We start from the raw sequence: 65,295 nt of genomic DNA, 5'->3' as shown, positions 1-65,295 counted from the left end.
TTTGACTATCCCTGGAATTTATTAGAAATTATTCTTTGAAAATGCAACTTTTATGTGGACCTGCATTCATTTATTTTTTCATAAGTCAACACTATCTCTAGGGGATTTAGTTTAAAAGATTAAGTCGCTAACCCTTTAAATGAACAGGGCTTCAGCTAATTATTATTTTCTTTACTGAGAGATGTTCACACTAGCTTTTGAAATTTGAGCTTGGTAATGCTAGCAGAATTCTTCTGTGTTGCTAAACTGTTACTGAGTCAGATGAGACTGAGTTTGAATCCTTGCTCTCCACTTAATAAATGTGCGATCTTTTGTCAAAGCAGGTTCTTTTGTAGAATAAGACATGGTGAAGATTAAGGTAATATGTGTGAAGCGCTTGCTGCAGTAGCTAGCATAGAGTACGCTTTGCATAAATGCTAGGTGATGGGTGCATGCGTGCGTCCGTGTGTGTGTGTGTGTGTGTGTGTGTGTGTGTTGACACTCACCAGCAATTATGAACTCTAAAGCAAAATAATTCTTTAAATATTCTGTTCAATATGGCCTGGAACAGGCAGCTTGGCATTGTAAGAACATCTCTGTCCTTGCAGAGCCCGGGAACCCAGAGGCTATCTTAGATCCCAGGGTTAATTGGGATTATAATCAAATCCCATCAAGAGAAAGTCAGTTGTCTGGTTGATCGTCTGCAGCCTCTGGCCTCACTGGGCAGGTGCTGGCTGTTAAAAAATGTATTGTCTTCCCGCTGCATCATCAGGGTGCAGGTTCACATTGAGAGAGGAACTTTCCTAGCCAGGATCACCCCAGCCATGGTCACCCAGGGCCAACAGACAGCTGGACCTCAAATATCACTCAGCTTTTAGGTCTATATACACACATTCAAACATACGTGTGTTTCACACAGCTTTTTTTTTTTTTTTTTTTTCTCTCCTGTGGTAAACCCACTGTACCAGGGTGGCTGGTTCAGGCAAGCTTTCCGCAGAAGTAATCCATGTCTGAGACAACCCAGACCTAGTCTGGAGTCTGGCTCTCTATTCCAGAATCTGTTTCTCATGGTGAGATTTCTCTGAGCAGCTCCTAAGCTCCTAAACCACCAGCTAACCTCAGCCATGTCAGTTCAAGGTGTTTGAAGAATCTGCAACCTTAAAGGGAACAGGGGTGCAATTTTCCATCCCTTTCTTTCCAGAAACACTTCAGAAATGTGCCCATTCCCATTTCAGCATCCCTAGAGCTCCCTATGGTAAGGGATTTGGGGAGAGCATCTTCAGTTGTGGGGGAAAAATAAAAAGGAAACCTGTAATACCTTTGCCCCATAACAACGGCTGCCTCTTTGTCTTATACCACTTAATTAAAAATGGTTCTTTCCACAGCTAATTGATGTCTCCACTTGTAGAAGCTGAAGGGATTGGCAGGTTTTGAAATGCATATTCTCTCATTAGAAGACTTGAAGTTCTGCCTCACCAGTCATCCCTCTCCACTATTATTTTTCTTCTTATTATTATCATTTCAGAATTGAGGAGCTAAAAAAGTCCCTTGAGAAGACAACCTGAGAGAAAGAGGCAAGTCTGATTCTTTTAAAAATCCTGTACTCAAGTCAGTTACCATTCTAGCTTTGGTCTGAATATACAAGAAGGTACCCTAGCTTTCTAATGAGGTTTTCCCATATGATATATTGAACTTTAGGTCCATTTCAGATGACCACGATTGTCATTTTTTTCAATTAAAAATTTCTTAGCAATTTGTGCCTTTAAAAAAGCCTCAGGAAATTCTTATTGCTCATAGTTCACATGAAAACCAGATAACCACCTCTTCTACCTGTGGCTTTAATAAAAAGGGAGAAAAAGTCTCATTGTTACAGTGTGATCACTGTTAGTTTGACATCCCCATCAAAGAAAACAGCTCTCCAAGCAAGGCTGTCCTTAAACCCGGAGACAGACTTGTCAGTAACTTAGAGCCAGAAAAACTAGATTTCCAGAACTGTGATCAAACTGTCAGGGCAATGCTGCTTCCATGGGGACCAAGACAAGCCCACCTGTCTGAATTTTTCCCAGACATAACTAAGAACTCTGAAGATGAGCCCCAAGTAAAAGACATCAAACAATTGCATCACTGTTTCCCTTGAGGGATTTGGTCCTGAAGACTAAGAAAACCCTCTTAAATTAGCTCTAATTAAATGCTGTGAATCTGCTGTCCCACCATTCGGAAAATGGATTGCCTCGTTGTGTTTTTTTCGTGTTACTCATAGAGTAGGAGAATTGAGGTTCTTTAAAAGAAGATGAAAAACATGGAGGGGACCCAAAAAACATTTTAAAAAATAAAAGAAAAATTGACAAGGCTATTCTGGATGCCCTGCGGATAAATGGTGGCCCTAGATAATCATTCAGTATGTGTTGACAGAATTTGTTGATGGGATCACTCAGGTGGTATGCTCGCCATATTGATTACAGAGTGATACGTATAGATTATTAAGATGACTACCAGTGCCTTTCACACCACATTGGCTCACTGTGTATACAGATAAGAGCAAATTATTTTATACAGACTGTTCCTTGGGGGGGGGGGTGTGTGGCAGGGTAGTGAGAGGTGGTGTGGGGGGGTTCACTGGACACTCTGCTTTAAGTTATCCTGACAACACAGGGTTATTTGAAGATTTACTGTAAAGTGTTTCTGCACAAAGGAAATGTTTTGTGGAAGGAATTCATGACACCGTACAAGTATGTTTCTTTAATTGGAAACTGGATACACTCTAGTAAACATTTTATTGGAGAATTTATTTCACACTTTATGAAGGATCCTCAGAGAAATGCTTTGTGATTAACTGTGATTGTCCACATATGAAAAATGAGTGAAGGGACAAGAATAAATATGCAATTAGTAGGGCAGGCGTCCAATCCTTTATTTATTTTCTGCCATTTCCAGCAGTGCCCTTTCTCTCAAAGATAATAGTGTTAGGCTGGACATCTAACACCAAACCTGGTCAGTTTGGTACCCTGTAATCTTTTGTTGTTATTTTCATTTTTAACACTAGTCGGGTGTAAATCAAAAGCTAAAGATACCACTATAATCCTGCAAGCAGTTTCCTTTGAACAGAGGGAAACATGAGACCCAAGACCTGCGCTGTTTTTAAGCTCTTAGATAACACTCCTGACTCACTTACAGACTAGTGGCTTTTTGTTTCGTTTTTGTTTTTGTAACGGATGGATCCCTAGTTTATGTAAGCAGCATCAACATCACCCTGACACTTGTGAGAAATGCAGATTCTCAGGTCAATCCCAGACCCGCCAAATCAGAAATTCTGCAGTGGGAGTCCAGTAATCTCTGTTTAACAAGCCCCCCCATGGTATTTCTGAAGCCCACTAAAGTTTGAGAACCACTGAACCACACTATTAACTCCTTCCTCTCCTTGCTTTGCATCCCCAAGCATGCTCTGCGGAGAGCACAGTCATGACTTAGCACAAAGTATAGTTCAGTGCCTTTAACTAAACCTGCTGGCTCTGTGGTTTCATAAACACAATGCTCCCAACAATTGAGCTGAGCAGACACACATAAAGGAAATATGTGAGTTTCCCCTCAATCTTTCTTTTTTGGGGAGGAAGCGTGGTATTTAAAGGTCGCATTTTTCTAAAGTGTCTTAGTAGTTGTGGGGCTTGAAGCAAGTAATTTAATTCCTCTCACCTTTGTGGTCTTCACCTATATGCATACACTCTTTCTGGAGTTGTGCCGAGTGTGAAAGGAGCCCTGGCTAACACTAGCACATTGCCTTTCTGGGAATTAGAAACAGGTGTTCCTCTTGGGGGGACCAATTAGTAGAAAGCATCATCGGTTAGGGATAACACTGTGTTGTCCTAGATTTGGCCAGGAGAGATTGGGCTGGATTTCAGCCCTGCCTTCTGCCTCCTCCTCTGGACACCTTTGTGCAAGTGTATGCAGACGTGTTGATTGAGACAATGTATGTTGCTTTTCATGTGGTATGTTACATACATGACACATATTACACATAAACATACTTTTCTGAGATGTGTCTATCACAGTTCACGGAGAGGAGCATGTGTGGTCATCATTTGGTTATCAGTAAAGATGTTAAACTGCTCAGTAAAAGTTTAAAACGAATCATGAATCATCATATTTCTCAACGCTGTGATGCATGGACCAAATTAAGAGGTTAATTGAAAGCATTTCATTTTACCCTTAGTGCAATGTAGATATATCTTCTCTGGATCATTGAAAAACGAGATCTGGAAAGAAACCTGGTTTCACATTCGCTGCTCAGATGCCATCCATGACTTATCTACTGACTGATGGAATAATTGAAATAGGGGACTGACATTCCAAAATAATAAATAGCACTTAGATATACGTGAAACATAGAGAAGATATTTCTGATATGATACCACCCAGGTGCTGAGGATTGGTTTCAAATCCTTTTATTAAAAATATTTTTTAATGTTTATTTATTTTTGAGAGAGAGAGAGAGAGAGAGAGAGAGAGACAGAGTGTGTGCAGGGGAGGGGCAGAGACAGAGAGGGAGACTCAGAATCCGAAGCAGGCTCCAGGCTCTGAGCTGTCAGCATAGAGCCTGATGCGGGCTCCGACTCATGGACCTCGAGATCATGACCTGAGCTGAAGTCGGATGCTCAACAGACTGAGCCACCTAGGTGTCCCTCAAATCCTTTTTTAAGGGCGACGTCAACAAGGAGGAAAGCCTGGGCTCCTGCAAAAAGAGGCTGCAGAAGGAGACACAAGAAGGGGAAGAGTGAAGTGTTTGGCTTCTTCACAAGTTCACTTAAGGTTGATCCTTCCTGGAGTTTTCTATCTAAGAACTTGAGTGTCATCACCTTAGGAAAGACCTACAACCCACTGTCATCTTTGGCTATCTTAGATTTTGGTATTTACGTTTAGCACAGCTCATTATTACTTACTATCAGTTCCCTGGTGCAAGGGGCAAGGATCCTGCCTAACAGTCATCATTACATATGAAATTGGCACAGTGAAAATGATGGAACAAAGCACTGGCTTAAAAGCCATAAATTCTTTAAAGACTACACTAAATCCTTGTGCATCTATACAATGCTAGGTTACAGCTCTGCTACCGTAATTAAATGCTATATGAGGAAATGTAACAAGATATGTGGCCAAAGTAAAATGCTAACCTAAATAGGATCGTTAAAATGTAACCCAGGAAATAAAATTGGAAATCACTATTAGAACACTGCTCGTGTTACAAGATGTCAGAATCATGCATAATGCAAGAGTGGAACTGCTTACAGAGACTTTACACAAGAGAATTTAAACTTGCTTCCGTGGACATGAGGAACTGCTCTTTGAAGCATGGGCTCTGATGAGATTCTGCCCGGCTGTAACGACATTCCAAGGGAATGTTCTGTTTCCATCAGATGCATATTTATTTATAGGGTGCTGAATGAAGGCACATTCATACTACGTGGCAGATTGTACCTCCACCATATTTTTCATTAATCACCTTTTCTTTGGCATCTTCACCATTGCTTCATTATTGATCTGTTTTTTGAACCCTCTATGTGAATAAACCTACAATCGCAAAATTACCCATTGATCAATGTCAGCAAACACATTCCTGCAAACACAACCTTTAACTCTTTTTTTCTCCGAACCCTCATTCCATTTCATCTCTTGGGCAAAGGCCTGAAAAAACAGATGATCCTTGTATTATTCCCTGAAGGTCAACAAATCCAGACTTTGCTTGGTTTACAAGGCTGAACATAAAGCCCATCTCAAAGAGAATACTTTTCCTCTGTTGCTCAGATTTTAAGTCAAAAGTCCTTTCTTGCACGCTCTAACATTCTCCCTGTACTCTGTGTTGAAGACTGTCGATCACATGTTGGTCTCTGTTGCCCCATACTGAGAAATCACCTTCTTTGAATACTTGTGCCAAATACAAACATATTTATCCATACACTAACCTCTCTAATTTGGTCATAATTAGAGAAAGGGCTATTTAATTAGTGAAAAGTCTTAAATTATAGATGGCTGATTGCTTTCGAGTATATAAAGTAATAGCAGGAAATGACTAACAAAGTGTTGCCAAGTACAGGACCTGCCAGGCCTGTTTTAATGAATAGCTAAAGATCACTGAAATTAGCACATTAATTGTATGCATGTAAATTGCTTCTGCTAAGTGTATTAAAATGTTGTTCTCTTTGTAATCATGTTGAAATTACTTATTTGGTTAGTACGCTCTTTTCACAATTGCTCATGAAAGACGAGAAAGCGAACTTCAACACAGTCCCTGCCTAAATCGGAACATCACCAATTACATGCCTCCACATTTTATCGTGCATACCAACGACTCATGACCTATTTTTTTTTTTAATTTTTTAATGTTTTATTTTATTTTTTGAGAAACAGAGAAAGAGCACGAGCAGAGGAAGGGCAGAGAGAGAAACACAGAATCCAAAGCAGGCTCCAGGCTCTGAGCTGTCAGCACAGAGCCCGACACAGGGCTGGAACCCAAAATGTGAGATCATGACCTGAGCCGAAGTTGGTCGCTCAACCGACTGAACCACCCAGGTGCCCCATGACCTATTTTTTAAAAACCCCAAATGCACATCTAATAAAACCCATCTTCATTTCCTTGTCTTGTATCTCTCTTTCAGAATCTCATGGAGGGTAGGTAAGATACCACCAGGCTCCAGACTACCCTCCCTGAGTGTGAATCCCTGCACAGCTGTGTAACTTTGGGCGCATTGCTCAATAACTCTGAGCGTTAGTTTCTCATCTGCCCTCCAAGATTGTTGTGAGAATTGAATGGATAAAATGATGTTTTGAAAACTTTTCTCAAACTTCCACAAGGACAGCAATCACCCCGGGGCACGTGTAAAACCGGCAGTTCCCAGGCTCTTTCTCTGAGGTCTCCGTGGCTTCTGATTCATGGGGAGCCGCCAGCCACCCCCGGAGATTCTAATCAGCTGAGAAACATAGCTGGGAAGCACCTGGTTCATCGTAGCTTCTCTTCGCTCATGTGCTGTGCACTGTGTATTTCATTAGTGAGCCAAGAAAAACAAAGGAAAAGTAGACTGAAGGTGCAGGAACCAAAAAAGTCATCAGAATATCCCTGACAGCTTTTTCTTCAGTGCCTCCTGGTGCAGAGGAGTTCACCGTCTTAGAGGGAGAGCAGTTTTCTCCACAGTTGAACAGTTCCATTGGTCCAAAAGACAAATCTCTCATTGTGCAGAAATCTGTTTCTTTTGAAATTCTGTCCATTGTTCTTGTCCAATATTTGGAGCAACATGGAACACCTGCCCATTAGGACAGCCTTTGTAACACTGAAAGAGCCATCTTATCTCCTTCTGATTTCCTTTTTCCAAGCTAAATATACCAAGTTCCTTCATCCATTATTGGTCATGGAACATGGCTTCTATAGTTTTCACAATCTTGGTCACCTTCCTCTGGAGCCAACTTGAGACTGCCAGTTTTCCTCATAAAATGTGTTGTGTGATAGCATTGGGTGGAGTGCTATACATTTCTGAACATGGCAGAATAGAGATAAACCGTATTTCTATAAAAGATGCTCAAAATAGATTATATGAAAAGACGGGTGCACTGAGTTAAAAGAAAATTTCTAACTCCAGTTCTTTGACTTCCTGTGTGACCTTAGATGAGTCATTTAACATTTCCAGATTCTGAATGACCTGATCTGTGAAGCCAGCATAGCAATATTCCTCTGCCTACTCGCTCACCTCATAGGGTCATTCAGAGGATAAAATACAAAAGAAAGAGGTTGGAATGATTATGGGCTACTTTTATGATCAAATCAACAAAGCTATGTTCAAAATAATAGTTACTTAAAAATTAAGGTATATTTTAAAATTAAGCAAGAGAAAATGATATATCACTTGCAAGCTCCATATAAAATAAAATGTATTAGATTTTTAACATTTTTTTCTCTTTTATAGAAAGTATATCACACATTGGTTCATATCAAGTTCATGTCAATTTAATAAAAATCCTTGATTTTTTTTTTTTTTTGAGAATAGCCAAGCCAGGTTATCTCAAGCTTGAAAACTAGAATTCTGAACTTTACTTAAAAAAAAAATGCCTTTCATGCTTCTAGGATGAGGGTCAATAGCCAGGAGACTGGACTCTAATGTGAAATCTTAAAAACCTACCTATTAGGTCTGAAGAGAGAATTGGACACCACCTTCACGTCTCTCAAGTTTGCTGAAATTCTTTAGAGAGGAAGGTGTGGTTTGCAGAGTTCCCTCAATTCATTTAAGAGATTTTATTACCAATACTTTTCTACTCCTTTTTTTCTTTTTTCTTTGGTGTGATCTCAAGGTCAAGTTTAGAGTAAATGAGAAGTAGGTCTCTCACACAGTAGATTGGGACTTCGATTAATGGGAGAAATAAACTCATTATAAGAATGAAGATTTAGCCTTGCTGATGTTTTCAAATAATAATTACACAAGGACATTTTTTTTTGTCTAATGGCGAGAATAAAAAGTAGAATACAAAATTACATACATATGGCATGATCAGAAGTATGCAAAATGTGTGTGAACACTTACGTGAATAGAAAAATAAAGAACACTGGGAGGAAATAAACCAAAACATCAAAAGTGATTATTGCTTGTCAGTGAGATTGCAGGTGCTGTCTTCTCTTTATACTTGTTTATATTTTCCAAATTTCCTGTAATAAGCATGTATTGCTTTTATAATCAGAAACAAGTTAGCAAGAAAGTGCAAAAAAGAACTTTGCTGCTAGGTAAAAAGTTGATGTTTGTATTAGAAACAAAATTTCACGAATACATTTTTTTTACTGATGCCAACTCCGGAAGGTGGGAAAAGAACCTTCTTTTATTCTTCTCTCCATTTAATCTGACATGTAGGATCCTCTTTTAATGATAGATTTCAATGAGGGAAAGGCACCTGGGGCAACAATCAAGGGAGATTGCGTTACACTGTGACAAAATCTTTAGAAACGCTTTTCTGTCTGGGTCATCAAACAGACTGCAACAGGTGTAAGTCCTTTTTCTTTTTTAAAGTAATTTTCAAGCAGACTTCTCACACGCTGAGATACACGTTGATTATATTAATAAAAAAAACCCTCTGACCTATTTCCAAATAGGATTCTCACTTCACATTAATTTTCTGGTCTTTTGTCCAAATTTAGGAAGTCAGGTCAGTGGCACCTGACCATTAGAATTAAAGCTCCATAAAAGTAGGAACTATGCTTATTGTTTATTTTTAAAATTTATTTATTTATTTTGAGAGACAGAGAAAGAGAGAGAGAGAATAAGTGGGGGAGGAGCAGAGAGATGGAGAGACAGAATTCCAAGAAGGCTCTGTGCAGAAGCACAGAGCCTTACTTGGGGCTTGATCTCACTAACCGTGAGATCATGCATGACCTGAGCTGAGATCAAGAGCTGCTTAACCGACTGAGCCACCCAGGCACTTCTGTTTATTTTTAAATCATCTCCATGTCCTCAGCATCTAGCCCATGGCCTGACACTTAGTAAATGCCAGCCAAACAAAGAAGCAAGCCCTTAAACCTGCTGACCCGGATACAGACTAGAACTCTCTTCCTTCCTTCTTGGGGCATCAGTTCTTGGGTAAAGGTCAGAGAAACCTTAACCTGGGTAGAGAGGAGTAAGACTTTGCTGTTACCTGAGCAAACTGGGGAGGAGCAGGTAGAGGAGGGCTAGGGAATCTGCCTGGAATCACTTCCACATGGAACTGTGGAGCTCTGGAACTGTGGAAGATTTGGACTTTGGACAATAAATAGCAAAGACCGCTGTTTCAGGGGTTTGGGCTTGTTGCTTGTTTTTGGAAAGAGGTGGGTGAATTATGGATAGTTGTAAATTCACTCAGGAATGTTTAAGAAAGGGTTGGGATAGGACCTGGACTGACAAAGTGACAAGGACAAGTCGGTGGGCCCCATGTCCACAAGAAATAGAGACAGAGACTTTGGCCTAAGTAGTGATTTAGCAGACTGGTTGAGCAGAGCAAGGAGGGCCAGGTCTTGGGGAAAAGAAGCTCAGTGTGACTTCACATAGACTCCCCTTTTATTGAGCTTAAACTCTGTAACCATCTGACAGAGGTTAGGAATGGCCTGTGGCTTTGAGGTGTGGGAAAGGGCAGATGGGAGTCAAGTAGCTACCACTGTTGGGCCATTTGGCCTGGGGAGGCTGAAAAAAAAGAGGTGGATGGTGTGGGGTGGGTGCTAAGCGGCCTTGGCTGGCTAATCTGAGACAGTAAAGCAAACACACTTTGAAGGGAAGTGAGAAAGGCAGCTTGGTAACCACCGCATACCTGCAATTTGCTGACAGGCATATAACTCCTGTTCCAAAATTCCTCTCCATGTAGCTTCTTATGTCTTAAATTACTGGCTGGAATGTGTGAGGATCCAAATGACTCACTGTGAAAGAGAGCTGAGTTCCCAAAGTTGGGGTTTCAAGAGAAAAACCACTTTGGTCCCCTGGGAGTGACAGAGGCGCAAGAGTTTCTAATTGAGGTGCGGGATGATACACAATAATTTTAAGAGGCTTTAGGGTGTCAGCACCTTAATCTAAAGTAGTGACTCGAATGGTGGGATTTCAAGTACTGTGAGAAACTTGAGAGAAATAGGAATAGAGGCTTCTGAAATTCTCATGCCTGGGCAATCTGGGCAGCTCCAGAGTAAGGCTAGATGTGGTTTCCAAGGGATTCTTTACCATGCCTGCAGTGATGAGGACACAGCATTGCTAAATTATCCCCATTCAGTGTTCCATTCTGTGCATCAGGAATCCTTTTGAACTAAAGTCACCAAATAGCCAATATGCTAGTCAAGTCAATTTTGTGCTGGTCAAGCTGATTCTTCTTTGAAATCCAAGTCCTCTGGCCTTGGCTGTTGCCCTCCCTGGGGCCTGTTGTAAATCTATTGACCTCCTTTTAGTGGTCCTACCTGTTATCTCTAGATTAACCATCTCCAAACACTGCTTCCATCATGGTTTTCTCCTGTGCGTCGACTTTGATGGCTTCCCATGGAGCACTGGGTCTCGAGGTGTGGTTCTTGTACCAGCAACATTAGCATTACTTGAAAAGTTGTGTGAAATGCAAATTTGGGGCCCAACTCCAGACCTACTGAATTAGAAACTCTGGTGGTAGGGCCCACTGATCTCTGATGCATGCTGGAGTTTGAGAACCACTGCCACAGAGTTCCTCAACCTGGCATTCAAAGCACTGTCTCCTCTATGGTCTTATAACACCTGTCTCTTATATTTGGCATTTATTGATCCTGCCTTGTATTGGGATTTTTTCTTTGTGTAATCTGATCTCACCTTCAGAGATGTAAACTCTTTGAAGGCGTGGTCTGTGTTTTCTAGATTTGCTAACTTGTAAAATCATAAAGCTGGAAGAATCTGGAAAAATACTATCTAATCTCTTCATTTTGCAAACCTTTCAATGGTACCATGTGCATGGTGGACATTCAATTAACAATTGCTGAATGAAATAACATGCCCACGGGGAACATGGAGTTCGTGAATTAAGACTGCCGAGACTTCAGTGCCATCGCCTTAATTTAGATTGTCCCTTCTGGTACTCTCTAAGGGCTGGTGAATGCCTGGGGAAAGTCTTGGATGCCATTGCCAGTTTCCCCCCATGATCCCCCTGAATGGGCTTTGGAATTTGCTCACTGAATACAAGGCAACAGTGTTTTGAGATACAAATGGCAGCACAGTTGAATTAAGAAAATAAAAACAAAAACAAATTTGATGTTGTTTTTCTTATTGCTGCTTTGAGAGTCAGCATGAAATTTGAATCTGCCATACACAAGAAACAATATCTTGCCTGAATATTTAAGGCATAAATACAAATTAATTGCAGTGCACAGCTGTTAATTATCAGGCTTTGGAGCATTCCAGGAGCAGTTGCTCATGAATACCTATTCAGCTAAAGATCCCTCACTTACTAGGACCTGATGATATTGACCATGAAGTTGTTGATTCGTTGCATCTGCATAGTCTAGAGGTCCAGGCTGCCAGGGGTCTTTGCACTTGTAAGGGATAGGCTGCCACAGCAGAAACGGGGCATGTTTGGCTTAGGAAAGTACTCTTTCTCCATCTCAGGAATGTTCACGCCCCAAAGGGGAGACTCTTGACTTCCACAAATGGTTTTGTGGTGACTCTTCTAAATGAATTGGGCTATGGCTATGGCAGACATCTGTGTGTATGTCACCATACCAAATTAATATGGCTGACTACATTCCCCATGCTGTACATTGCATCCCCATGGCTTACTGATTTTATAACTGGAAGTTTGTGCTTCTTGATCCCCGTTATCTATTTTGTTCCACCACCCTAACCCCATCCCTCTAGCAAGCACCTATCTGTTCTCTGTATCGATAAGTCTGGGTTTTGCTTTTTGTTTGTTTTGCTTTTTAGATTCCACGTTAAGTGAAGTCATGCTCTATTTGCCTTTTTCTGACTTATTTTACTTAGCATAATACTTTTAAGGTCCTTCCATGTTGTCACAGTGGTAAGATTTCATTCTTTTTTATGGCTGAGTGATATTCCACATACCACATATCATATATACTGCATCTTCTTCAGTTCTTCCATTGATGGATACTGAGGTTGTTTCCATTTCTTGGCTATCATAAATAATGCTGAGTAGACAGACAAAGGGGTGCACATATCTTTTTAAATTCATAATTTTCATTTTCTCCAGGTACATATCCAGTAGTGAAATTGCTGGGTCATATGGCGTTTCTATGTTTAAGGTTTTGAGGAACCTTCATACTTTTTCCAAAGCGGCTGCACAAATTTACATTACCACAGTACACGAGGGTTCCCTTTTCTCCACATGCCAACACTTGTTATTCCTTGTCTTCTTGATACTAGCCATTCTGACAGGTGTGAGGAGATAGCTCACTGTGGTTCTGATTTGCATTTCCCTGATGATGAGTGGCTTATCTTTTTACTATAGGTCAAGTTCATTAAAACAAACTCACGTGGACTTTCCTAATTACGTTTGTGGTGGTTGTGCCGGGATTTGGTTTAAATAAGAGTGCTGCTATTTGTTTGTGAAGTTTCAGGGTAATTATAGTGATTGCAGTTTTGGGACTGCTGGCCTGGTTTTGCCAGTCTTATGATTGTCTGGTCCTTCCTGCTCTCCAGTTTCCGCTGCACCCGCACCCACCATCATGAGCACAGATTGTTCCCCGAGCCTTCTAGGCTCTCTGTGGCCAGAATTTGAGACCTGGGATGGGGGGCATTTAAGGAACTCTAACTCAACACATTTCTTCCTCAGCATCAAGTTAGTTAGGCGTCTAGTCTGCCTTTGCCTTCCGCCATATTTCCAGAATCATCTATGTCTCTTTTTCTTTTGGGTTCAGTGCACTTCTTGTACTGGGTCTTGTCTCAGGAATTTGCCAAGCTTTCCCAGGTCCTCCCAGAACCAGGGAACCTCCCAGAACTCCCTCCTCCCTCTCGGCCACCAGGGCGCAACCCTGGCACCATTGGCTGACTGAAGCTCCACCGTCACAGATTAGGCTGTCTGATGCTGCCTGCCTGAGTCTTGGGACATGTTTTGCTTCTGAACTCCTTGGCACCATGCTGTGCTTTGATATTGAGTGAACTTCCGCGATTTCATGTTTGCCTCCTGATGCCAATTTCCTAGCTGCATTATCGGCTCTTATGTACTGCCATATTTTTTAGCTACTTTGTTCTGCCTGCCAGACTGGACATTCTCCCAGCACCTGCAGCTGGGCCATACTCCCTGGTGGCTGGTCTAGTGTCAGGTCCCAGCATCTTCCATCATGACCTGCCCAGACCCAGTTTAACAAATCAACAACTATGAAGTATGTCCTTCAAAATGTTTATGTTTCAAATACATTAATCATTTTTACTCCAATTAGGTTGTGCTACCTTTAAAGAATTATTCCCACACTTTTTTAGTACTCTATGTGAATTGTGAAAATGGTTGCCTTTCCCCATTTGCGGGTCTTTTAAGTAAAATGCAAATCAACTTTGCTTTTAACGGAAATTCTGAGCAAAATTCTTTTGTGAAGAATTAAAAAAAATTTTTATACATTTTCATTTTTGAGAGACAGAGAGAGACAGAGTATGAGTGGGGGAGAGGCAGAGAGAGAGAGGAGACACAGGATCTGACGCAGGCTCCAGGCTCAGAGCTCTCAGCCCAGAGCCCGACATGGGGCCAAAACCATGAACCACGAGATCATGATCCGAGCCGAAGTCGGACACTCAATCAACTGAGCCACACAGGCACTCTGCAAGAAATTTTATATTTAACGGGACTGTAATCTGATAAAATTGTTCCCATTTCTGCCCTGATGTCCAAGACAGGAACTCTGGGCCTAATTATTGTGTTTATCATCCTCGGTGTTAAGCTATGTATGAGGAGCTGAAGAATGGGCAAAAGCAAAGAAAATATATGTGTGCGTGAATGTGCACGTGTGCATGTGTTGTATTGGGAGAGTGAATGGGAGTGAGGTAAGGACAGGGGAAAGCAGATATGTCTGTTTGACAAGTGTTATGGGCTTCCTGTTAATGTAATAGTTATTGATGATGTGAACACTTGTTATGGTGTTCTAATGTGTTCTAGTGTGCTAGTAAGTACTTGGATTAGCTCACTGAAACCCTCTTAAGTAGGTACTAATTTTGTTTCCACTTAGCATGAGAGAAGATTGAGGTTTAGAGAGGTAAATTAACTTACCTGAGTCCACACAGGAAATAATTGCTAGATTAGAGAGTTGAACTCCAGCAGTGGAACTCCAAATTTGTATCATCCTGATTCTATTGTTTTCCTGTTCTTCACTATGGTGCTTCCAGATTATTCTTATAGGACCAGAGAATAGAGAATATAGGAGGAAAATAATTAACATTTATTAGTTATAATTTTCAAAGGGTTTTTACATTAATCTTCAGAAACAGATAATTCTTGTCTCCATTTAAGAGGGCAAAAGAGAGACTCAGAAACAATGATTCTATATTATCAAATGTAGCTGTAGTTTACTATTGCATCGTGGGAGTCTACCACATTATCCTGACCGTGGACGTTGGATTTTTTCCAGGCTTTTTGTATTGTATATAGTGTCTCTGTAAATATACACATATTTCTTTCTCTCTCTCTCTCTCTCTCTCTCTTTTAAATGTTTGTTTATTTTTGAGAGACAGAGACAGAGTGTGAGAGGGGAAGGGGCAGAGAGAGAGGGAGACACAGAATCCGAAGCAGGCTCCAGGCTCTGAGCTGTCAGCACAGAGCCTGATGCAGGGCTTGAACTCATGAATGGTGAGATCATGACCTGAGCTGAAGTCAGACACCCAACCGACTGAGCCCCCCCCAGGTGCCCCTACATACACATATTTCTAATGCACATTTTGCATGACCTTTTCTCAGGTATGCACCTAAGAGTATATATGTTAAAAATGAACATTGAAGACAACGAATAAAAAAGAAGGCCACGAATGGAGCAATGATGACAGTTATGGACAACGATGAGTGTCATGGGCCAGTAATTTTTATTAAACGAATTCTGTGAACCTGGGCTAAAAAATTTTTCGGTAAACCTGAGGTCTCACCTTTCCCCCCAGAACAATTAACTGACTTGGCGACTTGTCTAGGACGACGGAGTGGTGGAACTGGGACTAAATCGAAGTTCTATAGTTATAGACAGTTCTTAGTTCCATCCGATTTCTACACATGAACATTATCCTCATCATTCCACCTGGGTGGGCTGACAACTACAGACTTCACAGGTTCAGAGGGGAGATAATACACCACTGATTTGCAACCCTGTTTTTGCAGAAGAGATTTGGTTTTGAGAAATTACTCGAGTGTTGATATTGCTTCACCCATGGGCCTGTGTGCTGTTAAGCTTGAAATGAAAAGAATGGCTTCGTGGTTTAGTTTTATGAGGGAACCACAGCCATAGAGTTATGATCCAGTGCATATAACATTGAAGGATAACAATTTAAACTCCAATAACTTTTGCCATATATCTTCACCAGAAGGTCTCAGAGTTTTATGAGAAATTATAGACTAAGAATTTGGAAGAGTTATGTGCAATTCATGGTTAAAAAAGGAAGTGCTAAAGTTTTCTGGAATGTTCCAAGGCTTTCATTAGAGAAGGCATGAAGAGAGCCCAGGACCATTGACTCTTTGGCTAGGAACCCTGGCAGGAATAGATGTGACCAAACGATTTAGTGATTCTGAATGGCTTCAGCTTGCTTTGAGTGGCAATATTACTTTTCCAGGGGCCTTGCTGATTGAAGAAGGACATAGAGGAGCCAGCATGAGTTGATTCCCCAGAAACTTTAATAAACAGTGATACTGTTGCGGTCATATTAATACAGCTTCTGTAATATACTCTCTGATTAGTGTTTCTCCCACTTTAATTGGGATTCTAAGCACCATAATGATGTGAGCCAGCTGAAGTTTTTAAACAGTACAGATATAAATGGTTATCTTAAATTATATTTAGGAGAAACTCTACTTGAACTATTTAGCTTAATAAATAAAGACACCAAATTAATATAGGCTATTTTAAGACCAAGCATGTAATACTATAAAACTTTGGTAATCTGTATGCTTTCTGTTGGCTGGCCATGGGATTTTTAATTGAATTACTACAGAAAATTCAGCTCAAAATATTGTCAGATTTAACCACCCACTGAGTGTGTTGTTATTGTTTTATTAGACTAAATCAAAGGTTACCACAGCTCTTTTCTGCACTGACTTTCAGCCCAGAGGGGTAAAGTCTTAAAACGAGATGATGAAATTTTAGAAAAGAGCAAGAACTTAATGTGGGGATAATAGTCACATATTTTCTTGAGAAAAATGAAACTGCTTCATGGCTACTTTATATAATAACATTACTAGCTTTTTAATAGTTAGTGTCTATGACATTCATGTTCTGAAGTTTGTAACTGGTCTGAGGTTGAGACTGAAGGAAATTGTCAGGGGACAGAGGTGCCCCTGGAGAAGAAACCCATTGGCAAACCCAGTGTCAACAGTATCCACATTGCAAGCACACTGCTTTCTGGCCATATCATCCCCAAAGCTCAAAGTCTAGGTGGGATGGCAGCATGGCTGGAGGAATCAACTCAGCAGATAATCATTTCAGAGCCTATACATCTTTATCGGCTTGCATGTGGTTAAGAATGCACCTCCCCCACTTTTTAATCTGTTCCAAGACTGTGTGTGTGTCTCATCTTTCAGTGGATCTCAAAGTGCAGTTCTCCAAACCAGCAGCACTACCCAGGACCTTGTCAGAAACGTATATATATGTGGTATGTGGTACACACACACACACACACACACACACACACACACACAAACACTCAATGGAATAGTACTTGGCGATGAAAAAGAATGAAATTTCATTTGCAACAACGTGGATGGAACTAGAGTGTATTATCTTAAGCAAAGTAAGTCAGTTAGAGAAAGACAAATACCATATGATTTCACTCCTATGTGGAATTTAAGAAACACAACAGATGAACATAGGGGAAGGGAAGGAAAAATAAGATAAAAACAGAGAAGGGGGAAAACCATAAGAGACTCTTAAATACAGAGAACAAACGGAGGGTTGATGGAGGGGAGGTGGGTGGGCGGATGGGCTAAATGGGTGATGGGCATTAAGGAGGGCACTTGTTGGGATGAGCACTGGATATTATATATAAGTAATGAATCACTGGGTTCTACTCCTGAAACCAATACTACACTGTATGTTAACTAACTTGAATTAAAATTAAGAAAAAAAGAAATGTATACTCTAATGTGCTCATCCAGACATACTAAAGCAAAAACATCGGGAGTGGACCCCAACAATCTGTGTTTTAAAGGCCCTTCATGCTTCATGTAATTCTCATGTCTGCTAATGTGAGAAAACACCTGATTTATATTCTGTTGATCAGGTTTTTTTTGTTTTGTTTTGTTTTTAATCAAAGAGCAGGTTTCCCATTGTTGGATTCATAGTAGGCTCTCAATAAATGTTACCATGAAAATGAAAATACACTTAATTGGTCATGCAACATTCTGCAATGTTTACCATCATATTTTAGTCTCTTTGTTATTGTATACTCAGGAATGAGCACTTGCCCTCACAGATTATTCATTTTCTTTCCCTTTGAGACTAGCTCTTCAGCTATTCATTTAATATGAAAGGTCATCTTCAAAGAAAATTGTTGTCTGAGGCTTCCGTTTTTAATTCTCCAGAGAGTCACTGAGAAGCAAAGTTAGTTCGTGCCAATCATTTCTTTCCCATTTTTAAAGAGGGCCAGTCAGTTCACTGTCAATGATGATTAGTGAGATTTTTCTCTAGTCTCTTCTGCAGGACTATCCAGCAGTTCAGTGGCCAAGAGTTTGTTGTTTTAGGACTTCTAAGTTGGCTTCATCTCTGCTTAGGCAGCAAATTCATCCAAGGGCTTTAATACTCTCAGCTTTGCTTCAAGTAGTATGTGAAAATGGGGGAAAAATCAATCACAAAGAAAGCTGAAATGCAACAGGTTTATGAAGACAGAGGGACTCAGAGTGAAACATGTGAATTCACTTGTATTATATACCCAATAATTTCTGATGTGGGAAATCCAGGGGATCATGGGCCCCAGATGCAGTGAGATTGATGTGGTATAAATCTCTTACCTCTTGTCAGGCAATTGACTTCTGTGGGTTGAACAATATCCCTGCCTATGAGCACATCTAGCCCTCGGGGCAGGTTCCCAGGTAGGGACACTAAAAGAAAGAGTCAAGGCCTGGAGCTGGGTGTATGTTCTATGGGAACGAGAATGCTGACTGTGGGTAAAAACTTAGGATGCAGGCATCACTTAGAGTTTGGGGAGGCTCCTCATGGAGCAGGGGTGGGGGAGGGGTAGTGATGGGCAAGGAGTGCTGAGAGTCTACCAGCAAGACAGAGAAGTATGGTATAGTCTGGAGGAAAGTGTGTTTGCAGGAAGCCAGGGATCTGAGTAGGACCCCCTCCTCTAGCTTTCCTTGTAATTCTCATGGGGATGTGGGTGGCGAATGCTTCTAGAATTATGCTGGGTGGTGCTAATCATGGCCTGAGGAGCTCTTTCTTTCCTGAGTGAAACTTGCTACTCTGGTCACAGGCTTTGAATTGGTAACTGGATTTATTAATTCTGAGCCCTGGCTGTAGCTTCTTAATTTTTGTCTCCCAAACTCCAATTGCTTGTTCATTCAGAGACGGAAGGGGGTGAATTGGCCTCTAGAACCCCTGCTCTGGGGGGCAGACCAAACAACTGCATTGTGAAATCCACAACCACTGACCACCTTCCAGGCGCCAAGCACCACAGAGACACTAGAAATCATGTGAGAAGTGAGAGTTTCTGCATTCAGGGAGCACGGAGTCTAGTGAAGGACATAGATATCTAGACAGCCTACAGTTTGATGGGATAATTTTTGTAAGTATAGAATGTTACCTAAATGGAATTAAATGTGTTTTCTTTCTGCTTGAGGAAGTCAGCTAAGTCTTCTAAGAAGAGGTAATACTTATAGCTAGGCCAGGTAGTGAAGAGGGGAAGGGGCATTGTAGGCAAAAGGAGGAGTGTTTGAGAAAGTCTGATGCCTCCAAGAAATGGCAAGTGGTCGGTGAGTGGTAGACGTGAAGCGAGACAGAAGACAGGGAGTCAGATACCAAGGGCCAGCATCTTGCTGGGGGACTAGGGAGCACAGCTTTAAGTAGGAGCATGACAGGTTAGGTTTGTTTTAGAAAGATCATTCTAGCTCCTTTGTGGAGGGTGGGTCAGAGGGAGTAGAGCCTTGTCAAAATACAGTTGAGGCATGATGAACACCCGACCCATGGCCGTTGCCAAGGCAGTGAAGAAGCCAGGTTGACTTTTAGAAGCTTGAATTTGCTTAGTGACTTCTCTTCTATAGTCCTAGCCCCACCTCTTCGGGGGCATCTAGGGCTGCTGCTTCTGTAGATGCTGCCTGCATAGTTGTTTCTGAGAAAAGGTGCAAATTAAACCTGTGCCTGAGTTCTCTCATTTATTAACAGCAGCTTTCTTCTCTCAAAGATTTTACCAATCTCTCCTAACAGTATGGAACTGAAGCTAATTACAAAAAATTCCATGCTAGTGTATTGGTAAATAAATTCTGTACTTGGATACCATTTTTTTTTTTTGTGACAAGCAATATGATTTTGTACTTTGACATGTAATTTAAATGGCTTACATCGAATGCTTTAATTCATTTGTGAAACTTTTATTGACATTTACTATGTGAAGGCACTATTAGTTGCACTGAGGGATAACTTAAAAAAGTATTAGACTTCCTCTTGCAGAATGTGCCAATTCTGGTTTATTTTTACAACCACAAACCAAGGAACTTTCTAATAGCATTTGGTTCTTTCATTCATTTATTTACTCATTCATCTATTAATCTGTCAGTCAACAAATATTTGTTAATCATCTACTTTGTGAAGGCGAAGTAATGACATGAGGAACACCTTAGGGGTGGAAGTAAAAAATAGAACAGAGAGTTCTGGGTGGACCTCACAGTTCTCAGAAAGCCCAGAATATGAAATAACCTCAGGGCTTTGGTTACTTAATCTTTAATACTAGGGTCACTTTCATTATTAAAGAGCATCTTGGATTAGGAAGTGAGGTTTTAACTTCTTAGATAACTTATCCTATCTCTGCCCCCATTTTCCTCTGGTAATTACTTGAAACTTTTAGTGATTGGACTGTGCACTGTGGAACTGTATTCACAAGGCCACAATAATTTCAAGAAATGAATCATGGAAGTATTTTCCATTACCTATCTATAGGATTTTCTCCTCAGTCAAAAAGGGACCAAATTGTACGCTTTCCTAGGCAGGTGTGTAGAAAATATTCAGTCTACTCCATACCCTTACCAATTGATGGGTCTGCTTGAAATTGGCCAGTTTCAGAATTCAGCTCCCAGTTGTTTGTGTAAATGACTAAGGGTCATCAGAAACCATCTTAGAAGTACAACATACCCAGACATATTTTGATCTCTTCCTCGTTTCAAGCCCCTCTTTTAATTGAAAAAGCTCTTTCTCGTTCTATAGTTTTCTACTCCTCTGTGGAAAGAGCACTTGCTAGGAATTAAGTGACTTGATTTCTAATCCTAGCTATACTGCTAACTCATTATATGACTTTAGCCAGGGCTTGGCATACTATATATAGCCTGCTGCTAAATCTGACCTACCACCTATTTTTGTAAATAAAGTTTTATTGGAGCACAGCCATGATTATTTGTCCACTTACTCTTTTGTGCTACCATGCAGCGATGAATATTCATGATAGGACCATTAGACCACAGAGCCTAAATAAAATGTTTACTGTGTGGCCCTTTATGGAAAAAGTCTGTCACCCTCAACTTTAGGCAGGGTCATTATTTTACTTGAGGTTCCCCATCTGTAAGTTTGGGGAATTGGATTAGGTTGTCCCCAAGGCCTATGTCATTTTTAGTGTTCTGTTGCTCTATCATTCTTCCTACAGAGCAGCCTCGTATCAATCTTTGTACGCTGGGATATAAACCTATTCATATTTACTTCACTTATTCAATTTATGAAGCACTAATCCTGGCAAGCCACTGTAGAAAACTAACAAGTCTGAGTCTCTGCCTTTGAGAAGCTTATAATCTGGTTAGAAGATATAGTTATTACAAGGATTAGAAGTTAAATTATGACAGAAGGTAGTAAAGGATAACATACCAGAATAGGTGATGATAATTAAATGAATTCAAAGGAGAGAGATGATTATGGGGTGAGATGACCAGGGAAAACCTATAGGGGAAAGTGGGCTGTTTTTAAGAATAGTTACCTCCATGGTCCCATAAAATTTTGGATCAAGTGTCCTTCTAAAGTAGTAGTTTTCAGGGGCGCCTGGGTGGCGCAGTTGGTTAAGCGTCCGACTTCAGCCAGGTCACGATCTCGCAGCCCGGGAGTTCGAGCCCCGTGTCGGGCTCTGGGCTGATGGCTCAGAGCCTGGAGCCTGTTTCCGATTCTGTGTCTCCCTCTCTCTCTGCCCCTCCCCCGTTCATGCTCTGTCTCTCTCTGTCCCAAAAATTAATAAACGTTGAAAAAAAAAATAAAGTAGTAGTTTTCAGATTTTAGAGTGCAGGTTCCTGGGAAAAAAACGCAAATTCCTGTAAGGAAGCATTAGAAGTTCTGATGTTAGGTCTGGGATACATCCCAGAAATCTGCTTTTTCAAAGAGCATCCCTGGTGATTCTGATATACATGGAGAATTTTCTTACTTTTAAAAATACTGCTTTGGAAATTTGGTTAAGTTGCTAAATACTGTTTCTGTAGAGGAATTCATGCTAGGCTTGGCAGAGTCTTATTAAACCATAGATTTTGTGTGACTAGGAGGGGCTCCACTGTCCATGGAGCAATTATTTCAATGATTTTCTCTCTCCTTTTAGGAAATCTGTGATCTCCCAGGCCAAGAAGGACAAACTGAGGACTATCTCTGAAAGCCATTGAATTCCTTAGTTAAATCCAGAGGGAAAGTCTGAGATCAATATGGCTGTTGTGTCTGTGATAGTTGAGGATAAATTATTGGAAAGAGACAGGTACTAACTACTTCCTTTTGCATTTGACTCTTGGTCCTTTTTTTTGTGAACTTTTTGTTCCTGCAAAGCTGGCTTGGGTCAACGTAGTAAGTAAAAAAAAAACCCTCAATGAAAGAAGCTGGGAATCTCCAATCTCCATCCCAAAACATGTCGCTGATGACTTGAACATATCACCAGATACTCAAGATACAGACGGCAGCTTCCACCTATGGGAGAATGACCCTCTGAAGAGAAACTTGGAATCATCATCAGAGCCATTGGAGGGGACCTCTGAGAGTCATGTGGGTGAAATTTTACAAGACCCTGTCATGCCTCCAGTCCAGGATAGAAAGTTAGATCCACTTCCAAAAATGCATAGACGTCTTAAGAAGGCTGTAAGGACAAAGAGAATGAGGAAGAGGAGGAGGAAGGAGAAGGTGGAGACCCACCATGCCCCCATCCTTCCAACACCTTTTGTGCCACCACAAAGTGAAGAAGATGAGGTGGTAGACACAAAGCCGGCTGTATTCAGTGCTCAGGAAGATGATCCTGACCTTCCCAGTGAGGTAGGGATGAGGCGTGGGGTGGCGAAAGTCTGGGCTTGCCGCGTTTTCCTAGGAAAAATAATGACAGCCCTTCATCTGGAATGGAAGGAGGTGGGGGATGAAGAGCTAGGGGAACAAACTGGGATCCCTGGGCCCAGATAAAGCATGAAAGAACTGGCTCAGAGGGTGATGTCCTTTCTGCGTATGTGTGTTGGCGTTGAAGGCTTTAACTTCTCTCTTCTACTTGCAGGACAGGTTACAGAGTCAGCAGGATAAGGGCGCATGTGCGATGCATCAGGAGTGTCAGATACAGCCCTGTGAGCTCTCAGTGTCCCAGGGGCCGGGGCCATCTTCTCCGGCAGTGACATCCTTGGCATCACCACCACGCTGCTTTGGTCGCTTCCTAAGCTGCGTCTGCCAGACCTTCTCGAGGTCTAGGAAACAGAAGACCCCCAGAAGAGAGGACACCAAGCAGGCTGGGGCAGGAGGTGATGCTGAGGCTCTAAGACCTGCCCTGCTGAGGGGTCTGGGCAGAAACAGAGTGCAACCTCATGAAAGCCTGTAGCAAGTTGATGCCGATATGGCTTCTCCCTGTGTTTCATTTTGTAATTTTCCCCGTGTTGTTCCTGTTGGTCGATTCTTGTTTATCAAAGATAAACGTTTTTGCTCTGCTTTTTTGCTGAGATCCTTAAGCCTGAGGAAGTGGTAAAAGCAAAGTAACTTTGAAGATTTTAACACTTTACCCAGTAGTGGGATTGCTTCCTACTTCCTTCCATTAGGCTGAAGTGGAATTCACTACAGAGCAGCGGTTCCCAAAATTCATGCGGGTGTCACTCATGTCTTCAGTTCCCTTAATTCTCACTACCTTCTCTGAGGATGGAAGCCATACCATCTCATCATTTTGAGTAATGTCTCCAGAAATCAACCACCAAGTGGAGACTCCTCATGTCCAGCTCCTCTCATTGTCTTTTACCTTTGGCTAAGAGATTCATTTTGCATTCCTCATCCTCAGTACTTTGTTGAAATTCTGACACTCCCTACCTGATTTAGAAATGTCTCAGGGAGTGGTCGCTGCTCTTGTGTTCGCATAAGGTAGCCCTACCATCTCCCGCATCTCTAACCATCCTCTGGTTTTCTTTTTGTCACTTGTTAGTAAGATATCTGGCCCTTACTTCTCAAGTGTTCTGTATTAAGAACCTCGTCACATAAGGTAATGGGCTCCTTTCCTTGTTATTCTTTAGCCAGATTCACAGAATCCCGAGTTCTGAGAACCCTAAAGAAAATAAGTACTTAGAAAAAAGTTCAAGATTGTTTCATTTCCTGTTGTTGTCCCAGCATACTAGGCTACTCCTCTTCCCAGGACATAAACTAAGAGTTTAAATTAATTTTACACCCTCCTCTGAGAGAGTAGGTTTAAGGTGAATTTGAGAGTTTTCCTGTAGCTTTAATGACCTGTTGTTATTTCAAACATGTCCCGGTTTTTCCGATTCATATAAGAATAATCAATAAAAGTACAAATAGAAATACATGTGTAAAGTATCTGCATTGGAAGGAAATTGTACAATTTCTTCCTTCTTTAGGACTGACCCCAATGGTTACTGCACTAGAATTGGAGAAGATAACCAACGTGTTTGTTTTGTTCTTTCTTGCCTGGAATCGGGCCCGGTGCTGTTGGAAGAATGAAGTTGGGAAGGGAATAGAATGAGGTGCAGGAGCAGTGGCGAAAGATCCCAAAGGCTGCCTTGCGAGTAATTGGTAAAAACCACCCTGGAGGGAGTCTTGTGATGTGATGAGGATCTCAAGTTAGAATGAGAAATTTTATGAAATGTCATGCTCCATGTTTGGAGTAAAATGGGACAGCTTTCTAAAGTCAGTCATGCTTTGATACCTTTAGTTGTCTAAAGAGTGGTTGATTGTTTAGAGAGTATGGCATTTTAATAGAGCTAGTTGAGCATTATAAATGGGCTCAAGCTATTACATGAAATTTCAAATTATCCAACTGTATTCATGCACATATTTTCTCAGTGTTATATAAGAAATGTGTTCCCAGGCAAGGCATAGTGTACGTAAAGTCCTGAGTCATGGAGCCTATTATTAAAAGCTCGAAAGAAGGTAGATATTAGTGTTGTCATTAAGGCTTTGTTATTGTTATTGTTTCTTATTATAAGATATTTTAGGATGAGCTGTTCTATCATAGAAAAACTATTAGTTTCAACCTGATTAGCCATATGCCCACTCCCATTTACAATGGTGATTTTCACACAAAGTTTACTTATTCCAAATTTAAGATACATATTACAGATAAGGGAAGATCTGTATAAGCACTTAGTTTTGAAACTCTTTTGCGCATGTGTCTTGACCGCCCACTCACAAACAGGGGAAAGGGTGTCCAATACTCCTCAGCTGCATTTGTAAAGAAAAAGGTACTCCTCAGCTGCATTTGTAAAGAAAAAAGGATATGTTCTCAGGTTTCAGACTTTGTGTTGCTATCTTCAGAGTCTGAATTATTAAACATGGTTTCTGTCTTAATAAAGTTGTTTTTTCAAAATATATTTAGAAAAGTAGTACGGCTGTGTCAAAGTAAAAACAAATTAAAAATAAAACCTACTACTATTGATGAGAGATAAAGCATGGGTCTCATTTAAAAAAAGTTGTTCCCCCCCCCCCCCCGGCAGATAAACAGATACTGTAACTGTGTTGTAAACAGCAGTACTTGACAAGTATAAAGATGACCACATTTAATGTATTTAGCTCCCTGTCTTTCTCATGGGAACTCCCAGAACTAGGTAGGTGGCAGGTACCCTCAGTGCTGCAAGTTGAGTAAGCTGAGATTAGGCAAGCTGATTAAACTTTTCCCGTGATTTTTCTAAGAACACTCATTAAAGCTGATAGGGAATCATAATACAAATTCTTTAAACAGATTATTTAATCACTCACCTGTGGTTTTATCTTCTAAATGTGATTGTTTTTGCTCTGGTTCTTATCCCAACGTTCCATCCTGAAACACTTCTTGTTGACCATTTTGTTTTTGTCACCTTGTCCTCACACTACTGTCCAAATGCCAGCTAATGTCATCTTTACTCACCTGGAAAATGTTAACATAAAAAAAAAAAAAATCTGGTTAATGTAAAATTACAGAGAACCCTTAGAGAGGGTTTACTTATTAACCGAGCTTTAACGGAAAACGTTGAAATTATCTAGTCCTAATTATCAGAGGAACCTGAAACAAAGAAATTAAGTTGTTCTCTCAAGGTAGCATAGCTGGTTAGTGGCAAAGCTAAAACAAACAATAGCTAACATTAGATTCAATATTGTACATTGTATCTATCTTCTGTGATCTTCAAGCAGTCTGCATGGGGTTGATATTAATATTTTAATTTTACAAATTAGACCATTTAGGGGTGCCTGGTGGCTCTGTTGAGCGTCCAACTCTTGATTTCAGCTCAGATCATGATCCTAGGGTTGTGAGATCAAGCCCCTCATCGGGCTCTGCACAAAGCATGGAACCTTCTTGGGATTCTCTCTCCCTCTCTCTCTCTCTCTCTGTCTCTCTCCCCCTGCCCCTTTCCCTTATATGCTCGCTCTCTCTCAAAAAAAACAAAAACAAAAACAAAAACAAAAAACAAAACAACAACAAAACAAACAAAAAAAACCCCCCAAAAACAAAAAATCCCCCAAACCAAAAAACCCAAATGAAACCATTTAAGTTCAGAAATGTCCTGGTAAGTCCAGATGCAGAATTCAAACCCAGATTTGTTAGTCTCTGAAACCCACAGTCATTACATTCTACCTCTCAGTATTAATTACAATCTTATAAAATCTCTTTGTTTCCAGTCTAACTCTGTAATGTCAAAAACATGCAATTTCTCATATTTGCCAAAATTTATATTTCAGCTTTAATGCATTTACAATAAATATAGTTCAATTAAAAAAAAAAAGTCCAGTTAAAAAGATTGTTTCTTCCAGGTAAAATTTTTGTACTGGACAGTAAATAATAAAATAGTTAACCTACGTGTCATTGATAAAATAAAATTGCAGTGTAATATAAACACAGTTTTAGTCATTACAACCAATGAAACCAAGACAATTACTTAACTGAAAAGTGATTAAGAGAAAAAGGAATAGCACATAAAGCAGGGCCCTCGACTTGACAGGGTCACAAGACAAAGTACAGCAAAGATGAATTAGGCCCCGTAGAAAGCTAATGGACATGAGTGTTTCTAAACTGTTTTCAGGTGAATGGTTTGGGACTCGGGTAGCAGAGAAGCTCTTCTGTGTAACCCAGTGACCCTTGAAATAAGTGACTATATTTCTGCTAATGAACTCCAGGCTTTAAATAAGAAATTTGAATTTTCTCACGTTTGAGAACATTCTTTTCATTCTTATTTGACAAGGCCTCTTCAAGACAAAATAAAAGAACAGCAAAACTAGTAGATTTGAGCCACTGGACTGCGTGGTCAAGGAATGTTCTTCATTTTTTTTCAAACTCAAGATGCGAAGACAGCCGTTGTATGTGGGAAAATGGAGGGGTGCGGATTTCCTGGGCTGGAAAGAATTGCAGCACTGCTCCCATCGTGGAACCTTCGTGAGGAACTATCTCAGACACACGGTTATGACCCTGATTCCTAATGCTTGAGGAAGTCTTTGAGTATCATCCTTGTTTCCCTCCCTTCTTCCCCACCTTGGGGATTTGAGTCAGTCCTGCAAAATTGGTGAAAGGCCAGAAAGGCGATTTTAATAAGTTTAAACAGGCTACAGGAACGGGAAACCTCAAAACAGATTAAAATAACTTTTACACAAGTTCCATAATTTTAGATGAACTCGAAATTCTGAAATTTTATTACAAATGATTTCTAATGTGAACTTGACTTCTTTCCCAGTTATAATTGCCATTTGATTCTAGGATGCCTGTGAAAGTACACAGTGCTGGATCATTACAATGGTAGCCCTTCTGGTGAGCAGGATAGTAGATCCATTCACAGAAAGGGATGAAGCGGTAACTGGGATTTTTTATAACTACCATGAGAAATATCCCCTAAATATCTGTCTCTTTACATGGAAAAAAACGGAATTACAAAGAGTGGAAAACTAAAACAAAAGAATACATTTCAATCAGCATGTAGTACCCAGGCTCCTACTTGGTCTGTGATGCTCAATAAAAATCTCTGACTAAAATTGATGTATATTGAAGATAATAGATGAAATAGAAACTAATCATCCCATGATCCCTTTTCAAGAGCTACCATTCATCCTAATTTAAAATTTGGTTTTATTTTAAGGTGAAAATTATGAAGCAAAGTTCTGTGTCTAATTCAATGTGTTATGTAATTATATAATAAGTACTTGGGAAGTATCTGTCTGGGCTTGGACTTAAAAGTTAAAACACTTAAATACTGAATCCAAGTTTTGTCATGTGCTGTTGTGCAACTTTGACCATTTATTGATTAATCTTTGATCTCCTCCTCTAAAAAAAGAGGATGCTAAGGTGGTTTTGAGAATTTCATGAGGTTGTGCCTCTGAAAAAACTTAGTGGCTATTTTGTAGTAGAAAGCTTTTGACATTGTAATGCCTATTGAATTCTTACAAAACAAAAGAAAACATTAACTTGACTAAGTGCTATGCCGGGGTAAGCACTCATGTCAATTTTTATTTTGAAGAGAATTGAATTTATTTCTGGGAGCATCATGTTGGGGCAAAAAGATTTAATATTTGTTGATTCCCAATTTGAGTGCCTCTAGAGAAAATGTTTACCCTGGAACTTGACAAGCCAAAGCCCCATTATTGTTACAACCTGTGAAATCAATATTAGTTGGCCATTTATTCTTGATTTGTAAGGCTGAACAGACACTCATTTGGTCCTAAACTGTCGTGGTTTAATGCAACATCTTTTTTTAAGTTATTAGAATTTTCTAAGAAAACTTCATTATAAAGGCGTTTTATTCAATGACTGTAATAGAGTAGTAGTGGCTTTTAACTTTTTCTGCTTAAATCCTTCTGAATGATAAGAGATATCCTAATGCGTCACTATGGGTGATTCAGTTAGTTAAGTGTCCGACTTCACATCACCTTTGGTTCATGAGGTCAAACCCGGCATTGGGCTCACTGCTGTCGCGCAGAGTCTGCTTTGGATTCTCTGTCCTCCTCTCTCTCTGCCCCTCCCTTGCTTGCACTCTCTCTCTCTCAAAAATAAACAAACCAAAAAAGAATTTTGGAGAGATTGTCATCGGGTAACCCTCCCTCCCTGCATCTTAATGTCCTCCCCTTTCCATTTGCCCTACCTACATGTAAATATTACACCAAGATTTACTATGTAAAGGGTCAAAGAATTCTAGTTTTCTGTGATCTGGAATTTTATTTTGTTGTGTTCACTAAGCATGTGTGGAAAATCTGTGCCTAAAAGAAAGTGAAACAAAGCACACATAAAACGTAGAAGAACCTCTCTGTGCTATCAAATAATTTACAGACTGTTCCGAGAAAATATGGCACTCACATAGTGACTACTGGACAATATCGAAAGTATTCGAAGGAGCTCCAAAGAGTAACAGTGTAAGTGGGCACAAATAGAATGTCTTGTAAAGGAAAGATTTTTGCAAAATGGAATGTAGGAGATGCCTTCCCTGAATAGGTAAATTTTGAGCTGAAACTTGAAGGAAAAATATGGTCTAGGTTTGTCAATCCTGTGGTCAAACAGGTTAAAGTTGTTTTACTGGATGGAGTCCTGGAGACTGGACAGAGCCAGAGCACAAGAGTAACCAGATACAATAGAAAGTTGGCAGAAATGCTGCAGCCCTTATGGATGAGTCCTTGTGCCCAAGGGTACCAGTTCAAGAGAAGGGTCAGGAACAGAAGACAGAGATAGAAAGTTAGGTGCCGAATACAGGCAGAGATGGTGCAGAGACAATCATAAGGGAAAGAATAAAGAGTGGGGGTAGGACTTTATCTGAACAGCAGAAAGGCCTGTGGGGTGTTGGCCATCTAGTGTTCTGGGGGGGAGATCCCCTCCAAGGGAAAATGGTGGACAGCATTGAAGGACTGAAATCAGATGATTCCGATGAAGAATATCATGAAGAAAGTTACAGATGTGGCAATATTAGGTTATATAATGTGGGGAGTAGTGAGAAATAAGCTGGGGTCAGTTGAACTCGATATTTGTATTTTGTACTTGGCTTTGATTCATAGTTGAAAGGGAGCCATTGCAAATTCTTGATCTTCTCTAAGCAGATAACATTGCCCAAGTTAGTGAACTCCAAAAGGAAAAAGTATAGGAACAGAGATGTGCATGGGCATCGGCTCAGATTCAGTAATGATCTTTAAGAATATGCTGTTTGGTTCACTGCCTTCCACTATGTATCTGGGGTAGATGATTGCCTTTTTTTTTTTTTTTTTTTTTTTACCACTTGCTTACAAATAATATATTTTTGTAAGAATTGTGGATAGAATTAAAGGAACAACTGCAAAGAAACCCGTATGTGAAAACACACACTATTTTGTACTATAAAGAATGTAGAAAGTCCTGATCTGACTTATGGTCTCACATTCTACCTTAGTCAAAAATTAAACACAAAAGTTGAACATAATAAATTTGCTAGGAACTTCTAAATGCTTACCTGTTCTTAGGGCAACAGAGCCGTACATCCTGGCATTTAAGAATATTTCTGCAGACAGTGTCTGGGTTCAATTCTTGGCTTTACTACTTCATAACTTCGTGCCTCAAACAAATTACTTTCTTTGTGTCCCGGTTTGCTCATCTGAGAAGTAGGAGGAGTTACAGCTACCACATAGGGCTTCGGTGAGAATCAAGGAAGGTGATGACACATTTAGGGAAGCTAGGCTAGAACTTGACACATGGAGTGCAAGTACAACAGATGTGCATCTGTCATCATCAGGTAGGCTGGACACTTTTCTGAAATACTGATTTGTGTGGGAAGAGGTCGTAAGGTCTCAAACGGGAAGACTGTATGAGGCACCTGAGGAGTCTGACCCTATGTGTAGGGGCTTCCGGCCTCTCTAAATATCCTGAGCAAGGCTGAGAGATAGTGGGATTACCATACCCAATGAGATTCTTTGTGGTAGGACAGCGATTATATCCATTGACAGAACCAACTTATTACGTGACTACAGGGCGAGTTTCTTAGCAGCTGATTGTGAAGGAGTCCAATTCATCTTTTATGTCCAGTGCTAGCACAGGGCCAAGTACAATAAGCACATAATAACTTCTCAGTAAATGTCAAGTAAATGAGTCAACAATTCAGTGAAGAACAGAATTCCTGTACAAGTAAAATGAAATGTACCATTCACGGAAACATTTTGTTTCATTCTCTTCTGGCTTTGGCAGTGCTTTGACACTGAAGACATCTTTCAGATCATGGCACATAGGAGGAGGACTGAATATGAAGTTTTCATCAGTTAAGTGGGATGAGGCATGGGATCAGCATTAGGCTGATTTTATAAAGGTAGATTCAGAACTGCTATATTCAGTGATTAAGAAGCAATGTATTCCTTCGTTAAGCAGCCTCAGTACTCTGCTTTGAAACGTGCATGTGTGCACACACATACACACACATACAGGCACAAATACACAAATATATCGCAGTTACTATAGTGCTTTATTCATTTTGGGTAAGTGCTGCCTAACGGTCTCCCTGAAAACTTAGTAGCCTAAAACAATGACAACCATTCATTTAGCTCATGGATCTGCAGTTTGGTTGGGGTTTGGCAGGGAAGGCTCATCTGTATTCCATGCAGCATAGCTGGGACAGCTCTATTTTTGACTGAAGGTTTCATTCAAGATGGCACATTCACATAATTGACAAGTTAGTACTGACTGTCATCTGGTTGCTCAGTCATGCTGTGTGCAAGGGGACGCAGGTCCTTTCCACATGGGGCCTTTTCATCGACTATAAACCACTCACAGCATGGTGGCTGTGTTCCAAGAGTGAGCTTCCTAGAAAACCTGGTAGAAGCTAGGTTTTATGATCTTGTCTCAGAAAGCACGTAGTGTCAATTCTGCTGTAGTCACAGGCCACCCAAACCCAAGAGGAAGAAATGTGGACCCTTTCCTGCCCCAGGGCACGGAGTGTCAATATCACAGTGTAGTGTGTGTAGTGGGAGAGCTTGTGACCATCTTGGAAAATCCAATCTGTATTTAGAGCAATGCTAATTCAAGTACCTCTGAAGTTCCCCAAAGTGACAAGCCTATTCTGGTATGCAGGAAATATTTTCTGGAAGAAGCATATTCAAAGGGAGGAGATATTTTTGTGGAAATTTGGAAAAGATGGTTTTAATTGCATGTAAGAGGTGTCACGATACTTGTCTTTGAAGAAAGTTACAACAATATAAATAGGACAAAGAGGTGAATGGGGGCATTAGCTGATTGAAGTAATTTAGCATGAAGAGCTGACTGTCAACAATTAAAAAAAAAATAAAAGGAATCTTCACTTTGTCCTGTCGATGCCAGTAGAAGGGGATATTCTGAATAACCATGGACCTTTGGCAATGGCTCCTTTGATATAGTATAGAATGTGCATAGTTAAATCTAATTTTTCTCTGCCTGAGTAAAATTTTCCATTATGACTAGAGGCTCAGAAACATCTTACCCACCAAATTGAAAGTAGACAGGAAAATCGTAGGGAAATCTATATCTGAAGTATGTATCAACATTCTTTGTTAGTAAATATTTATTTAGCTCTCACAGGTGAAATATAAATAATGACTGCAGTTTCCTTCAAGGCAGACTCAAGTTCAGCTGAGAACAGTATTCAGCAAATCAAATGTCAGCAGCTTTGACCTGTCTGCCAGAAGAGACACATTTAAATGGTTTTAAAAATTATCTATTTTAGGACTTTGCATGAAAACCCAGGAAAATCATTTTGCTAAAATATATACCAGCTGGCCCAGGTAACTTCATAGTCTCTGCCCGCATCTGTTTTATTCACAAATGAACTGCAACTGATTTGTATGAGGAAGCAATATCACACCAGTGATCACTTCCCCCAAAGCCATAGCCTTTGTCTGTTTAGGATTTGGAGTGGGAAAGAGAGATCATAAACAATAAATTTTCTTCTTCAAAATATATTTGTTACTATCAGCTTGCTTCTGTCCATCCAAAGGAGACTGTAAAAGCCCAGTGAAGATTGAACATGGCAGTTCTTTTCCTTATGGAATGTTAATCGGGCCAACTGAATCTGCACTGGCAAAGGAGAGGATAATGGTGGTACTCCATCATTCATTTTCCACAATTATATTATTTTAACTGATCCCCTATGCTTCAGAAATTTTCTTGTGTTTAATAATTTAGCCTTCTGTTAAAGAATCAGGAGTAGCTAAATGATGATGCATTTATTTCAACTTTGTGTACCTTATGCCTGATTGTCAGGATAGGGAATCTTTGGTAGTTCGATTAGAATGGAAAATACTAGACCTAAAGAACTGAGAACACAGAATGAAAGCAATATTTTTATCTCCTTACCTGGGCCTTTCCATGAATGGGGCCGTGGGTTCCTTTACCTAGGAGAATTGAGGCAGAGCCCTAGGAGTAGGATCATATGAATGTCAATGTAATTTAAGCCTTCTCGCCATTCACTGGTTAGTATCTGATAACTTATTGAGATTAGACAACTTCATGTGCAGGATTAAAAGCATTGCCTTGATCACAGCACCTCAGTTTCAATACCTTCTAATGCTGCCAGGGCATAGAAATCATGTGACCATTTCTACAGCTGGGGTTACTTTCCTTGACACTAGGCAGAATTTGAAAACAAACTTGTAGCTTTTATTTCATCTCCTTGGAGTGAGGACAATCCATGGGGTTGAGAATTGGACATTTTCTATGGGCTCCACAAGTTCTTTAACCTATGACCCGGAACTGACTGAAGGCACCTAATACTGTGTTAGGAAGCATTGTTCTGAAAGGCATTATTCTGAAGCTTGATACTCTGTCTTCCTTCTTCCAGTTTAATTCTCTTTATATGCTAGGTTTCATTTCTGGTTTTGGATGACTACCATTGCTTTCAGAAAATTCATTGTAACATGTCTTGAGATCCTAATATGACGTGCACCATAAAAACAGCTTAGTTTTGCATTGTATAAGCCCTTCTTTCTGAAGAAATGTTAAATGAACCTGTTACATTTTACTTTAAGGAGTTAAGCTTAGAAGAACCCTTCAAACAGCACGACTTCTTTAGACAGGTGGTAATTTATTGTTAGGCATTCTGAAATGGTTTGTCTTGCAGAAATAAACATACAATAAAATTACCCAGAAAGCATTCAGGTGAGTGTTTTGATTCAACAAATGACAGGAAAGTTTGGAATTTGAATATTCTGTGAATTGTAGTAGTAACTTTAGCAACTGAAGGGATATGAAGACAAATCAAATGGAAAGCAATTTTGATTTTAATATGGAAAATGTGCAGTTATGTAGAAGATACTAATGGTACTAGAAAAAGACTTCAACAAGGAACTAGAAATTATATTTAAATAAGCAAGATCAAGAACACATGGTGATTGACAAGTATTAACAGAGCTATTAAAGATGTTTTTGAAGCAAATGCTCATGACATATTTTAGCATTTTTCCAGTGATTTCAACATCATTTTATTTGTCGTTACTTGCTTGTTGAGGTTTAGCAGATGATACGTAAAACGCCAAACGGCTACATGTAAAGAAAAACTTTTTTTTAAAATTTTTTTTTATTAATTTTTTTTTCAATGTTTATTTATTTTTGGGACAGAGAGAGACAGAGCATGAACGGGGGAGGGGCAGAGAGAGAGGGAGACACAGAATCGGAAACAGGCTCCAGGCTCTGAGCCATCAGCCCAGAGCCTGACTCGGGGCTTGAACTCACGGACCGCGAGATCGTGACCTGGCTGAAGTCGGACGCTTAACCGACTGCGCCACCCAGGCGCCCCAAGAAAAACTTTTTAATTGTCTAGCTGCCAAGCTTTTAAAATGCCTTGTATATTCAAATATATATATATATATTAATATATATATATAAATTCTAATATATATATATATATATATATATATATATATATATATATATATAAACACCCACACATCAGAAAATAAATTGACAAGAAAATTTGTAAATTACACAGCAAATAAATAAATGAATAAATAGAATGGAGTAGTACATTTATCTATATCAGAGAGGGCCAGACTCTTTAAGTCATAATTACACCTTTATTTGCTATGTGCAAAAAAAACACAAAAAACCCCCAAAGCACATTTTTATATTGGGGAGCCAATATTAGACTTTTCTCCAAAGATATATTTAGGTAGTATAATATTAAGAAAGACATCAGCACGAAGGTCAATATGAGCTAATTTTGGAGTAGAGATGTTATCAAGACTAGTTACCTGAAAAATTTTTAGTGTCTACCTATTCCTGTATCTTTCAGTCCTGAAAGCCAAATATATATCAGTGTTTCTTAAACTTTGTGGCCATCAGAATCATTGGAGAAGCCCCTTCAAAATATTTTTGCCTGGGATCCATCCTCAAAAATTCTTGAGGCTAGGCCTCAGGAACCAGTATTTTTAACATCATTCTCTGCCCCACTCCCCAGATGTGATTCTTATGTACACAAAAATCTGAGAACTATTGTAGCATATAACATACATACAATAAGAGAGGAGACCATGGCACTTGAATAGTAGAGCATTTATACCTTTAAAAATGTCAGAGTTCATCTAGAGTCTATGATCCATATGAAACAGTTTAAAAACGATTTTGCTTCTGGATTATTTCACATTTTATTTTTTTCATAATTATTCTAAGAAATATTCCAAACTGACTTATATTATACAGGTATTAGTTTTTGAAACAACCAAATTATTAGGATTGGGAATTCTATTAATTGTTTCATTTTAAGCTGTTACATCTTTTTTGGACTTTGGGGGTAGGGGAAAAGAGTCATAGCTTTTTGTTAATGACATAAAAAGTTTATACATATACAGATATTTAAGTCAAGAGAAATAGTATTGAAGAATGAAAGGCATTATATTTAAGGTGCTGTAACTTCTTTATTGCTACATATTTTTCCCTTCCAACTGGCTATTTGCTCCCAGTTCCCTATATCCTATTCTTAATTGGTAAGACCTAAAGATACAAAGGATCTTTAATAGCAGGGCTGGTAATGGTGGGAGGGGGGTAGGCTAATCCTTAGAGGTGAAGGCTAATGGTATGTGGAAGAAAGTGCTGGGTATGGTTGTGAAGCCCTGAGTGGTGGAAGAATGGCGAAGGATGTCCACCTCAACTGATGTGGACAGGCCAGGTTTCGAGGTATGCATATGCTGGAGGAAACAAGGGAAAGAGAGGTTGACGGTAAGCCTAGGACTAAGCCACACATGAATAAAGTGTTGGTGAGGGCTACATAAGGTCTGCCTTGAGATATGGTCTGTTGTGTTCAAAATAGTTACTGACTTTAGAGTCAAGCTCTCATAGTTTGAATCAGTGATCTGTCACTTATGGGCTTTATGACCACTGAGAAGTCATTTATTCTCTTTGCTCATAGCTTTTTTCTTATTTGTAAAATGTGGACAATAATACCTCAAAGGAGTTTCATGTGGATTAAGTGAATTGGCATGGTGTGCAGAAGATTTAAATAGAATCCAGAGTTTCATAATATAGTATTCAAAATGTCCAGGATACAACCCCAAACTACTCAGCATACAAAGAAGTAGGAAAATCTGAACAACTATTAAGGGTAAAGGAAAACAACAGACACCAACCACAAGATGACCAAAGTGTTGAAATTATCAGAATAATCTCTGAAGCAGCCATTATAATTATGCTCCACGAAGTAAGGCAAAACACTCTTGAAAGGAATAGATATATAGAAGCAAAGACATAGAAACTAATAAAAAAATCAGAGAAAAATTTTAAAGCAGAAATATACAATAATGGAAATTAAAAAAAATCACCAAAGGGGCTTAATAGAATGTAGATGAGAAAGGAAGAAGTCAGTAGAGTTAGTGAACATGAAATTAGAGGAATAAAAATTATCCATTCTAAACGATGAGAGAGAGAAAGAGAGATAGAGACAGAGAGACACACACAGAGGAGCTTTGGGAGAATATTCATGTTATGGGAGAAGAAAAGAAAGTGTGTTAAAAAAACAAGCATACAAAACCTAAAAGCATAGACTTGAACACCACCACTAGCCAACTTTATTTAATTGACATTAATACATAACACTCCAGGTTACAACAGTATAATACACATTCTTTTCTTTTCTTTTTTCTTTTTTTTATTATATGAAATTTATTGTCGACTACACATTCTTTTCAAGCACGGATGGAACATTCACCAAGTCCATATTGTGAGTCATAAAGCAAACCTCATTAAATTTCAAGGAGCTGGAATTATTGAAAGTATGTTCTCTGACCATAACAAAATTAAACTAGACAGCAATAACAATCAAATCTGTACAACTCTTAGATATTAGAAAATTAAAACATTACTAAACAATAGATTAAAGAGGAAATCTCAAGACAAATAGAAATGATTTTGAACTGGATAAAAATGGAAATATAACCACCCCAAATTTATGTGATACAGCTAAAGCAGTGCTGTAGAGAAAAGTGATAGCATTAAAAATTTATATGAGAAAAGAAAGTTCTCAAATCAATAATTTAATATTTAAGAATACCTATGGTCAATGCTCATTTGTATGAAGTTGACTAATTAAAAAAGAGCAAAATATACTCAATATAAACAGAAAAGCAGAGGTCGATGAAACTGAAAACATAAAAATTAGTGTAACTAAAATCTGGTTCTTTAGAAAAACAAACAATATCCTGAGAAACTTAACAAAAGACCATGGGGCAGGGGAAGAAAAAAAAGAAAAGTTAAAGAGGGAGGGAGCCAAACCATAAGAGACTCTTAAAAACTGAGAATAGGGGCACGTGGGTGGCTCAGTCGGTTGAGCATCCGACTTTGGCTCAGGTCATGATCTCGCGGTCTGTGAGTTCAAGCCCCGCATCGGGCTCTGTGCTGGCAGCTCAGAGCCTGGAGCCAGCTTTAGATTCTGTGTCTCCCTCTCTCTTTGCCCCTTCCCTGCTCATGCTCTGTCTCTCTCTCTCTCTGTCAAAAATAAATAAACATTAAAAAAAATTAAAAAAAATGAGAATAAACTGAAGGTTGATGGGGGGGTGGGAGGGAGGGGAAGGTGGGTGATGGGCATTGAGGAGGGCACCTGTTTGGGATGAGCACTGGGTGTTGTATGGAAACCAATTTGACAATAAATTTTATATTAAAAAAAAAAGAAAAACAAACAATAAAATTGATAAACCTCTAGTGCAATTGACCAAGAAAATAAGGCACAAATGGTCAAAGTAATGATCACAAATGATCAGGAATAATTTGTGGAATCACAATTGTGGGATCAAGAAGAAATATCACTAACAAACCAACAGACATTCAAAGGATAATAAGGAGATATTATGGGGTACCTGGGTGGCTCAGTCTGTTGAGCATCCAACTCTTGGTTTCAGTTCAGGTTATGATGTCACAGTTTGTGAGTTCAAGCCCCACATCAGTCTCTTCACTGACAGTGAGGGGCCTGCATAGGATTCTCTCTCTCTCTCTCTCTCTCTCTCTCTCTTTCTCTCGCTGCCCCTCCCCCCTCTATATAAATAAATAAATAAATAAATAAATAAATAAATAAATAAGTAAACAGCTAAAACTTATAAAAAAGGAAATATTATGAACAACTTTATTCACATAATTTACAACTTAGATGAAATAAATTCTTTTTAAGACACGAATATGAAAACTAAGTGAAAAACACAGATAACATGAGCCTTCCTTTGCCTATTGAAAAAAATCTAATTCATAGTTAAACACTTTCAAAAAATATTTTCAAGCCCAGATGGTTTCACTGGTGAACTTTCCTAAATATCTAAGGAGGAAAAAAATCAACTCTTCAAATTTCTCATTGAGTTGGGGTCATAGTTTATATATATATATATATATATATATATATATATATATATATATATATATGTATTGGGGTTATAGTAATGCTAACTCTATAACCCTAACCTATATAACCTATATAACTTATGTATAACTTATATATAACCTATATATAGTTATATATAACTATATATATATATATATATATAACCTATATATAACCATATATATATATATATATATTGTTAGGTTTATAGGGTTAGCATTACTGTAACCCCAAATGCAGACAAAGACAACATGAGAAATGAAAACTACAGACCAATATCTCTCTTGAACATAGAAAAATCCTTAAAAAATATTAGCAAGTCAAATCCAGCAATGTATAAAAAGAATAATAAATCACAGCCATGTGAGGTTTATCTTGGGAAAACTCTCAAATAATTAGAAATGACAGATCATTCCGCCAGTTCTGGCTTCACAGGACTATATGTAACAACTAAAATCAGTTGTTATATATAACCACATTAACAGACTTAATGACAAAAGAGAACAAATGATTATATCAGTAGACTCAGAAAAAACATTTGACAAAATTCTACACCTAATTTTTGATAAAAGCTCTCAGCACACTTGGAATGAAAGAGAACATTAGCAATCTGATAAAGGGCATTTATTAAAAACCTACAGTTAACATTGTACTTAATCGTAGAATGCTAATTGTTTTCTCCCTCACATCAAAAACTAGACAAAGACGTTTAGTCTCACTAGAATTCTAGCAAATTCAATATGTATAAAAAATGAAACAAAAGGCATTTTCTTTTTTTTCATCCCAAATTATTGGACAGGAAAAAATAAAACAGTTTTTGTCTATGTAGTTGATCTCAAGGAATCTATTAAAAAAATTTTCTAGAATTAATAATTGAGTTTGGCCAGTTTATAGGGTAAAAAAGCAATAAACAAAATTCAGTTATGTTTTTGTGTACTAATAATGAACAGTTGGAAATTGAGATTAAAAAAACCAGCAACTGGCATAAAAACAGACACTCAGATCAATGGAACAGAATAGAGAACCCAGAAATGGACCCACAAACGTATGGCCAACTAATCTTTGACAAAGCAGGAAAGAATATCCAATGGAATAAACACACTCCCTTCAGCAAGTGGTGCTGGGAAAACTGGACAGCAACATGCAGAAAAATGGACCTGGACCACTTTCTTACACCATACACAAAAATAAACTCAAATGGATGAAAGACCTCAATGTAAGGCAGGAAGCCATCAAAATCCTTGAGGAGAAAGCAGGCAAAAACCTCTTTGATACTGGCTGCAGCAACTTCTTACTCAATGTGTCTCCAGAGGCAAGGGAAACAAAAGCAAAAATGAACTATTGGGACCTCATCAAAATAAAAACTTCTGCACACCAAAGGAAACAATCAGCAAACCAGCGGAATGGGAGAAGATATTTGCAAATGACATATCAGATAAAGGGTTAGCATCCAAAATCTATGAAGAACTTATCAAACTCAACACCCAAAAAACAAATAATCCACTGAAGAAATGGGCAAAAGACATGAATAGACACTTCTCCAAAGAAGACATCCAGATGGCTAAAAGACACGTGAAAATGCTCAACATCAGTCATCAGCAGGGAAATACAAATCAAAACCACAATGAGATATTACCTCACGCCTGTCAGAATGGCTAACATTAACAACTCAGGCAACACCAGATGTTGGCCGGGATGCGGAGAAAGAGGATCTCTTTTGCAATGCTGGGAGGAATGCAAACTGGTGCAGCCACTCTGGAAAACAGTATGAAGGTTCCTCAAATGATTAAAAATAGAACTACCCTACTACCCAGCAATTGCACTATTTTTATTTAAGGGATACAAGTATGCTGTTTCAAAGCGGCACATTCACCCCCATGTTTATAGCAACACTATCAACAGTAGCCAAAGTATGGAAAGAGCCCAAATGTTCATTGATGGTTGAATGGATAAATAAGATGTAATATATACACAATGGAGTATTACTCAGCAATCAAAAAGAATTAAATCTTGCCATTTGTAACTACATGGATGGAGCTAGAGGGTATTATGCTAAGCGAAAGTAGTCAGTCAGAGAAAGACAAATATCATATGACTTCACTCATATGAGGACTTTAAGATGCAAAACAGATGAACACAAGGGAAGGGAAGCAAAAATAATATAAAAACAAGGAGGGGGACAAAACATGAGACTCTTAAATATGGAGAACAAACTGAGGGTTACTGGAGGGGTTGTGGGAGGGGGATGGGCTAAAATGGATAATGGGCATTAAGGAACCTACTCCTGAAATTGTTGTGCTATATGCTAACTAATTTGGATGTAAATTTAAAAAAAAATCACCATTTATGGTTGTTCCAAAATGAAATATTTTGTAATAAAGATAAATACTGATGATATTAAATGGAGAAATGTTCATGGATTGGAAGACTCATAGTTAAAATATCAGTTTGTCTCCATTATTATTTATAAATTTAATGTAATCCAAGTCAATATCTCAACAGGATTTCTTTTGTAGATATCAACAAGATGATCATAAAAGTGAATACAGGAACTCATGAGAACTAGAAGAGCCAAACTATTTTTTAAAAGAACAGAGTTGAAGAAACACACTATTGAATTTTAAGCCATGTTATAAAACTATAGTAGTCAGAGTAGTGTGGTAGAAATATAGATACATAGAACATTGGAACAGAAGGGGAAACCTAGAAATAGACCCATACATAAGGGGTTGAGTTTTGACAAAGGTGCAATGGATAAAGGACAGTCTTTTCAGTAGTCTAGAACACCAGGAAATTCACACGTGGAACAATGAACCGTCTTCAACACTTTACTCCATAAACAGAACTCAAATGCATCAGAGATGTAAACGAAAATGTGAAAATACAAAACACTTAGAAGAAACCATAGGGGAAAATGTGTATTTTTTTTTAATTTTTTAAAAAAATTTAATTCCAGTGTCATTAACATACAGTGTTATATTAGTTTCAGGTGTACAATACAGTGATTCAACTCTTCCATATGTTATAGGGACAATCTTCTTGACCTTCGGTTACAAAGGAGTTCTTAAATACAATACCAGGGGCGCCTGGGTGGCGCAGTCGGTTAAGCGTCCGACTTCAGCCAGGTCACAATCTCGCGGTACGTGAGTTCGAGCCCCGCGTCGGGCTCTGGGCTGATGGCTCAGAGCCTGGAGCCTGTTTCCGATTCTGTGTCTCCCTCTCTCTCTGCCCCTCCCCCGTTCATGCTCTGTCTCCCTCTGTCCCAAAAATAAATAAACTTAAAAAAAAAAAAATCCTTTAAAAAAAAAAATACAATACCAAATGTGCAATCCATAAGGACTGATAAATTGGACTTTACCAATAGTAAAAATTTTTGTTCTATATAGGACATTATCAAAAAAATAGGAGTACAGGTAGAGAGAGAGAGAGAGATAATAGAAAGACAATCCACAGACTGGGAAAAAATATTTGCAAATTACATATCGGACAAAGGATTAGCATATACAAGAACTCTCCAAATTAAAACATTAAAAAATATACAACCCAGTTTTGAAAATGGGCAAAAGATTTAAACAGGCACTTTACCAAGAAAGATAAACAGATGGAAAACAAACACATGAAGATATATTTTGCATCATTAGTCATTAGGGAAATGAAAATTAAAACCATGAGATAGAATTTACACCTATTAGCTTGATGAAAATAAAAAATACTGATGAAACCCCATACTGATGAGGATGCTGGAGCAAAAGGAATTCTCATACATTGCTGATAGGAATGCAAAAATGGTCCGACACTGGGAAACAATTGGGCAGTTTTTCAGAATTATGCCTACACTTACTATCTGACCCAGCAATCCCACCTTTAGGTATAGTTATTCAAAAAAGAAAAGTTTATGTTCACATGAAAACCTGTGCATAAATGCTTATAGCAGCATTATTACTGATCACCCAGAACCAGAAGCATTACAAATATTCTTCAGTGGTTGAATGCATAAGCAAACTATGGTAATCTAAGTATGCAATACTTAGATAGGTTTATAAATAGGTTTACCAATAATAAAAAAAATGGAATGAGCTGATGTGCACTAAAAAAAAAAGGACTAGAGAACAGATCAATGTTTGCTGGGGCTCTGGAGTAAGGAGGATCAGAACACAAGAGACAGTCCGAGGGAACTTTTTTGGGGTGCTGGCATTGCTTTGCATCATCTCTGTAGTCATAGTTAAAGAATTTATACATGTTAAAATATCACAGAACTGCACATCAAAGTATTACTGTTTGAAAATAAAATAAAACAAAATAAAATAAGACAAAATAAAAATTCATCTGGGTCATTATCACTGTTTCATGTAGATTAGAGAAACAGCACGGTGTATTCTCAGCTCTACAATCTCTAGTTATTCACTAAATGAAGGGATTCAATAGTTTTGTTTTTAAGTAATATATTTTAATATTCAGCTAGGAACTTAATAGATGGCTTACACAACTATATGAAAACCAATAGCTTTAATTTTTGATGTTTTCAAGGATTTTAAACCCCCAGAGTTCCCTCTTCATATACAAAGTTGTCTTGTCTGCATTTAAATTAATGGTAATTTATATAAAATATTTAATCATTTATCTTCAGTAATGCTTTTTTAAAAATAAAGTAAGACGAAATGCTGGTCTATGCTCAATGCCCATTTCTGCATCTTTCTCAATGTATTTTGACACATAAACTTTTATTTCGACTAGAGGAGGCTTGAATTGGGAGCTTTATTTAAATTGAGTGACTATATTAATGTTGCCTTGAAAGAAAGAGTACTAGACGTTCTGCCCAAAAAAGTAATGCTTTTGAAAAACTAGAAATCAGTACGGTGGGTTTTTTTTTTCTTTTTTTACAAACTTCTAATAAGAGGATTCAAGATCAATCAGAGGTCATAGTCTGTGAAGGGCCTAAAATTTTACTCCCCTTGCAAGCTAACAAGATAGCCTGCCACGATTTCATAGATACCCTTTGCCAGAAGCTCAGCAAAAGCATCAGTCACAGAGAATTGTAGCTCAAAGAGGTCATTATGATTTGGGGGCCCCCAAAACAGAAAATGGGCTCCAGTTTGATGTGCACTTCCAATTCAGCATATCGGTTGCTCCGCATTCAAAGGATACTTGTTTGCAGATGGGCAGATAAAACAGAGTGAGTGAGGTATATACTGTCTCCAGTGTTCAGAGTATAATAAAGTGTAGAGCTTTTTTTGGTGTGGGAAGAGGAGAGGCAAAGAGACAGCAGTTTTCCTTGACTACCAGAGAGATTGAATGTTGAGAATCTATCCACACAGTCCTAAGAAGGTTTACTCAGTGACTAAGCCCTTGAATTTCATTGTGGTTTATCAGCTACTCTTACTGGTGGAGGTACGATAACAGGGCAGTCAGGGACATTCAGATAGGCTTTTGTTTTGCTAACCCACAGGACATCAACTATAGAGAGAAAGCTTTGGCCACCATGGGATAGAGGTACTTGGACTAAATCCTGACCTACTCCCTGGTGGCAAATAACAGTGGAGTTTAGGTAGCTCTGGCAAATTTATATTGGAAACCTTGCCACATGAATGAGAATCGGTAATCAGGCACCAGCGGCTAGGAAATAAGGCACTGGCAACATCCAAGGCAGCATACCAGGTACCATCAGTGTATGCAACGGATTCAGGTCCAGTCACAATCTGCAATAGCCAGGGCTATGGGAGCAACTACTGAATTCACTGATGGTGAAGCCACTCTAAACCTCCAAACCCCTCTTGTCCCTTTCCAGTAGGCACCCAGGGCTATAGCATTTTTTACTACCCCTGCTGTCTTTAAGTCCTTACAGGACTGTAATTTCTTTCTCCTGGGAATGTATTCTGTTTCTGTTGGACCACCTGGGAGGGAATGTGGGTTAGAGAGTGACTTACATGTCCCTCTAGCATTTCTCTACAAGCAGTAGCTCCTGAATGGGAGAACCCCTTCCAGCACTTAAACGCGTTCACGATACAGGCATGTCCAATATCAATACCAATTATACATTCATCAGTGTAACCCACAGTGACAGTACACTAATTGTCCCAAAGAGCCCCACCTACAAGGTCAGGTCAGTTTCCCTTCCTCCCTGTGGATCTTGCCCAAGCCCCATGAACTGAATCCAGGCATTACCTCCCTCTCGGGATGGAGTAGAGTGGGGACTCTCTTGTATTCAACAGAGCCTGAAAAGTCTGTGTCCTCTCTGCACAGTTTCTCAGCATACTTGGGCACATGCATATTGCATTTGGTGCCCCTTGGGGACAGCAAGACTTTGGATCCATCCCCAATTGACTTTTTCTTTAAAACAGCTAAGCTTAGCACCTGGGTGGCTCAGTCGGTTAAGCGCCGACCTCGGCTCAGGTCATGATCTCTGGATTCACGAGTTCGAGCCCCGCGTCGGGCTCTGTTCTGACAGCTCAGAGCCTGGAGCCTGCTTCGGATTCTGTGTCTCCCTCTCTCTCTGCTCCTCTCCTGCTCATGTTCTTTCTCTCTCTCGAAAATAAATAAACATTAAAAAAGAAAAAAAAAAAAACCAGCTGAACTTGCATTAGAAGAGAGAAGATCAGGGGTCTTGTAGGGAGAGACTATGTCAGTTCCAGTAAACAGGTCATATTTACTTTCCATTTTGAGTGGTGCAACAGGTGCACATAGCTCAACCAAATATACCTCCCGTGTTTTTGATCCAATCAAAACCCAATCTCAAGTAGCAAGGTCATTATAACCAACACCTTCTAAGTCAGCTTTGGAGACCCCTTAACAGCCACAGCCACACTGATTTCTATTTGGGGTCTCAGGATTTATGCCCTTTCTGTGACTTGGTCTTTACTCTTATGAGGCAATTTTCATAATGGAATACACATTATTCTGGAAAACCCCACTGCCACATCACCAAGGTAACAGCTCTTAAATACTCATGTGATTTCAACATAGGCTTCGGAGAGTTTTCCAATGTAGCAGAGAAGATAGCAAGCATTTATCCAGATCTAAGATTGCCATGCTAGACTGCAGGAGGGGTTGGGTCATACCCAGCCCGGCTGTTGCCATCCTTTCTTAAGCATTGTGTTTCCCCATCTCATCTCCCAATTGAACCAGCCAAGGTTTCAACCATTGGTCTGCTTTCTCTCTATACTGGTTCCAAATTTCCCTCCTTCATGCTCAGTATAGGTGTGCTTCTCTGAAACTTGTCTGACAGGGGACACAATATTATGCTTACCCAGGATGTCTTACTCCTAGTTGTCACAATGGGGATAGAGTTGAGGCTGACTGTGAGACTGACCAGGAGGTCTCCCTTCTCCACCACGGGCAGCTGTCTTTGAACCTACTTTCTTGTCTTCTATCTGCAACCATCGCTCCAATTTTTCTTTGTTAACAGGACATACAATGGAGAACCATTTAGTGCCTAGTTGACTGTACGATTTGGTTAGATGCTCCGTAGTGATCAGTTAGAAATTTTCCTTTCCAACTCCCTTCCCCTCTGAGTTAATATGGAGACAATTGATTCTGTTCTGTTAAATCACCCAAACTTCTGTTTAAAGTGACCAGTGGAAGGATGGAAAGCATAAGTTTCGGTTTCCAGAAGGAAGAAATCACTTTTACTTAAAATAATGTAATAAAAAAGAAGAATGAGATGTTAAACTCATGTATTTCTGGGGAAAAAAAGGAGGTAGGAAGGAGAAGGCACTGAAGCTTGAGAGGAGCTTAATAGTCTGTAATTGGTGCTGAAATATTTGGATAAGTTCTGATTAAATTTGCCACAGGCATAAGTATCAATGGAAGAAAACAAGATATGAGACATCGGGTGAGTCATAAAGAAAGAGTACTTTCTCATTTCTATGCATTTTCTCAGTATGCACATGCGAATTACTTGTGAAGTTAATGTCAGCATGCTAATGTGGAGTGAACCTGTAGGTTGAGAGCCCAGACTTGGGAAGGTGGCACACCTAGTTCTGACTGCACCACTTTCTCACATGATTTTAAACAAATTCATTTTGCACCAACATTTTTTAAAAACTTTTTTAATGTTTATTTATTTTTGAGAGAGAGAGAGAGAGAGAATATGAGTGGGGGAGGGGCAGAGAGAGAGGAAGACACAGAATCCGAAGCAGGCTCCAGGCTCTGAGCCGTCAGCGCAGCGCCTGATGTGGGGCTCGAACTCACGAACCATGAGATCATGACCTGAGCTGAAGTCAGACGCTCAACCGACTGAGCCACCCAGGCGCCCCTGCACCTACATTTTTTAAATCTTTAGTGATGTGACAATAATATATAATTTATATGGTTGTTGTGAAGATTACAAGATGAGATAATGTATGTTAAGTGATTAGTGCCGTGCTTAGCTGTTATTATGAATAGATAAAGACAATAAGAGTCTCACTTTGGTGTTGCCAGAGTAGACAGATGCAGGACAAGACTGACTAGTGTCAACAATTGGTAGCTTCCTATATACAAAAATTCAGGAGCCAAGAAGGCTCCTGCAAACAACTCTTGGTTGATAAGACCGATTCCCGGGATTCCATGACTAGAATTCTATCACACTGAATTAAGATACCTCAAATGCATTTGAAATATAAAATAACTGGTAGATAATAGATGTCCCCTTTCTTAGTCATTTTAGTCGTAGGAAACCTAATTTGATTTGACTCTTTGCTGAGAGTAAAGGAGAAAAGAGGAGAGGTAGTAAACAGTAGCAAGTTTTGCCACGAAAAAGGCGTGCCCTAAGGACAGACAGTAGAGAATAGGTGATGCAGTTTTTTAAAAGACAAATTTGACCATCTTCGTAATTTAGCCAAAGTTCAACCCTATTTCAAAAGCATTAACTTATGCCATTTAGCTAAAGGATTCGAGAGCTAATAAAATTTCATCATTGTTCAATTAGTGCTTAAATCTTTCAATTTCATGTAAGTAAATAGAGATTTTGAATGGAATTCTGAACTTTCACATTTTTGAGGTAATGCCAGTTAATTACATCCTTGGTAACAATACATTGCTATGATTTTCCTTTATGCATGCAAATCAGGCATGGAATTATTTATCTTCCATGGCCTGTCTTGGATGACCAGTCACACACTGGAAAATTTCTAATTTTCCTTTCCTGCATTAGGTTATCTTTCTGCCTTTGTTTGAGTGTAGACTATTTACTCATGAATGAGATTCTTGGTGTTACAAACCCAGCAAGAAATCATGTATTTCTTCATGATAATAGTTATTTGTAAATTATAATCTTCCAAGACTCTTAGGAGCTATGTATGTAATTTCTCACTCATTGTGGAAAACATCTCACTGTACTCTTGAAAGGTATCTGTTCTTCATCAGCTTGAATGCTTCCCGAGTATGAGGAGAGTACTCTGGCAAGGCAACCTCTTCTGTTGTTGAGCAGCTCTGATGAGAAGCTCTTTCCTACGTTGAACCTGAATCTGCTTCTTGATTATAATTCGGCTTTTTGGAGCAGAAGAGAATAAGCTTTTCACTCGGCCATATGAAGGCTCTTTGAGTAAGTTTATGTTGCCCTCCATTGGCCTCCAATACATACATACACACATATACCTCAAACTATCAGGTTTTTTTTTCATGCTGGCTCTTATTTGTAATATTTGTTTATTTTGGGGGAGGACGCAAGTGAGGGAGGGACAGAGAGAGGGGAACAGAGGATCCCAAGTGGGCTATGTACAGACAGACTGACAGCAGTGAGCCCTATATGGGGCTTGAACTCACGAACCATGAGATCATGACCTGAGCCCAAGTCGGACGCTCAACCTCAACCAACTGAGCCACCGAGGTGCCCCTCATGCTATCTTCAGTGTGCTCGTATAATTTACAGGATTGCAGGCCTTTCACAGACTGATTTTTCTCCTCTGAAAGGTAATATATTTAGTTTGACCACATGCCCTGGACTTTCAGGCACAATACTTTTGTGCAGGTGTAAATAATAACAATGCTCTCTTCCACTCTTACAATGGTCTTGTTTCAATGATAAACTATAATGTCTCTGTTGTGCAAATAAAGACGGATCGTAAAACAGTGCTCACACAAGGCCTACCAGAGTAGCAATCTGGAAAATTCACTGATACAGGACGAGTAGCAGATGAGTGGGCTGTGCCCCTCCCACACCGTGGTTCTTAGGGCAGTGCACAAAAACAGAGTTCTTCATCAGACTCCATGAGAGGGACCCCAGTCCTTTGAATTGTGGACTTCTAAGCTGCATGATTAGCAAAATGACAGCTCCTCTAGTGTGTTCAGAGGCTGAGATACCAAAGCTATGTGACATGGCAGCACATTGGCTACGGTGGAAAGGGACATTAATTTTAATAGCCCTGGAGGTATCTAGCTGGAAAGGGTAACAGGACAGCTATCTGTACTTCAATGTGGGGGGTGAGGACAGGCAAACTGTGACTAGCAGCATTGCTCCCTGGTCTCTTCCTTTGACCAGGGATCCTCAGTCGTACAGTGCTGTTGTATGGTGGCTCTTGATCACACCAAAGAGACTGACACATCCGTAATCATGCACTTAATATTCCATAGTCAAGGGCTGTGTCTGCTGCCACAGGAAAAAATGGGCGATTCCTGCCTCTGTGACTTTTTCCCAGTGAACACTGCCCAGCAATCTTATGCCAGTGTTCCTTTGGCCGTTTTCCCTTGCGTGCCAGTCACCTTAATCATATCTCATTCCACAGGTATGGGAGAGAAGAGCAGGTGAGATGGAGAAGACTGCTTCTTATTACTCCTTTTAGAGTACTTCTTCCATATCTGTCTCTTCTTACTTAGTTATATGAGATCTGGTTTAGGCACTTTCTCTCACTTGCCGTCTTAGGTTAGGCAAATCACGTAAACTTTCTAGTTCTCATATTCTTTATCTATAAAATGGGAGATGTGATACAAATACTCCATGACTATATCTTCTTGAGATTGGAAGCATGTCTTCCTTGTATTTCCCTACTCCTGATCCACAGAACATAATATGTAGGTGTGCTCTATAAATAGCTGGTAAATGAATAAACAAATAAGTGGATATCTTCTACCTTTCTTCTTGTGGGTGTTTGTATGCTGTTCCAACCTATTGAAATCATGTTGATTCTGCCTTGTATCATAAAAACTAACTTTCCCGGGGCACCTGGTGGCTCAGGCAGTTAAGTGTCCAACTTTGGCTCGGGTCATGATCTCACAGTTTGTGGGTTCAAGCCCTGCACTGGGCTCTGAGCTGACAGCTCAGAGCCTGGAGCCTGCTTCAGATTCTGTGTCTCCTTCTCTCTGCCCTTTCCCTGATCACACACTCTCTCTCTCAAAAATAAATAAAGATTAAAATTTCTTTTTTAAAAGCTAACTTTCCCTTCTTGATATCACCTGTAGATAGGATATGCCTTCTACATATTCATCTTAGTCACTGATACAAAGATTGAATAAGGTAGGTCCCTGTATGCATTTTTCTTTGTACCATAGGACACACAGGAAGGAACAAATATGCAAACTGGCCCCTCCGTGTTCTCTAAAGCCCCCTTACATATTAAAAGCATCTGTGAAGAAATAAAGAGAAAATTCAATGGTTTGGACTGACTGAACTACAAAATTACCAAGAACCAGCTGTTACGATTGGCTGTTCATCTGGAAACTTATTACAAATTTATTTGGTTCTTGCATTTAATTGTCTTGGCCAATGCTGGTTCTTAAGGATGGGGGATTGTGAGGAACACTTTTAGTCTCTGGTCTTCTGGCATCTTGATCCCAAAGACATACAAAACCATTCTCAAATAAAGATGAAAAAAAAAAAAAAAGAAAAGGAGGAACATTAACATTTTATTGAGGTAAATTTGTCTTCAATATGTAAAATGATATTAGACTCTAACTCTAGAAAGAGCTAGACTAGAAGCACTTATCAACACTGCAGAGGAAAAATACTTAGATAAGTTTGTAATTTAACTTGTCTAGAGTACGAAGGATGAATTTAATAGGTCTGGAAAGTTGTAAAGACCTGTCAGTGTTTGAATCCTGGATAGTATGTCCCATTAAAATATAACCATTGTGTTTCATTACCTGAGCTTAAACAAATACTTTTATTACCAGTGAATGTGCGACTCACACACACAGTCCAACAAGTAAAGAGAAGATTTTCTGGTGCACTTGATCAATGCTGAGATCATCAAATTTCAGGACTGAGAGGGACTTTTACAGTCATTGGTTTAGGCAGGGGTAGCATAAGAATTGTGACACTTCCAAGTCATAGCTATCTTTCTTCATGTAAAGTTATTTAAATTTTTGTGCTGTTAGTCATACAGTTATAAAATAATAAGATTTTAGAATAGGAAAGGGGCTCAAACTATCTCTTAGTTAACTATTTTGTGCAACCAGAAAATTGTTCAGAAATTAAAGATAAACAGGTACTGCAAAGGAACATTGGCTCTATTTCTTCCTGTTAAAAAGTTGCAGAGGTGACTGGACTTGGTGTCAGAGTGGTTAGACCAACAGCCTGGCCCTTGTACTTACAGCTGTGTATTCTTGGGCAACAGACTAGCCTTTTGAATCTGACTTCCATCTATGAGGCCAAATATGGTGTGCAGGGAATCAAATGAGACCTAACAACAAAACAATAACGATGTCACAATGTCACTGGTAATATTCATGCTAAGTGTTTTAAGTGTGTTTGGAAATTTAATTTTTGCACAATCATACAAGATGGGTGTTGTTATTTTCATACGTATGAAAGAATTTTTAAAAAATCAAAGAGCTATTGTGATGTGAGCCATCATTATTATTATTAGTGTCACATTTCATCGGGGTAAAAGGACTGTGATTTTGGGGCACCCGGGTGGCTCAGTTGGTTAAGCATCGGACTTTGGCTCAGGTCATGATCTCACGGTCTGTGGGTTCGAGCCGCACGTTGGGCTCGGTGCTGACAGCTCAGAGCCTGGGGCCGCTTCGGATTCTGTGTCTCCCTCTCTCTCTGCCCTCCCCGACTCGCACTCTGTTTCTTTCTCTCTCTTAAAAATAAATAAACATTAAAAAAACCCAAAAAACTTTAATATAAAAAAGGACTGTGATTTTAATGTCAGGAATCCCCCAATTGTTCTGTATTTGAGACCACTTAGCCAGGGTTCATTTAGTGAACAAATACACCTATTAACAGCTATACAAGAAAAATTGGAAGCATGGCATCTTAGAATAAAGTTAGTATAAAATAAAATTTTTTTATATATCTTTTTCTTCATGAATAAAGCAGAGGCTACTAGTGGTCACTGAGTATCTATATGATCCTCTATATTTTCTGGCAACTTGGCAATTAGGATAGAAATCTGTAATTGATTCTGGCCAATGGAATGAGAGCAGAATTAATGTGTATCATTTCTGGGTCAGGCAGTTAAGAGTTGATAAGTCTCCTGAATTTTCCTTTTCTCTGCTGCCATAATCCCAGATGCCACATGTTCCAGATGACCTAACAATACGATGGAGGAGGGCACCTAGACTTGCATTGGTTTGAGTTGGGTTAGGCCTCTGAGTCTTGGTATTTATTTGTTACCACAGCATAGCCTTGACTATTCTGACTAAAGTAATTGCACTGTGCCTTACTTACAACTGTATCCTCCCAAGATTCTAGCAGAATGTGGTAAATGAAAGAACTGGTTGACAAGTATTTGTGCAAGTAATATAGTCCAAGCTCATAACTTTACACAGGAAGTGTCTGAGGTATGGCCAGGTTAGCTTTAACTGCCTCATGTGCTAAAGATCAAGTTCTTTCCAATCCCCTCACATAACTGGACTAATAGAAGATGATAGCATTTGTTTGGCACACTTGGATAAATAATCATGTTTAATGGGTGACCGGCTCAAGAGTTTAGGATGCTTCAGGTCCTGTCAGGCATGCTAGGGGCTAAAGGACCAATTTCTTTACCCATTTATCCTATCCTATTTGGGAAAATCTAGCCCCAAATCACAACAGCTTAGTAGTAATAGTTTCAAGATTAGAACCCAGGTGACCTGACATGCTAATTTACTTACTGGTTTTACAAATAAAATTGAGGGCCCCTGGGTGGCTCAGTCAGTTAAGCAGTCAACTCTTGATTTCAGCTCAGGTCATGATCTCCGGGTTTGTGGGTTTGAGCCCCACATTGGGCTCTACACTAAGTGTGGAGCCTGCTTGGGATTCTCTCTCTGTTTCTCTCTTTGCCCCTTCCTTGGTCTCTCTCTCTCTCTCTCTCTCAAAGATGAATAATAAACATTTTAAAAAAATCAAATTGAGATGATTCAGATTCCAAAAATTGTTTTGCTACTGATTTAGCTACTCTGATTGAATTGGGTAAATTTTGAGTCTTCTTTTAAATAAAGAGTTAGTCTCCAAGGTACTCTAGCTCAAAAATTCTAGAATTCTTTAAGAACAAGGAAATATACCATATGGTATTTGGACTGAAACAAATTGAAATGGCTATTTTATGATAATACAGTAAATCTGATCAATGCAGACAGCCAGACTAGATGATACTGCCCCTGAAGTGAATTTTATTCAGTTTGGCTGTTTATATTTATCACATAAATTGAGTAATTAGGTAACCATGGTCCCTATGTGAGAAGTCAGTAATTTGTAGTAAAGTTGTAGATTCTGAATGACTGAGCCACATTTCACAAGGATATCACCACACTTGATGCTTATATATGTGAAGGCAGTATGTATATTAAGCTTATGTTTGGATTAGTCACCAAGTGCTGGGAAAACTTGATTCAGACTCTTACAAAAGAAAATTATTTAAAACATTTAATTTAATATTGTTTAAAATTTAATAAAACCTTTCTTTCTGCAAATATATTTTCTTTCCATAAATATATTTTTTAGCTTACTACCAAAACTTAATAAATTTCTATTAACCACTTCTGAACTAGCAAAATATAATAATAATTAAACGTATTACTATTTTAAGTGTTTGTACAGGATTTTTTGCTGCACGTGAAAAATTTCATTATAGGAGGAATACAAGTATTCTCTCTGTACCATCTTAGCTTCATGAGTTGGGGCCTGGAAATCAGACTGGGAAAAGAAAAACCAGATTGACAAGAGAAAAATGAGCAGAAGTTTGAGAACACATGCATTGTGTGTACATGCAGGAGCAGTCTGCGATGAGTAACTCAAAAGGGTGGTCACAATTTGGGCTTATATAGCATTTTAATGAAGAACCACACTTTGTTAGAGAAGTGACCAAAGGAAAAGGACTTTGAACTTTTAGGTTCAACAAGCTTCAGGAAGAAAATGTATGGGGAAACTAATGGTACATAAAGGCTAGTTTTAGCAAAGATTTTTATGTAGATTCATCTGGGCTAATAAGGGTCTAGAGTTCGCTCCACTGATTAACTTCTATCTTTCCTGCTAGCGAGGGGCGAAGGAACGTCCTTTCAAATTTACGTCCTGCTTTTAACCAGAGAGCTTTTTTTATATCTGTTTCTTCTCACTTATCTTTAGCTCAAAATAATCAATTTGTCAAAGTAGCATATTTTGGGGTGGCATATTCTGGTACTCTTTAATTCCATGTGCAAATTTGTAGACAAGTTAGTTATTTCACCCAGGTTTAAAACCCACCGATATCATTTTGTGCTCTTTTCTCAAATGCTGTCAGCCACTCCACTACAGTTGTTACATGTGGCAAATAAACCGGGAGAAGATCCCTTATTTGTGGGATTTAATTGAAATGCTCATTTTGCTTTGAAGGGTATTCAAGATGGATAATGTTTCTCTTCATGAAATAAAAGGCATATCATCAGCTGATTTTATGATCTTTAATTGAAACACATGAATTTCACATGCTTATTTTCTGTCCTGACAAGCATGTGCCACATGTCACTCTGAACGGTCATCCCCTTCCTCCAGCAGCTTGCTTCCCTCCGTTTGGTGACATAAGCAGCTCCCGCAGATGGAGCCTTGCTGGTGTGCTGAGAGTTAATCCAATTAAAACAGCATAACTAAATAACAGAAAAATGTTTGCTGCATATGGAGGGAAAATGACATTTGAGAACTCATTTATTAGATTGATGAACTGAGACATCCAAAGCAGTGTTTTCCTGACATGCTTGGCTGATGCGGGGGGGGGGGGGGGGCTTCAATTCCAGAACCAGTTGACAGACTCTGTCCTGCCTCATTAATGCACACTTAACGTGGACTACATCTGGAGAGTCTTGTATTTTTGTGTTTTAAGCTCTAGTGTGAAGAATATAACACGTTTGTGAGAATTCGTCTGGATATGCTTTCTGAATATGCAAATAAATGTGGGCACGAAGTGGAAGTTTCTATCTGGGCCTCTTGTAGTTGAGGCAAACTTTAATAATGTCTGTTCCAGTGGTGTGCTTACTTTCGTCCTTCATTGTTTTGTACAAGGTTGCTTTCTGCTGCTTCTCTACACCCACCTTAAGTTGTAACAGTCTCACGTTGATTTTTCCCCCATTGCCTGATGAGTGCCTATTCATTCTTGATTGAATGCAAGCATTGCTTCTCCCGTGAGGGCAGCTCCTGGGGGGACAGCCGTGGCAGTGCCTGGCAGAAGCCTGAAGAGCACCTGTACCCCCTGTGGGTGCCAGGAGGGAGTTGTGATTTATGGCCTATGGTATTATGTAGCTTTTCACCTGTTTTTATTGTTTTTTCATTTGGCTTCTTTTAACTTTATCTTTTCCCTCACTCTCATCCTGCTAGCTGAAGTGCTGGGCCCCGTGAAGATTTAACTATCCCCTACCCAATACATGGCTCACGAACTGGCCCGGCTCACAGACTCCACTGGTGACCTGTGGTGTGTCATTTTGATTCCTAGGACCAGGGTTCTGCTTCAGTTTCTGACAGATGATACCTGTTCCCTTCAGTTTCCTTGCCTGAGGAGGTCACCCATGAATAGTCATTTGCCTAAAAGACTTGCTGTTAATTGAACACACGCCTGGGTTCTTCCTGGTTTCTCATATCGGGCGCTCTGGTGTTGCAGGGTGTGCAGGCGATGTAGCATCAAAGACTTGTTTATACGCAACTCCCTTTGAAAAGGGAAGTGGCCAGAAACTATTTTTTTTTTCCTGCAGGCCCCAAAGTATGGTTATTAAGTGAAAGTAGTTCCAGTGCACTAGCCAGGTAAGACTGAGTTAGAGGCGGAAGCATGAGGTAAATGGGAGGGTGAATGTGAGGGAGTTCAGGAGTCCCTCCTGAAGTCAGGAGGTGACTTGGGGGTAAATTCTGCCCAATGGGTGTACTAACGAGAATGGTGGCAAATCATCCTAATTACACCTTTTATTTTGAGATGTATAATTTCTATGAGAGTCTCACTATTCAGGATCTCCTCTAGCAGATGCCGAACACATTTTTCTGGGTTTCTATGGGCTTCCTGGATGTCCAAAACATCTGAATTTCAGAATGATTATTAGGCTGGTGGGGTAACTTTCTTGTAGCTTTTTGTATTTTTATATCTTGGAATAAACAAACCTCTGTGACTGGAGGCAAACCATGAGTGTTTCTGCCTTGGATTTCTTAGGAGGAAAAGAGCATACTTATTGGAACCTTATGACCTTCTCTTGGCAATAAAGTACTCGCAGTTGCCTGAAGCACGCTCGCTCTTGTCAAGCCCTGTGAACGCGGGTGGCACAGTGATCTGGAAATGTGTCAGGTCCAAGCTCTATCCTTTGTCCTGCTGCCCTTGCTTCTCTAAGGCAAGAGAGATTATCGTTCTCTGTGGGTCTGAGATAGCATTTCAAGCCTCCACCTCATGTAACACAGATAATATACAGATTTTTCAGGGGCGTCTGGGTGGCTCAGTCGATTAAGCATCTGACTTTGGCTCAGGTCGTGATCTCGCAGTGCGTGAGTTTGAGCCCCACATCGGGGTCTATGCTGACAGTGAAGCCTGGAGCCTGCTTCTGATTCTGTGTCTTCCTCTCTCTCTGCCCCTCCCCTACTCCTGCTCTCTCTCTCTCTCTCAAAAATAAATAAACATTAAAAATTTAAAAATTATACAGATTTTTCAATAAATATTGGTTAATGCAGAGTCAATGAGGGGCTACCGTCCGAGATATGTTCTTGAACAAAAGTGAGTTTGCATCCAACAAATATGTGTTTATATGTGTGTCTATTTCTATATTTATATTATAAATATAATCTGTATGTTATACAATGTAAAATATATTTATAAAAATAATATTTATATTATAGATTCTATGTGCACACACATCTCCTATACTTGCTGCCATGGCCTTAACATCAAACTCAGGCTCTTTATCAGAATTTTTAGCAAAGGGGAGTCAAATTCTTTGTTATTCAAAGCTTGTCCCAGACAGCTTTTCTACCTATGATATATGTAGACACAGTGTTGCTAAGTATAGAGGCCAGACCTTATGCCTCCAAAGGATTTGTTGTGTTTTCTGGTGTCATGGTACCTCAGCTCAGCCCTGTTCAAGCATTACAAATGTAGCTACAGTTGTCAAGTGGTTTCATTATGACAGTATTTTTAATAATACTTCCAAGGGGTAAAATTCTTCTGGGGAAAACATTAAAAACATATACACGCTTCTATATATAATCTCAGCTGAAGGATAATACTGGATGTAGTTTTGCTTCTGAAGTGTGAAATAACCTTCTTTTGAGGTAGGGAGATTTGGTCTTAAGGAAGTGATATCCGATGGCCTCTCCACAGCTGCCCTCAGTTTTTACTGTGTAATGATTCCATGTCTCATGTCCCTGACATGGAGTTTCTACTGCAAAAAGACAAATGTGCTGCTTTTGTACGTCCCAGCTAACTGGCCCCTAGCTTGCACTGTTTTATTGCCATTGGCTGGAATGCTAGAACTTTCTCCTGCCTCCCAATCCTCCTTAAGAATTTCTCTCAAAACTCACTCCTTGTTCTCTTTCTGGATCAAAGCCATGTATATACGATTACTCCAGCCATCCCAGCACACTCCCAGCACATGTGGGAATGAATGCTAACTGCAAGTCTTATGATTGCTTCAATTTCTGCCATTTGGTCATGACTTTGAGTCATTTCAGTAATTCGAGATTTATTAAGTAGGGTGGGGATGATGGAGTGCTAATAGCTTAGCTCAGTGAAGAGGCTTTGGGAAATTGAGGATTGGGCACTTTAGAAGCATCAGGAGCAAGTACCCTTGGAACTCCCCTTGCTGGTTCCTGGCAGAAGTGGTGGTGATAAACTGATCCCCGCAAGGGTCTTAGCAAGCCATGATCATCAATATGCGGGCCACAGGGAAAGGATAGGAGTAGATGATTTATCAACACGCATGAGAGACCTTCATAGGTCTCCCTGAATTGGCACAGGTGCCAGCAAAAGATGGATGATTTGTTTGAATGTGAAGGTCATCGTGGTCCTAGCAGGAGATCCACCTCCTCTTGTTTCATCAGAAACGACACACAGAAACAGAGGGTACTTCTGACTGCCAAGTGGGCCTTCTCTTTGCCTGTTATGTTGTCTCTCTTAACCACAGTGTGGCTTGCTATGTTGGTTTAGAACTTCTCCTATCGTGCTCTTCTTCCAGATTCATAAGCAAGTAGTAGCTGCTCTCAGTGTGTCCCTCCCTTGTCTAAAATACCACCTATTGTCAAGCATGGAGAAGGTTCTTTCCTTCTACCTTAGGGCATTACAACTTTTGGTTTAGCCTTCCTTTGTGGACAGTGGTTTTTACCATGATAGGAAATTTGTGGTCTGAATATGCTTGGCTAAGTATGTTAGTGAAATTTAGAAAGATTCTCTCTTTTTCCAAGGTGGTTTTCAAGCCTATTTATTATCTTGATTATAAGTAAGTCAAATATGTGCCTTCTCTTTTCATGGGGCACTAATACTCAAGATTCAGAATTGGGGGAGGGAGGTTATTAGGAATCATGAGTTAACAGGGCAGTTAAATATATGTGTATAATATTTGTATGTATTATCACAATCTTAATATCATCCTATCACAAACTGATTTATTTGTTTCTAGTACATTGCCATTTTCAAAGACTTTATTAGTTGTCATCTGAATTTATGTATATAAGAACATTGTCACATTCACTCATTTCACAGCTATTTGTTGAGCACCAATTAAATTCCAGACATTATTTTAAGCATTGGGAAGTCATCATTAAATGATAACAAAGATCTATGCCTTACAGAAGTAATGCTCTAGGGTAGGGAGAACAAAAACAAAAACATAAAAAATATAAAAATTATGTTGCATGTTATGAGGTATTTAGTGCTATGGATATGAAAACAGAAGAGAATAAGTACAATCATGAATATGGAGTAAAAGGAAGATATTGCTCAGAAAGTGACATGTGAGCCAAGCCATCAGGCAATGAGAGAGATGGCCATATGTGTATCTGAAGGAAGAGTGTTCCAGGCTAAGAAGACAACCCACAGGAAAGCCCTGCTGGAGGAGTGTGCCTGATGTAACTCCGGGAACAAGAAACAACCAGAGGACCTGGAGGGAAGAGAGGAAGGAGGAGAGTAATACAGATTCTTTGAAACAATTTTTAAGTTCGGAAATAAAGAAATGCTTAAATATTAAAAACCACCTTTAAATTCATAAAAATGTAAAACAAATACATTGATGAAAACATATTTTAGCAAATTAAAAAGGGTTTTATCAGCTTGTTTTTAATTCAATGATAACTAGTGTACTTTCAAAAAATATTTCACATCTTGGGGTACTTGGGTGGATCAGTCAGTTGAGCATCTGACTCTCCTTTCTTTTAATTTTTTTAATGTTTATTTTTGAGAGAGAGAGAGGTGGGGAGAGGGACAGAGAGGGAGACACAGAATCTGAAGCAGGCTCCAGGCTCTGAGCTGTCAGCACAGAGCCTGACATGGGACTCAAAGCCATGAGCAGTAAGATCATGACCTGAGCTGAAGTTGGACGCTTAACTGACTAGCCACCCAGGCGCTCTGAGCATCTGACTCTTGATTTAAGCTCAGGTTGGGATCTCAGGGTTGTGAGATCAAACCCCACGTTAGGCTCTGTGCTGACAATGTGGGCTCTGTGCTGACAGTGTGGGATTCATTCTCCCTATCTCTCTACCCTCCCCTGCTCATGAACGCACACACACTCTTTCTCTCTCTCTCTCTCTGTCTCTCAAAATCAATGAATGAACATTAAAAAAATTCACATCTTAAAAAGCCTGAATGAAGTCTTCTTCACCATTTTTTTCTCTATGTGCACTCTAACATATACATCTTAGTCATAAATGTATAGACATGTGCATATTCTTACATATGTGTATTCCTCTTGACATGTGGGTCAGCCTTTGAGAACATGTCACTTGTCTAAAGACACTAGCTTCTGGCATAGGGGATGAGGCTATCTAATTATCTAATTTGTGTGAATGTAGACAGCTAAACTGAATAAAATTCACTAAGGGATTAAATTACCTAGTGTGCTGTCTATGATGATTATGTCAACTCCATAATTACAAAACAGTTGCTTCATTTTGGGCTCCTTCAACATCATGTGAGTACTACACACAGCACAGTGAATTCTCTTGCTAATAAAAACGTGTAAATGTGAGGGCAGGAAGTAGTCTTACAGGATTATCTCAACCTCCTCATTTTACAGGTGAAGAAATGGAGGCACTCACAAATGACCAATCAGTGAAATTAATTAAAACTCAAAATACCTTCTAGAATCTGGAATATTTTAATTAGTTGTCCAATCAGTGTGTTGGAGAATATGCCAGAGCCAAAAACTTTGGGTGTCAGGTCTGGCTGAAGCCATTGTGAATGCTTGGACATTTCCACTGAAGAAAATGGAGAGCCATTGCAGGCCTTGAGCAGGGGATCAATACTATGCTAATTGTATTTAGAAGGATCACTCTGGCTGCTGTGGGGATGGAATGGATTGAGGAGGATGAAGGGTAAAAGCAGGAGATTGGTTAGAGGGTTATTGCTGGAATCCAGGGGAGAGAGATGACAAGTCAGATCACAGGGACAGCAGTGGAGGCAGTGGGCAAAAGAATAGATTTTGTATAAATTTTGAAGGCGGAACCAAGAGGACTTCTGAGAAGATTGAATATGGAATATGAAAGAGAGGAATAAAGGGTAATCTCTTTGCTTGGGCTGCCATAATAAAATATTACAGACTGGTGGTTTAAACAGCAGAGATCTATTTTCTCACAGTTCTGGAGGCTGGAAGTCTGAGATCAGCACGCCAGCATGGTCAGGTTGTGGTGTGGACTCTCTTCCTGGCTTGAAGACAGATGCCTTCTTATTGTGTCCTCACATGGTGGGAAGAGAGAACAAGCAAGCTCTTTGGTGTCTTCTCTCAAAAGGTCTCTAATCCCACCACAAGAGTTCCATCCTCATGACCTTATCTAACTCTAAATCACCTCCCAAAAGCTTGATCTCCCAAATACTATCACCCTGGGGGTTAGGACTTCAACATATTAATTTTTGAAAGAAACAATTCAACCCGTAGCAGGTGACACCAACATTTTTGTCCTGAAAAACCAAAAGAATGGAATTATAATCTAATAAAACCAGGAAGGCTCTAAGTGAATACGTTTTGTGGGAAGACATCAAGAGTTAAATTTTGGACGTGTTGAATTTGAGATGTTTTTAAGATCTCCAAGTGGAAAAGTCAGCAGGGAATTGGATACATGAGTCTGGAGGGTGGAAGAAAGTTCTGGATAAAGGTATACATTTGGGAGATGCTGGCATAGAGATGGTGTTTAAAACTATTAACATCAGATTACGTAGAGGCTCTGTTAATTTGCCAGGGTTGCTGCAACAAAGTATCACAAACTGTGTGGCTTAACAAAGAGAAATTTATTATCTTATAGTTCTGGAGGCTAGAAGTCCAAAGTTAAGGTGTCAGCCAAATTGAGTCCTTTGAAGCTTGTAAGCAAGAGTATATTCCATGCCTCTCTCCTAGCTTCTGGTGTCTGCTGGCTATCTTTGGTGTTCTTTGGCTTATATATGCATCACCCTGATCGCTGCCTTCATGCTCATATCACATTCTTCTGCGCATGTGTCTGTGCCCAAATTTCCTTTTTGTAGAAGGACATCAGCCTTATTGGATTAGGGGCCCACCCTCTTCCAGTATGACCTCATCTTAACTAATTACATCTGAAACAATGCTATTTCCAAATCAAGTCACATCCTGAGGTACTGGGGTTTAGAACATCAACATGAATTTTGGGGGGACATGATTCAACACATAACAGGAACAAAGCATATTTTTTTTTAATAAAAGAGACTCAAGAACTAGGAAAGGAAATTTAAATGAGTGATCAGTGACGGATGGGAAAAAAAACTAAGAGAAGATTTTATTCTGTAATCCAGGGAAGAGTGAAGCTTACATTCACCTATTATGATTAATTGGTCAACATCAATTTATACCTACCAACTGTAAGCTCCAGAAATACCAGGATCAATTGTTTTTCAACGGTTCTTAACCATAATAGGTTTTATAACCGTAATGGATACTTAGTGATATAATATTTATTGAGACAACAATCAATGAATGGATCTTCTACCCCTATGACTTAGAGTTTGTCCCTCGGTGTGCTTCATTACTCTGAGGTGCCTATTTTTATGTCCCCCATAGAAGGGTAAGCTCTTTGACCACAAAGATTGTTCCTTCTGCTCCTCTGTGTATCTCACAGCGTCTGGCACATATTAGGCACATAGTAGACATGCAACAGACACTTGTTAATTGATTTCTAGTATGCAAATTTATGCTTATTAACACACTAGTTCACAAGTTCTTTTAATCTTGTTGATAAGTGCATTATTCCTGTCATAAAAGACATTACTTGTAATTTGGAAGAGAGTCTAAAAACATCAATTATAATTCTAATATTACAAAAAAATTCTAGAATTTTAATCTATTTTTTCCAGTTAAAACTTTTTATCCTTGATTTTGTACATAGTTTTCATTGCCTTTTCCTCAATTTGCATATTTCTTGTCTTCTTCAGTAGATATTGGGAGAACCATGTCTTTTATGCCCTTTTTTTATTCCCTTAGTGGCATATAGTTCAGCAGCTCTCTCCTTCGCCCTCCCGCTCTTCCCAACTCACATAGTTCGGATTTGCAATAATCATTCAACAATGAATTAACAGCCTGATTCCCATACTCATTTAGAGAAGATTTCTGCTCTCATTTCTAATTTCTAATCCCTTGGATATTTCCATCTCTATAGTCCTGCGTGATTTTAGCAACAAATCAACACTTTTGCCTGATTCAGGTAAAATTCAAGATGATGTTATCAGGGCCTTGTTGATAAATAATGTTCAGAGAAGCACTCTCCCCATTTAGATCAAGTAGTGAGGCTAACGCATCAGGAACACTGCAGCTTTGGTCTTGTTTTTAGGCACCATGTTTGGGCGCCATGATTGAGAATCAAGTGAGAAACAGAAAAGGGAATCAGGCGGCAAGCCTGGATCAGTACAACAACAGCTAGCAACAAAAACTCCTTTCATGAGATGCAATTTGGGAGAATGAGAGGAGGTGGCAGAGGGCAGGAAGTAAATATTTTTCTTTTTAATGAATGTTGGTTGTTTTATTTGTCAGAATGTGCCCACTGAAAATGTTTTGAGGTTTTTGTAACTATAATGATAGACTACAAATTAATGACTATTTACCTCAAATCCTGGCAAAATAAGCAAAATGTCATTGAATGCAGTTCTGTAACTAATTGAGCCACACTTTGGACAGAATGCCCAATACAAAAATGTCTTTCAATTTGCTATATGAAGCATCCTCCAAATCCATAGCAACAACGTTTCACACATTTGCCAAAATTCTCACACTAGACTCTAATTCAGTCCACTGTTGGCAGAGAGAGATAATTATCTTCTTCTAAAAGCAGCCATAAAAGTTTCTAGGTGATTTTCTTAGAAAGTTTTCTCCATACCACCATGAAAACTAAGGAATGCTTAACTATTGGGAGAGAATGTTAAAAGTGATGTATATGTAGAGAAAATTTTAATAAGAACTTAGAGGAGATCATAATATAAAATGATGCAATAGTGGAGAGAAGGAAGAAGATCATCATCAACAGCAACAAAAAGAAAGAGCCTCAGTGACCTATTGAACACTATTCCTATCGAATATCAGGAAGTATCATATACATGTAATAGGAGTCCCAGGAGGAGAAGAGCACAAGGGAGGCAGAAAAATATAAGAAATAATGGCTAAACTTTCCCCATAAGTGTTAAAAAAATTAACCCACCGGCATAAGAAACTCAGCAAACCCCAAGCAGGATGCACAAAAAAAGTCACATCAATGCACATCATATATTGTTGAAAAGCAGAGGTTTTCAAAAGGACAATGCCTTTAATGTGCTGAAAGAAAAAAATATATATATTGTCAGATTCTATATTCACTGAAGACACCCTTCACAAATCAGGGTGAGATGAAAAATTTTGAGATAAAGAAAAGCTGGCAAAGTTTGTTGCTGCAAGACCTGTACCATGAGGAATGATAAAGGAAGTCTTCAGGTAGAAAGGAAATAGCACCAGATGGAAATTCAGATCTATAGGAAGGAATAGGGAGTTGGGGCAGTGGTAAACACATAGTAAGTATAAAAGACAATCCCATTTTTCTTCTTGTAATTTCTTTAATGGACAACTGATGGTTTAAAGCAAAAATAAAAATATTTTCTTGGAGCTACTGGGTGGCTCAGGTTGTTAAGCATCTGACTCTTGACTTCAGTTCAGGTTCTGATCTCACAGTATGTGAGTTTGAGCCCTGAGTCAGGCTCTGCACTGACTGTGTAGGGCTTGCTTGGGATTCTCTGTCTCCCTCTCTCTCTGCCCCTTTCAGGCTCATGCTTTATCTCTCCCAAAATAGATAAATAAACTTAAAAAATTTATTGTGGAATTTATAATATAGATACAAGAAAAATATATGATATCAGTAGAACAAAGGATGGAATATAAATGAAATTATGTTGTTGAAAGGCTCTTATATTTCATGTGAAGTGATACAATGGTAATTCTAAATACACTATGGTAAGTCAAAGATACATATTGTAATCCCTAAAGAAACAAATAAGATGATAATTAATACAAACAAGGATAGTGAAAAAGCCAAAAGAGAAAGTAAAATAGAACATTGAAGGTTAAAAAACAACAACAATATGCAGCTTTGACTTCACTTATAGCTTTGCTCTTTCTTTCCATTTATTTATTTATTTATTTAGTTAGTTAGTTAGTTATTTAGAAAACAAGCAAGAGAGGGGCAGAGAGAAGGAGAGATAGAATCCCAAGCAGGCTCTGTGCCATCAGCACAGCCCGATGCAGGGCTCAATCTCACAAACTGTGAGC

At 39.3% G+C, this 65,295-nt stretch overlaps 1 long non-coding RNA gene across 1 annotated transcript; it reads right to left on the bottom strand.

Annotated features, from left to right (window-relative positions):
* Nucleotides 1-4,671: 4,671 nt before the first annotated feature.
* Nucleotides 4,672-26,135, bottom strand: LOC123610845. The gene is made up of 3 exons (XR_006718314.1): nt 25,994-26,135; nt 14,686-14,807; nt 4,672-4,718 (listed from the first exon to the last, which is right to left on the bottom strand). It is a non-coding gene; the product is annotated as an uncharacterized LOC123610845 (long non-coding RNA).
* Between the last annotated feature and the right edge of the window lie 39,160 nt (nt 26,136-65,295).

This window comes from Leopardus geoffroyi, chromosome C2, assembly GCF_018350155.1.
Source record: "Leopardus geoffroyi isolate Oge1 chromosome C2, O.geoffroyi_Oge1_pat1.0, whole genome shotgun sequence".
Classification (NCBI taxonomy): Eukaryota; Metazoa; Chordata; class Mammalia; order Carnivora; family Felidae; genus Leopardus; species Leopardus geoffroyi.
This window is presented reverse-complemented; position numbering and strand designations above follow the sequence as displayed.